General features: G+C 37.7%; 2 protein-coding genes across 6 annotated transcripts; both read right to left on the minus strand.

Annotated features, from left to right (window-relative positions):
- Positions 1 to 20,437: 20,437 nt before the first annotated feature.
- On the minus strand, positions 20,438 to 26,545 carry LOC105061324 (acyl-CoA-binding protein). The gene is made up of 4 exons (XM_010945332.4): positions 26,405 to 26,545; positions 23,833 to 23,950; positions 20,819 to 20,881; positions 20,438 to 20,712 (listed from the first exon to the last, which is right to left on the minus strand). Exons 1-4 carry the CDS (start codon positions 26,414 to 26,416, stop codon positions 20,633 to 20,635), a joined length of 273 nt encoding a protein of 90 aa, XP_010943634.1. The 5' UTR covers positions 26,417 to 26,545; the 3' UTR covers positions 20,438 to 20,632.
- A 12,505-nt stretch (positions 26,546 to 39,050) lies between these two features.
- Positions 39,051 to 43,199, minus strand: LOC105061323 (large ribosomal subunit protein eL13z-like). Of its 5 annotated transcripts, none has more exons than XM_073246946.1 (5): positions 43,074 to 43,199; positions 41,718 to 41,836; positions 41,423 to 41,556; positions 39,592 to 39,750; positions 39,051 to 39,502 (listed from the first exon to the last, which is right to left on the minus strand). In XM_073246946.1, exons 3-5 carry the CDS (start codon positions 41,465 to 41,467, stop codon positions 39,281 to 39,283), a joined length of 426 nt encoding a protein of 141 aa, XP_073103047.1. In that variant the 5' UTR covers positions 41,468 to 41,556; positions 41,718 to 41,836; positions 43,074 to 43,199; the 3' UTR covers positions 39,051 to 39,280. The 5 variants fall into 5 exon arrangements, with proteins under 5 accessions (XP_073103047.1, XP_073103049.1, XP_073103050.1 ...); XM_073246948.1 differs by having other exon boundaries at positions 43,078 to 43,167; XM_073246949.1 differs by having other exon boundaries at positions 43,008 to 43,134.
- Positions 43,200 to 72,089: the final 28,890 nt, after the last annotated feature.

Consider the following 72,089-nt stretch of genomic DNA (forward strand, 5'->3'; position numbering starts at 1 on the left):
AATTTGAATCCAATTCAAATCTAATTTAAAATTTTATCAAATCTAATTCAATTAGATTTTGAATCCAAGTTCTATTTAGATTATAAAACCCAATTAGTCTCAAATTAAGTCAAGCTTAATTAAGTTAAATCTGATTTAAATTAATGAACACTTGATCCTTGATTCAATTCGAATCTAATTTAAAATTCTGTTAAACCTAATTTAATTAGGCTTTTAATTCAAATCCTACTTGAAATATTAAAACTCAATTAGCCTCAAATTAAGTCAAGCCTAATTAAATTAAATCTAATTTAAATCAATTAGAATTTGATCCATTAATTAATTAAGTCTAAAAATTTAATAAAATTCAATAATGATTTTTAACCACCCAAAAAACAATCAAGGAGGAAAAAATTTTAATATTAAAATTTAATATTAAAATAAATTTAATAGTATTAGAGATGGTATTAATGGTGGAATAATATGTTGTCATTAATAATTTTGAAAAAAATATTATTTTAAAAGTTTTGAAAAAAGTTTAATATTAAAATTTAATATTTAAAAAAAAATTAATAGTATTAGCGATGGTGGATGGGTATTAGCGACGGAAAATGCTGTTGCTAATACCCTGGCATGCAGAATGGGGGGTATTACTGACCGTATTATCGATGCCCACCTTTGTCGTCGGTAATAGTCCAGCTAAACCACACCCCCAGCCCATCGGAGGAAAAAAAAATTTTATACTTGTTTTCCTCCTTCCCGTGAATCTCCTCTCGTTTTCCTCCTTCCTAACTTTTCTCCACCTCGTAGGCGCCTTCTCCTAATCGACGGTGGCCCCCTTCCTCGATGCATCCTTTTTGGCATTCCACGCTCCCTATGCATCCTCCTTCCCAACGTCCCGACCCCACCAATGCCTCCTACGTCGTGGCCCCAAGCCCGCCACCTTGGTCCTACCTCGCCTGCAGTCACCTCAACCCTACCAGTGCCTCCTATGCTGCGGCCTTGAGCTAGCCGCCCTGACCTCATCTCACCCATCGATGCCTCCTATGCTACGGCCTAGAGCCCACCACCCCAATCTTGCCTCACCCATAGCCGCCCTGACTCCATCGGTGCCTCCTACACTGTAGCCCCGAGCTAGTTGCCTGACCTCGCCTCGCCTGTGGCAGCCCCAACCTCATTGATCAGACCCTGTGGCCCCTGCCCATCGGCTTCCTCGTGGCCCCATCCCCGTCGGCCTGACCGTGCGGCCCTTGTTCTGCCGCCCCGACCCCACGACCCTTGCCTCACAGCCCCGTCCCTGTGCCAGCGTGCCTACTATTATGAGTATTAACGACAGCATTAGTGATGGCTAGTGTTGTCTCATAGTTAAAGGTGCAGAAGAACTTGCAATGCCTTATTTTCCAATGGCTATATTCTTATGGTTGCCTTCTTATTTTTTCTGATGGTGATCCAAACTAAATGGATATTGAAGGGATTGGCATTTTTTTCTTCTTCCCATATGATGTCTTAAAGCTTATAGGTGCCGATGGATTTTGGTTGCTATATTCTTATTGCTCTCTTCTTATTTTTTCTGATGATGATCCAAACTAAATGAATATTGAAGGGACTGTACTCTTTTTCTTCTATCCATATATGTCTTAAAACTGATGGGTGCCAATGGATTTTACTTGCTATATTCTTATGGTTGCCTTCATATTTTTCTTACTAATGATTCAAACTTAATTAATGGATATTGAAGGGAATGGCTCCACAGATTGCTACGGACTCTTTTTCTTGTTCCCATATGATATCTAAAACTTGATGGGTGCCGATGGATTTTGCTTGCTATATTCTTATGGTTGTCTTCTTATTTTTCTTGATGACGATTCAAACTTAATTAATGATTATTGAAGGGAATGGCTCCACAGATTGCTATGGGTTCTTCTTCTTGTTCCCATATGATGTCTAAAATTTGATGGGTGCTGATGGATTTTACTTGCTATATTTTTATGGTTGCCTTCTTATTTTCTCTGATGATGATTCTAACTTAATTAATGGATATTGAAGGAAATGGCTCTATAGATTGCTATGGGCTTTTTTCTTGTTCCCATATGATGTCTAAAACCTGATAGGTGCCAATAGATTTTGCTTGCTATATTCTTATGGTTGCCTTCTTATTTTTTCTGATGATGATTCAAACTTAATTAATAGATATTGAAGGGAATGACTCTACAGATTGCTATAGACTTTTTTTTTTGTTTCCATATAATGTCTAAAATCTGATGGGTGCCGATGGATTTTGCTTATCATTTTTGAGGACAACAGAAGATTTTATGCAATGAGAACTGATCTTTTCTTCTGTATGTTCAGAGTCCTACATCTTTTTTTCTCCTTTTGAGAGGTCATTAGCCTTGGAGCAGCAACTTACTAGTACACTATGGACTGGAATTTGCCTTCCCTTAAACACCACCCATAAATAGTAATTTCTTTGGAATCCTACAAGTCTAGAAAGTCATGGACTGAGGCTCCACTTGTCTAAATATCTATTTATTTTTACTAGATCAACTTGATGCCTCTAGTAACATTATCTTTGATCTTCGACAGATGACGCACCATAGCAGACCTATCCCTAGACCCGCCCATCGATGTCAATCCTTCATCAGAGAGATTGGATGTTATGTAAGATTGTTAGTTAGTATTTACAATGTATCAGTAGAAAAATGATTCTCATCCAGCAATATATGATAATGTGTTAGTCTGTATGGCTACAAAGATAGAAGTCAAACTCTGTAAGATGATAAATACTTATGACAAGTTGCCTTTCATCAAAAAAGAACTACTTCTTGCAGAAACTAGGATGCTCGAAAGGGAATTGGAATCATACATCATCAAGATCTGGGCAAAAGTATCCTATTGATGCAGTCAGGCATCTTTTTTTCGATTTATGTTTCAAACTAATATTGCTTTTTTTTTTAGTCACAAATTATGCACGTTACTTTTATGAACGTGGTACAAAATTAAGGTATCATGATATACAGTTAAATAAATATGATGCATAGTTATTTTATTCTGATACATAGTTAATACAATATGATGCATAGTTATTTTTATTTTTAGAGATTATAGATCATGTCTTTCCAAAGTGGAGCCATCACAGTTGAGGAGGGAGCTCTGGAAGAGAGAGCTCTCATGCAGCCAGTTCATATGGTTCTACAGTATACATGCCATGTGGTAAACTCTAATATTTTAGTTATTCTTTTTTATGTTATTTTATCTTTTATTATCTAATATAATATTTTTTTATGATGTCTTGATACTCTCAGGTTCAGACGATAGGGGATCACCAGTGACCCCACAGTCACATGTAGCAGTGACCAACTCTCAAACATAAAGGCATGGTAGAGGACTCGCCTAGCTCACGATACCTTCAACTCGGTCGGAGGATAGAGAGCTCATCCATATTCAGAGCCATTCGTAAGTATTATACCTTTACTGAATATGTTTAAAATTTAGTCATTATAGAGTCGAACATTTATTGTTCAAAATCAATTTTGCAGCATATTTAAAGAGAGCTTCATGCCTCATGCGGTTACTAGGATCATCCGATGATTGGTGCCGTGGCTGATGGATACGTTCTCCAGTTAGCCATCGGGGGCGCGTGATGCAGTTTGAGAGATGTTCTGAATAAGTCAAAGGTGTTTAATTTAATAATTCGTAATAGGTTTATATTCTATTTATTAATACATGTTTGCTTCTACTTGCAGGACTACTATCAATTCTTATCTCCTCAGGATGAGGAGGCTGGCCATCCGATCTTTGAGTAAGTGGCCATACGTAGATTTTGAGATGGATTACATAGCCTACGACAGTCTGCCATCAAGCATTCCAGTTCTTAGTCGCCTTTAGACTGGAAGTCCTACAAGGATCACTGGATGCGGGTGGACATATGGAAGGCCCTTTACGATCAATAGAGCAGCGAGGAGTATGTCGATAGAGGGCAGAGGGTCCGATAGAATCAGATTGCCCAGTAGGATTCGATCAAGCACATGGACGGCTCCATCGGCACATATATTGTGATCGACAGACTGATAAAAAATCTATATCAAAATTTTTCACTAAAACTATAAAAACTTTTATATGCATGTTTTAATTAATTTAATTTTATTATTTACTTATTATAGATATGACAACTGGATCATCCACCAAACCAGCTACAGTTGTGGCAGGCTACACACCAATCTAAAGAGGACTGGTGACTATTTAGATTCTACATCACGACAGATCGCGATAAGAACTTTAAACTTTATTTACTAATTAAGTTGTTACAGAATCTGATTTTTATATTAGAACTAATGTATTTCTGAACTGTACAGGTACGTTATATAGTGTACGTTGCTGAGAGGTACGATGATGATCCATTTTCTCAGCTCCCTCTTGACCTTGAGGGATCGCTCAACATCACCGAGGGGGTGAGTAGGAGTCGGATCATAAGATTCGGCCACAACTTCGACTTTCTATAGGTTCGATACCCTTTGACATCCTCACGGGCCTCGACGTTCCAGAACTGGAGTGATGCGCACATGGAGGAGGTCGTGCAATGGTTTCTAAGCTAGCGATCTGTGATACGATCGTGGAGCTTCTCAGGGATCCATAGCTGCACAATCGATTGGACTTGTCATCCCAGCCATCATATCAGATAATTATATTACTGATTCTTTTTATTTGTTTTAAATTTTCATATTTAAAAACTTCATATATTTAGGTATGAGTTTAGAAAAAGGATCTAGGGGCTAAAAATTCAATCTAACTATACAATCGATGGATTGAGGGTGTTTATAGTTCTGTATCATCGAATGAAATGTGTAGAAATAATCTATTCAAGAATCTGAGGAGTATATCAAAAAATACACCTCCGTATCGAAAGATACGCCTTTGTATCGAAACTTACTAATATTATTTTATTTTTTTCGTTATAGGATACTGGGATATCTGACTCTCATCCATCAGTTGCTGAAGAGGAGTAGGAGGAGGAGGAGGAGGAGGCGGATGATGATGAAGATCGGATCCAATTTTTTTTGATATATTATATTTTTTTTGATACTGCTTATAAAAAATATAATATAATTTATATTTTTAATATAATATAATTAGTTTTTAATTTATGATTGTTATATTATTTTTGGATTTTAATTATAACAGGTCTTAGAAATCCTAATTCAATGTGATTAACTAAAATAGATTTTTAAAAATATTATTATTAATTTTTAAAAAAAATAAAATTAATTATTAGCGACGGTATTAGAGATGAATATTACTGTCGCTAATATTTATTAGCGATGGCATTAGCGATGATAATACCGTTGATAATATTTTTTTTAAAAAAAATTATTTAATTTAAAAATTAAAAAAATTAGAGACGGTATTAGCGAAGGTATGTTGGTCGCTAATAATTATTAAAGATGGCATTAGCCACACAAAATGCCATCGCTAATATTTTTTTAAAAAAAAATTATAAATTTAATTTATAAATTAAAAAATAAGTAGTGATGGAATTTTTTTATCGTTAATAGCTTTATTAGCATTGGTTAGGATTTCCATCGCTAATAAGGATATTTAACGATGAGATTTTTTTGGATTGACTGTTACGACGGAATAAGCGATGGTGAGGTTATTAATGACGGTAAGTGGACTATTAGCGATGGTAACTAGTCATTGTTAATAATTTAGATTCTTATAGTGGTATAGAGAACCATCTAATGGATATCTTCGTCAAAGGATAAGCAGTCGAGTAATTTCAAAATTTGCACAATAGGCTTGAAAGTATTAGCATAGGGTTCATACTGATGAGTTAGAAGTCATTATCAACTTTAATACTTAGTGGTATTTTTGTTTTTATATGCTAGTCTAAGTTAGCTTAAGATGAGCCTTCGCCTCAATAAATCCAAGCCTAGTCAAGTAGAATCTTATTTTGTTTTGCGGTGAGATTTTGTCTTTTAGTCAGAATAATAAAAGGAGAGAGAGGTGTGTGACATAAGGTGCCTTTAGGCATAGCATAAGAAAGGAAGAGAAAGAGACACAGTTCCACTTATTTGTGAGAGTGCTGTGCTTTGATCTCAGCTTACAATTCTTTTTAATATTTTTCTCCTCTCTCCTATTTTTTTTTTTTCTAGCTAGCATCTCTTTTCTATTATCTATTTTTTCTTGATGTTTAGCCTAGATTCTGGCTAGCACGGTCTATCTACCCGAGGTCGCGTGCCATTTTATACTTTCTTCCATCAAATTGGTGGTCTAATTTTTCTCTTCAAGTCACACTTTCCTTGGGCCCCTGAGACTAATCTATCACTTTTCCTTGCTTCTTGATCTACAAAATTCCTCGAAAGTTACACTGTTTCTCTCCCTTTGATCCAAATGTTTTGATGTCCTAGTTGCAACATCTTCCAACATGTCAAATACTTTAGTTTTACTATGGATGCTTCCTCCTCAATATCTGTATACACTCTTAGATCTCCCTCGGTTCCTCCTCGTAATTCACCTATATGTCCTCAACATACTAAGTGAGTTGAGTCGTATTCAATGGTTCTTTTGTCATAGGCCGTTCAAGGAGATTGTAAACTCTATTGGCATCTCTATCTCTTTGGCATAAAAAAAATATTAAAAAATATATTTCGAGATTCGGTCTATATTGAACCCACAACGAGGTCCGTGACAAAAAATGGAGTCCAACGAGTCCAAGATCACCTCAAACAGAGTTCGGATGGTCGAGATACGTCCGATTAAAATTGATACGAAACTCGGAGCGACTGTAGCGTGGCCGCTCGCGGCAGTGCGTAGCCCAGGTGTGGCAGTGCGCTGCAGCGCACGGCCCGGGTGCGCAGAGCCCGGCCCAATGCACGAAGCATGCAGCCCAGGCCCGGGTGCACGCACGCGAGTGCGGCCCAGGCCTAGGCGTGCGAGCGCGGGTGCAGCCCAGGCCCACACGCATGCGCGAGCATGGGTTCAGCCCGTGTATCTCGATCCATGATGGACTGAGCGGTCCATGGCCGAGCACATAGACCGCAAGGCCGCTTCCCAGGCATTTCTCGCAGTCCACCGTGGATCGGATGTCATTTCTAGATTGATTCTCACGATCTATGGGCTATCTCGTAAATCGAATCACGATCCAACAGCCCGAGGTGCTGCCGGTTGTGATCTAAGGGTCCAGGGAGGTCTTGGGGGTGCTGCGAGACTATGTTTCCTAGCTTATCATGGTTTTAAGCCTTTAAAAGGCTCTGATCCATGAACAAAACGGGGTTGAGGTGGTGGCACAGTTTCACCAGCTGCGAAAAACCCAGAACCCAGTGAGAGAGCAAACGCAGTGCTGAGAGGAGCAGGAGCAGGGCTCTTGGATAGTGGATACGGTCGCTTCAGGAGTTCAGGGAGATCTTCCTAGAGAGAGAGCTTTTGTGAAGGAGAACTTTCTGTGATGGAGAGATTGGGTGTACGAGGATTGAGGGTGTGATTTTCTCTTATAATTTTTCTTCTTTTTTCTCATAATGAAGTTTGCATGCCTCGTAGAGGTGAGCCCTTTTTTGGCTAATCCACGTATTTGATTGTTTCTATTTTATTTCTTCTTTCTTCCTACTGCAACGTGCAGTATCGAAAAGGTCCTGGGAGGTGGTGTCCTGGCCAGACATCCACCTACAAGTGGTATCAGAGCGAGGCTATATAAGGACGTAAATTACAGTGGTGGTGAGCAAGACTGAAGATGGAGAAGACAAGATCAATCAAAATAGAGATCAACAAGTTTGATGAAATGAGCAATTTCTTCTTGTGGTAGGCAAGGGTGAAGGACGTGCTCATCCAGCAAGGGTTGATCGATGCTCTCTTGTGTGAGGAGAAGCCGACCATCATAGAGGTGCAGGATTGGAGACGGCTACAGATGCAGGCGGTGATACCATCCGCATGCATCTAGCGGATGAGGTGGTAATCCATGTGCTTGGTGAGACTCCCCAATGGTGCTGTGGTCGAAGCTCGAGGAGTTGTACATGGCGAAATCTCATCAATACTCTTTTTCTCTAGAGGCAGTTCTACCAGTTGCGGATGACTGAGGGACAGCGTGTAGGAGCATCTCAGCCACTTCCAAAAGATCCTCACCGACCTTCTCAATCTTGATGAGAAAGTTGAGGAGAAGATCAGAATGCTGGTCTTGCTAGCATCGCTCTCTCCTTCGTATGAGTCCTCGATGACTGCTCTTCAGTAGGAAAGAGTACCATCAAGATGGATGAGGTCACCGTAGTGATTCTCCAAAACAAGATTCTCAGGAGGAAAAATCCAGCTTCGAGCTCAGATAGCGGCAGCTTAGCTTTGGTGATTTTTGGAGGAGCAGGAGGCGGTAAACGGAGCGATAGAAGATCGCGATGAGGGCGGTCCAAGTCCAGAATGAGGGACTTGAGCAAGACCAGGTGTTACTGGTGTGATGAGTTGGGACATCTAGCCAGAGATTGCTCTTAACTCAGAGATCGGATGAGGGCTACTACAATGATGGCCAGTAGCGATTCAGAGGGAGATGTCCTGGAGATATCTGACGAGATATCTACTTCTTTTCAGCAGTGAATTTTAGATTCTGCATGTACCTATCATGTATATTGTAGAGAAGAGTAGTTCGACTCCCTAGAGAACAGTGATGGCACTGTTTATCTATCAGATGGATCAAGCTGTGCGATCAGAGGTATCGGGATGGACAGTTGGAAGACACATGATGGTATAGTGAGAAGATTGAGGGAGGTCCGATACATATCTGATTTCAGACGGAATCTTATCTTACTGAGCAGATTGAATTTGAAAGGCTACAGGATGGTAGCTGGTGGAGAAATCCTGAAGGTGCTGCGTGGTGATAGAATTATTCTGGAGGAGAAAAGAAGATGAGAGGACATTACTACCTGACAGGGATTCCAATGCGAGATGGAGCTTTAGGAGCCAGGAGGAGCCTAGAGCAAGGTGGAGCTCCAGGTGGAGGTGGATCGGGCATGAGATGTGAGACTCGGGAGGATGAAAGGTGATATCGTAAGGTGAGATTCCTATTACCGCAGGATGACACCTTGAGCAGACCTTAGGTTAGGAGGAGCACAGCATACGACGGAGATGGGATCGAGCGACCTGGCTCGACTCCCATGTTTGCCTATCCATGATCAGCAAGCGATTGCCCCAGGACATGGGAGTGAGGAGATCCAAAAGCTCTCAAAAATAGGTGGAGACCAAATATCGAGTCGAGATAGAGATTGTTAAGAAATATACCTCGAGATTCGATCCATATTAAGCACACAGCAAGATCTGCGATGAAAAATAGAGTCCAATGAGTCTAAGATCACCTCAAACGAAGTCTGGATGGTCAAGATACGTTCGATTGAGTTGGCACAAAACTCGAAGTGTCAGAGGACCGATGGCGGGCCAACGGAGCGGTGGTGGCATGGTCGCATGTGGCAGTGAGCAGCCTAGGTGCGGCAGTGCGCAAAGCCCAACCCAATGCGAGAGCGTGCAGCCCAGGCCCGGGCGTACGTGCGCGGGCGCAGCCCAAGCCCACACGCACGCGCGAGCATGTGTTCAGTCTGTATATGCCGATCTATGGTGGATCGGGCGGTCCATGGCTGAGCGCATGGACCGCAAGGGCATTTTCCAGGCATTTCTCATGATCCACCATAGACCAGATGTCGTTTCTGGATCGATTCTCACGGTCTACAGGCTATCTCGTGGATCGGATTGCGATCCGACAGCCTGGGGAGCTGCCGGTCGTGATCCAAGGGTCCAGGGAGGTCTTTGGGGTGCTGTGGGATTATGTTTCCTAGCTTGTCATGGTTTTAAGCCTTTAAAAGGCTCTAATCCGTGAACAGAATGGGATTGAGGTGGTGGCGCAGTTTCATCAGCTGCGAAAAATGCAAAACCCAGCGAGAGAGCAGACGCGGTGCTGAGAGGAGCAGGAGCAGGGCTTCTGGACAGCGAATAGCAGTCGCTTCAGGAGTTCAGGGGGGTCTTCCTAGAGAGAGAGCTTTTATGAGGGAGAACTTCCTGTGAGGGAGAGATTGGGTGTACGAGGGTTGAGAGTGTGATCTCCTCTTGTAATTTTTCTTCTCTTTTCTCATAGTGAAGTTTACATGCCCCATAGAGGCGAACTTTTTTTTGGCTGATCGACGTATTTAATTATTTCTGTTTTATTTCTTCTTTTTTCCTACTGCAACGCGCGGTATCGAAAAAGTCCGGAAGGTAGTGTCCTGGCCAAACATCCATCAATAAAAAGTGCCTCCTCTCATGGCTTGCAACTATTGGAGAGGATAAGGTTCTCATCAATAATTGAGAGCAAAAGAAGTAGGGGTAAAAATGGGGCAGTTGGAGGCAAAAAAGGGCTTGAGATTGGTGAGAGAACTGTTGGGGCACCAAAGAGCATGTGAGGTCAAAGCCCCTATGCCTAATGTCAAGGTAGAAACTTAGGTGGTGAGTTATCATAAAAGAAAAAAAATCAGATTGTGGAGTCATCATCACTATTAGCAAAACATCTCATCTTGATTTTTTTAAATTGTTTCGAAAAAAACATGGAGATAAGTAGTTAACTTCTAATAAATATATTTTTGTCGATTATATTTAGTGATATTATCATAAAATTTGAAACTTAATATAATAAGATAGATTCTCAATGACATATTGTTTGCATCAGTGCACCATAGAGACTATATAATACTCAATTGCCACCATTAGAAGATGGATGACCATCATACAACACTCTAAGATGTGCGGCTATTATGCAGCACTCCGCAGTGCAAACAATGCATCATAGAGGATCCTAGGTGTGAAAACTCATGTGGGCATATATATAGTCCCATATTAACTATATATTATGAAGATTTTGAGTATTTATTTTTGACTAAAAAATTTAAATAATATTTTTTTAATTAATTTTTTTAGATAAGATCTTGGATTGTTACAAATGTTATTGAAGCAGATTCAGCCTAAGACCTATATGGATAGGAAAATATCATGGTGTTTGTGATTGAATTTGAATGAATTTAAACACTTAACTGGACAAGGATACCAAAGTTTAAATTGGAGGGTTATATGAGGATCTATGTGGCATATGTATATTAGTCTCATATTGGTTATATATTGGATAGACCTTGAGTATTTATATTGGATCAAGAAATTCAAAGATTCAATGTAATCTGGTTATCTAGTCTATTAATGGTGTCATATTTTTCGCTGCCTTTTGAGTTTCTCTCCATTTTTTTTTGGAAGGATTCAAAAATTTTTGATCTTTAAAGCTTTTGCTTTGTGGGAAACTTGTGTCCCTTCTATCATCTCTGAGCTAGCATTAGACTCTTAATTAAATAGAGTTTCCTTCTGCCTAAAGCCTTTGGACATAAAGAGGTGGAAGCTCCAGTCCATTGTCGCCGCTTGGGAGAGAGAGTGGGTAATTTGTTCAAATGAGCATCCTAGAGAGAACGGACACAGGCGCAGGATCGTGCAGGAGCTGGTTAACCAAATCTAAGATCCTACTTTTATTTTTTTGCCTCATTTAGATTTGAGCTTTGATTTTCTCAAATGGTTCTCAATCACCAAATTCTCTTTATGCCTCAACTCCATTGATCCACCAGGATTGTTGTGAGTCTCCCAAACTTCTCCACAGAAGAGAAGTCAGGTCTCTGGCTAACACAAACAGAGACACACCCAACCTTATATTGTTTTTAACCTATTTTTTCTCAATTTTCCTAGGCAAACTAAATGTTTTCCTATGCAAGTTCTCGATGTCTTGCCAGCATACCACTACGATGGGTGCAGATTGGGTTCATTAGATCTTATAGGAAAGTTGGACCGAAAGCCTGTTCTTGTGGGGTGACTACAACTTCTCTAAGAACAATGTCCAACACAACTCAGATCTCATATAGTTTTCTTCTTTTTGTTGTTATGCAGTGAAGCTAGAACACATTCCATCTCATGGGCTAAAGGCAAATCTAATCAATTCCAATCAACATCTGATTTCTGGTACTTCAAGTTATACACCATAAAATATAAATTTATTATAGCATTTATAATAAGTATTGTTAATAAAAAAATACTTATTGAAAGATAGTAGTATTTTTATCAAAATAAAGTAAAAAAAAAATTTAGCGGTATGTAATAAGAAATGCCACAAATAATTTGTCATCAAAAATCATTTTTGTTGTACTGTATGGATGCTTACTCCTTAATATCTATATACACTCTTAGATCCCCTTGGTTCCTCCTCATAATTCACCTCTATTTCCTCAACAAACTAAGTGAATTGAGTTGTCTTCAATAGTTCTTTTGTCGTAGACCCATCGAGGAGATTGTAAACTCTATTGGCCTCTCTATCTCTTTGGTGTAAGAAAGTGCCTCCTCTCATGGCTTGCAACTATTGGAGAGGAGAAGGTTCTCATTGATAATTGAGAGCAAGCGAAGCAGGGGCAAGAATGGGGCAGTTGGAGGGAGAAAAGGCTTAAGATTGGTGAGAGAACTATTGGGGCATCAAAGAGCATGTGAGATCAATGCCCCTAGGCCTGACCTCAAGGCAAAAACTTAGGTGGTGAGTTATCATCAAAAAAAAAAAAAAAAATTGTGGAGTCATCATCATCTTGATTTTTATTAAATTATTTCAATAAAAACATAGAGTTGAGTAGTTAACTTCTAATGAATATATTTTTGCCAATTATATTTAGCAATATTGTCATAAAATTTGGTATTTGATATAATGAGATAGATCCTTTTTGGCATACTGTTTCACACTAGCATATCATAGACTACTATACAGTACTCAATAGCTACCATCAGGAGATGGATGGCCATCATATAACCTCTAAGATGTACAGCCACCATGCATCACTCTATAATACAAACAGTGCATCGTAGAGGATCCTAGGTGTGAAGACTCGTGTGGGCATATATTTATCCCACATCGGCTATATATTATGAAGATTTGAGTACTTATACTCGATCAAGGAATCAAAATAATATCTTTCGGCTAGTTTTTTTTTGATAAGATCTTGAGTTCTTACAGATGGTATCAAAGTGGATTCAACCTATGAGGACAAGGAAATATCATGATGTTTGTGATTAGATTTGAATAAATTTGATCACTTAACTAGGCAAAGATATCAAAGCTTAAATTTGGGGGGATTGGGGATATATGAGGACTTGTGCGGGGATATATTTAGTCCCATGTTGATTGTATATTGGATAGATCTTGAGCATTTATATTAGACCAAGAAATTCAAAGATTCAATGTAATCTGGTTATCTAGTCCATTAGTGGTGTCATATTTTTCGCTGCCTTTTGAGTGTCTCTCCATTTTTTTTTTGGAAGGATTCAAAAATTTTTAATCTTTGAAGCCTTTGCTTTGTGGGAAACTTGTATCCCTTCTATCATCTCTGAGCTAGTATTAGACTCTTAATTAAATAGAGTTTCCTTCTATCTAAAGCCTCTAGACATAAAGAGGTGGAAGCTCCAGTCTATTGTGGCCGCTCGGGAGAGAGAGAGCGGGAAATTTGTTAGAATGAGCATCCTAGAGAGGCCGGGCATGGGCGCAAGATCGTGCAAGAGCTATAGTTAACCAAATCTAAGATCCTACTTTTATTTTTTTGCCCCATTCAGATTTGAGCTTTGATTTTCTCAATGGCTCTCAATCACAAACTTCTCTTTATGTCTTAACTCCATTAATCCATTGGTTGCCAGTCTCCCAAACTTCTCCACAAAAGAGAAGTCAGGTCTTCAGCTAAGACAAACAGAGGCACACCCAACCTTATATTATTTTTAACCTATTTTTTTTTTTCAATTTTCCTAGGCAAACCACATATTTTTTTATGCAAGTTCTCGACGTCTCGCCAGCATACTAGTATGATGGGTGCAGATTGGGTTCATTAGATCTTGCAAGGAAGTTGCACCAGATGCCTGGGGTGACTACAACTCCTCTAGGATCCCACATTGTTATGCGGTGAAGCTAGAACACGTTGCATTTCATTGGCTAAAGGTCTAAATCTCATCAATTTTGATCACGAACGCCTTTGATCTTCACACAATCAGTCTCAAATGGGCTCATGTGGCAGTATTTCATAGTTCACATAAATCATGGTTGTGTCCACTCTGATGTTATTTATAACAATCCAGGATTTTACTAGCTGGAATAATATCATTCGAATTAACTATGGATCCTTATATACTCATCCAGTTCTAAGTTACGATGTCCTCGCCAAGTTAAGAATCGAAATTAAATCAATGCCTGAATATGTTTATTAACTATACTTTGAAAGAAAATATTCTCTCTTCCCAGCCGACTAAACCCGAAAAGCTAGGGACAAGTACCGTACACAAGCAGCTTCTTTGCTGATGAACTTTGGCCTGCAGACAAATTGGGATTTACATAAACTGCCACACAAGCCACGCCAGATTCTATGTATTTTGTAGTAAGCAGGTAGTTAGACTTCCGATGATGATTTCCATTTAAATGGATGGAGACTTGGTGAACTAATTTCTCAAAAAGACTTGGTGAACTGGTCGAAGGTGAAAGGACAACAGTGGATTTGCCTGGATGGAACTGTGGTTTTCCGACGTCCATGACCACATGTGGGATCCTTGGGGCCTCCTTGTACGTATCTACTTTGTGGCTTTAGCATGGTGGAAGGGCCGGTTTTTCTATGTATTAGCCTTCCAGTGGCTATATGACCATATGTACGTCTCCAATTATACTACAATGGAATTTTTACCCCCAACCAAAAAAAAAAAAAAAACTTTTTGGGCCCATGCTTTAAAGGGTAAAAAAAAAAAAACTGATACGAGAATCTGCATTTTCTGAATAATTATTTTTTAAAAAATATTTAGATAAAAAAATAATTTATTTATGTTCTTTTATGTATTGAAAAATAGCTCCATAATCTATTACCTATCTTCTTTTACATTACTACTTTTCTGAATAAGTTGCTAAGATCTATCTATATTTTTCATAATATTCTTTATTATATAAATATAATAAAAAATAATATAAATTATTATAATAATATAATATATTTTAAGATAAATTATGTTCGTGGTTCCTGAACTAAGTCAGACTTTCTTAAGTGGTCCCTAAACTTCAAAATCCTAAACTTTAGTCCCCAACTATCTGAACTGATTTAATGTTGCCCTCAGGTACGATTTCGATGGTTTTATCTCATTGAAAGTCTGATTTAGCAAAAAACGATGCATACGTGGACAACCTTCCTGCTGGTACTAATGTGGGTTTAAATCCTTTTAAAAAAAGATGTTGACATGGCCAGAATCCCTAATGTTCTCTTCTCCTTCAATCTGTAACTGTGTTCTTCCCCATTTCGAACTGGAGGGATGATTTTTGCAGTGGTCTCTAGGCTATTTCTTCCCCAATCTTCAACATTCATTTGTTCACCCATAGGGCATTTCTTCATTTCCCCATCTTTTTCAGCTTATTTCTTTCCCACCGAAGTCAGGTATGCATTTTAGGTTCATGCGGATCTTTGTTCCGTGTATATGTTGTTTTTGGAATCCTATTTCTCTCATTTCTACCTAATATCTTATGAAATAAATGGTCTTCCAACTATAATCTCTATGGATAGAAGTTCAACAGTTGGACCTACTGACTCCCACTGATCAAGGACTTCAAATAATGAAGGAGAAAGATTTTGCTTTTATGGGCAGCAGGCTCAAATAAGGACCTCATATACAAAAATAAACCCAGATCAAAGGTTCTTTGATTGCCTATGATTTGGGGTATGAGTTATCTTTTGCCTTAATCCCACTTGATATTTTTTCTTATTTTTGACTTTCATAAGTATTTTGTACAGGGGAGGTATTCATTTTGTGACTACTTTGAATGGTATGATGATGAAATCTGTCCCTATGAAAAGGTGGTCATCAATCAACTTAAGGAGAAAATGGATGAGATGGGGGACCAAGTGGGACGCTTCCGTGCCAAAGAGAGGATGCATTGGAGAATGCTTTTGTTCACTTGGTTCGTTCTTGACATGTTGATGGCCAAGAATCAGCAATAGAACCTTGGAATGCATTAATTTGAAATGTATTTTGAGAATTCAATGTGGATAATATGGGAGGTTCGTGGCTGTTTAATGGGATGTTTGTAATGAACTCATCCATAATTTCAAATGAAATATTTTTGTGCTCCTCAATTGTCGGTTTTATACTAAAATATGCTACAAACTAGTAACTGGAATGAACTTGAGGAAGTATCCAAAAATATAACTAGATGAAATGTCATTGCAGTAATATTGAGGATCAAATAAAAATTTTGCAGAAAGTTCATTGACTTGTGAGATATACACTGCACGAGCTACTCTTTTGAGTTTCAATAATAATTCAAAAAAAATGGAATGATGTTGTGGAAGTAACCAAAAATCGGACGTTATAGAATATATCATTGCAGTGACATTGAGAACCAAATAAAAACAAGTCAGAAATTTCATGGACTAATAAGATATATACTGCATAAGCTTTTTTTTTGAATTTCAACAGTAATTTATCAAAATCTAAACTGTATAGGAACATAAAGGCTGACAGCCACCTAATATGAAATATTTAAAATAATTATTATTGATAATAGTGCAAGACCACTTTCATTGTATAATATCATTTGATCATCTTTATCCTGACTCTGACTCTTGACTCTGTAATACATCAAATAGAATGGGACCATCATTTATACCTTTTAAAAATAAGTACAGAAATAAAGTGACAAAACCAACATTGTTTACTTCCAAAAATCGAGATGCCTATGACTTACAGTCTTAAGCAATACTACTTACAGCATATTGAAATACTTATTTAGCAGATGAATTAGGTCCAACACTTCTACTACCAGCAGATGTATCCCTTGCAGTCCTCCCAGATAGTCGAAATGTAGCAGATGATCCAGCCCTAGTTTCAGCCTATTAGCTCTAGGTTTGGCCTCTTCAGCCATAGGTTCAGCCTCTGTAGCCCTAGATTCAAACTCTTCAATCCTAAGTTGTACCTCCTTATCATCACTCCCCAAGTAATCATGGTCATATAGGTCATCCAAATTAATGCTTCATCACTCTCACTTTCACTTTATTCAGCCCCAACTTCCTCACTCCTTCAGCCCTAACATCCTCACTTCCTTCTCCAATAGGTTCTCCATATAAATGAATGGGCACATATTTTAAATTGAGCAATAGCTCAGCAACTGAATAAGGCTGTAGCTGCTCCTACTACACTGGCTTTGGCATAGCTTCCTGCTGAGCACTCACAACTTCATCTCTATGTTCCATATAAATATGTATCATGCCATCTAGAGGAATGTCTGAAACCATGTCTAAAACATCTTGATCACCAAAAAAAAACTTCAATCCATTATTTAAATTTTTTTCTGACTTGACATAGTAAAATTGAGAAAAATTAGAAACTTCAATATCCATCAACATGCTCTCCATCTCCGGAACAGAGAATATATTATGATTCATATTGTCAAAAATTAAAATTTGACCTCCAACATATCTTACATAGATCTGAACATGAATTTTTCATCATGATGAATTATTATAGAAAATATGTCGGAAGCCATATCCACTGATACTCTGAGGATAAAATTTTATATTCTTTGAAGACTAGTGATCATTTAGAAAAAGAATATATATTGTGAGGACTATGGAGAAGTATGTTAAAGGAAACCATATAATAATGCATCTTAACAAAAGCATAATAGTGAGCAATCTACTATCTAACAATGCATACATGCATACAAAAGGACTAACTGTTGAACTTAAAAAAATAAATAACTTATTGATTGATTTTCGAAGCATGTGGACCATTTAAAATGTTGACAAATACTTTGAGGACTATACATATACCATGTGTATTTTAACAAAGAACTAGGTTCAATTGGCAAATAGAGCATGAAGAATGAGGACTATTTAAAACATCAACATATGTGCTAAGGATCACAGACAAACTCTATGATTATAGCACCAAACATCTTCACTTCAGTCTAAAAACAAAGTATGCAGAGTATAACTTCAATTGTTAAATAGAGCACTGCACAAACTGATGAATCCCTCCCAAACCCATCTCAACAACTGCCACAGGCTACAAGGGGAAGCATGCATACCCTAGTTGGTGATGATGCATACCCCTCTATGGACTCCTTTTATCCCAAACCCTTGATTTCATAATGGCAAGCAAAAAACAACAAAATTTCCAAACTTGTATACCCTAATTCATATACATTGCATACATGCAGATTATAAAACCGACATTATAAATGTAGGAAGAATACCTCAATTCAATAGAAAAGAAAGACGCAAAGAAATGCCGACTGACGATCACTACGAAAGAGGAAGGACGAAATCCCAATGAACACTGCAGAAGAAGACCGACTTGCCCCTCTAGTGCCTCTGTAAAGAAATTCCGACTGAAAATCGATCCTCTTGTTTGAATTGGAGATGAAGAAGGGGGGGTCTGATTAGAGAAGAAGAGACGTCTTCTGAATTAGGGCATAGGCGGGGAAAAACAGCATAAAACATCCGTTCGGATGGTTTAAACTATCTAATCATCCATTTTGGCTAGGTCAGCATTTTTTTTTTAAAGGATGTAAATTCACATCAACACCGGTAGGGAAAGATTGTCTACGTGTGCACCATTTTTTGTCAGATCAGACTTTCGATGAGACAAAACCGTTAGAATCGTATCTGAAAGTAACATTAAACCTATTCAGATAGTTGGAGGGCTAAAGTTTAGGATTTTAAAGTTTAGAAACCACTTAAGAAAATCCGACTTAGTTTCGAAACCTCGAACATAATTTATCTTATATTTTATTACAACATATTATATTAAAATAATATAGTATGATATAATAATAATAATGATTAAATATATTATATCAAATATAATATATTATTTTACTGATATATTATATTATATTATAATAATAATACATCATTATATGATAACTATATTATATTATATTATATTATATCATATTATATAATGTATCATATAATATACAATAATATATAATAATATATAGTTTAATATAAATAATAGATTATATTATATTATTATATACTATATTATGAATAGAATAATATAATATAATTATTATAGTGTTAGGAGTACTTTAGGAATAGAATAAAAAAAAATTTTTTTTAGATGATGGAAAATTAATTTATCCACCTTTTAGATGGGTAAGACAGCCCCCTCTCTCACCCCCCCCCCCCCCCCCCCCATATGGGTTAAATGTTATTTATAGAAAAATAACTTATCCGAGAAGTACAAGGATATGGATTAGTTGGTTTAGAAAAGTTAACCAGCTTTCACGTGATATTTACCTACCAAAGAGTGGGCCTTTCGTAGGATGTGTGCAAGCCGTAGTTCCGTGGAGCTATAATTTCAACAATGGATCATCATGTCATCCGTGTTATGCTTCATCTGGAGATGTACATATGTGCAAATTCATGTTTGACAACAGAACATTCACAATGAAGAATACGTAATGTCATTCTTTTTAATTTGTACATAGAAAACTGCTGGTTTTCTCCTTGCTTTCAGCAAGTTGACGAAGGGCCTAGTTGTCAATATACACTTCCAAATGGTAGTCCCTATTTTATTGTTAAAGTCCAATTTTAGGTCAGGATTCAAGAAATTGTCTAGTACAAGCTAAGGTTGAACCGCTAAAGAGAGCCACAAAATCAAGGTAACATACCCTACCATCCGAAATAAACATGGCCATCCGAAATAAACTTTATGACGAATTTGTGCAGGTCGGCTGGCTCTTTGGGACGTATCGGCTGGCTCCTTGGTATGTATCGGCTGGCTCCTTTGTTTGATCTTTGTGCAGGTAACATTGGGGCTCCTTTGTGCAGGTAACATTGGGGCACCACACAGATTTAAGCGCACGAATTTAAGCTATCAAGAAGTGAAATCCGTGACAAAGTGAACCCTCACAGTATGCTCGTTTTGCGAGTTCCATTGGAAATATCCTTCAATTCACAACCCCAAACTCATTAATCCAACACAAAATTTTTCCACTTCAAAATCAAATCTTATGTTTTCATAGAAAACACCGTGCTCCGAAATTAGAAGACAAAGCTGAGCTGCTACTCAGAAACAGTCAGACCGACCGAGATGCCATCCCACAACAATCATTCTCTTGTTTCTCCAAATGTGAACCTAATACCCTCCAAGCTATCAAAACCCTTCTCATCAACCAATATCTCATAAGCTAGTACTTCACAATCTTCAATCTTTTGTGTTATGACCCAAAAATTAAACGTGCCTGATAACAATGGGGCAAGATCGAAAATACAGAAAATGTGGCAAGATAAACCATATTTGTGTCTTATTTCAGCTTCCCTCGGAGGAAGTGTACCAACATGCTAAACCCAAGCAGAACCAGTGAGCTCTGCTGATATTTCAATTTCTGAAACTAAGTGGAAGAAATTTTTCACTAAGCTCACAAAAAAGCTGAGTGCTAATGGAGAACATAGATAGCAATATTAGGAAGCATCATTCATGGTTGGTGATAGAAAATGCATTCACATACGCTAATACATATGATCCATTGCATGATTCAAACTTCTAGCTAGATACCACTAGTCTAGCTGATACCACTGAGGAGAGCAGGTAGAGGCCACCTCCTCAAGCAGCATCAGAAACCTGTTCAGGAAGCAGCAGCAGCCTCTTCCTGCAATTGCTTCACCTTGGTGATGTAGTCACTCATGGCATCCTCCTTCGACTTCCCTGTAGATGTCATTGACGCCAATAAGCAATTGCGTATGTCAAGATGTGCCAAAACTTAGATACAAAGATACAAAGACTAGCACGTCCTTAAGGTGGATATTGGAACCTTCAACAGCCTTCCAAGCATCCCACTTGGCTCTATCCTTCCAATTAAACATGCCAGGCCGGCCTGCAAAAAGAACAAGAAAAGATTCAGGTAACAGGAGAAGAACAAGAGAAGATTTGGATAGCAAGAGAATAGCAAGAGGAGATTTGGTAAAAAAGAAAAGAGAAAATTCAGGTGAAATCTATCCAACTATACTAAACGGGAGTTCAGCTCCCCTTAGTGCGTGCCATGTATCCCCTCAACACCACTGGTTAGCAATGCGGGCTGGACTTGCTCCTCTCTCTCCTTGCATGCGCTCTCTCTCTCTCTCTCTCTCTTGCTCTTCCCCCTATGTTGGTTGCCGGCAGCCTCACTGGACTCCACCAAGGCATCGCCAACCCTCCCCTTGCCGGAATGGCAAGCTGCTAAACCCCTCTCTTATCTCGTTCTCTCCTTGGTCATCTTCCTTTGTGGCAGGTATCACCGCCACCCTCCGCTGCTTCGCCCACAAGCCCCTGCCTCCCTTCCTCTCTCTTCCTCTCCCCTTCTCCCTCTCACCTGGTCGCATGGTGGATGGCATAGCGCCGTCCCCTGTTTCACCGGCACCCACTGACCTCTTCCCTCTTCCTCTGCTGCATCTCCAGCCGCCCTTCCTCTCTCTTCCTCTCCCCTTCTCCCTCTCACTCGGTCGCATGGTGCCATTGGGCTGAAATGGATCTCTAGTTTAGGTCCGCATGGTGCAATCAAAGGCAGAAATTGATCTTCAGTTTCAGTTTGAGTCTACAAAACTGAGCACATCTTGGGGATATGTCAGTGCAATAATTTTATGCATTGCTACTTTTGGAACAAGAGCATTGATGAGCAGCTTCTTTCTTAAGCTCAATGCTACATTTGACGACCACATAGCTAATGTTCTCCCTTTTTTTGGCTGTTTCCTCTCCATCTTTGGCATATCTGAGGTGTATCCATATTTCTTCGATTTCTGCAAATCCATCAGGCGTCTTTTTTGGTGCTTAGTTGCTTCTCTAATGAATGTTTTGGATTATTCATTACTATTTTTCCTTTAATTTTGTTACAGTAGTCGTTTAGTCCCCGCTCTTTATTTTGGTTACATGTTGTTTGGGATTATTAGAATGCTTTGCTTCAGAGAATGGCATGAAGTAGAGATTCTGATGTTGCATTAGTTGTTATAATTGATTTCACATAACTGTCTAGGGTGATTTAGTGTGATTGATACCACATATTGCTGCAGATGGCTTTAGTATCTTGCAGATTCCAACAATGGGAATAGCAACTCGCTATAAAAGCCATCTGCAGATTCCAACAATGGGAATAGCAACTCGCTATGGCAATAAGCTTAGCCCTCCATTTCATATTCCATCAAATTGGACTGGAAGCCTACGGGAGATAAATAACCGAGTCATTGCTATAGCACAAAAAAGCTCTCTTTGACATCCCTGTTGCCTGCACAACCAGGGCATATCTAACATCATTAGCTCTTACACTCACTGCATTTGCGGCTGAAGGCAGTTAAATGGAGGACACAATGCCATATAAATCTTGCCTAACATAAAGAAAGTGTTGTTTGTGAAGCTTTTGTTTGATGACACTATTCTCCTAGGCTAGAAGTTGTTTCTTCTTTTGAAGACTCAAGGCCTTAGTTTTTCTACAACAACCTTCTTTCTTTCATTCAATTGGTCATTAGGCCTTATGCAGATAAATTAGGGAATGTATTACCTAATGCAATTGAAGGGGTTGGGGCGCCTGTTGATCCCTTGCTTTGGATGGATTTCAAGGTGCACTTATTATTCTATAAAAATACAACTGTAACTAAGGTTGACTGTGCAAGTACTAGGGCTTGAACCGGTTGGCTAGTGGCACGTATGGTGCACCCTCATGCCATTCTATGTTGGGCCTGAACCAACACCGCAGAGAGGGGATGGGAGAGGAAGAACGGGACAGGCAAAAAGAGAGAGCAAGAGAGAGGGGAGGGAGGGAGAGGTTCGCAAGGCTGCCAGAGGGCCTGTTGCCAATTTCATTAGGAATTGGCAAAAATAAAAAAGATGGGCCGTCACACCTATTTCAATTGGGACAAGGGTAGAGGCCCTCCTCTGGCATCCTCCGAAGGCTCCCATGGCCCTCCATCAGTCTCCGGTAGCCTTCATCAGATGCCGAAACCATCCCCTGATATGGTTCAGTATGCCTTGAACCAGGCAATTCAACATGGTTCCATATACCTATTGTTTATCTGTACCTCCTTGCTAATTTTTTTGTTATTCAATTTAATCCAGCCATGTAGCATGGCTTATTTTTGAGTATGAGCATGAAGACTCATTTCATGAAAGTGACAAAGTGTAACAGAGTGGCGGGTCATTATTTAAAGCAGAGGCGAAGAGCCAGAGGATATATAGTCAATCACCAAAAGTAAACCACAATAATAGAAATGAAATTTTAATGAGCATGCAAGTGGAACTGTGCTATCTTCCAAACTGATGCTAAAAGGTAATGCTAACCAGTTGTATCCATTATCTCAGATAAAAGACACCAAAGCAATGATTTGAAGAATAAGAACAGACACAATGCATGTAGGGAATGGACAACACACATAAGACCAAGTGTTATACAATCTTCACATGTTAGTGAAATTATTATTATGAAAATTGTAGTAAAGCTAAGCCCCTGACCAAAATAAAAACATGCGACAATGGAAAAATCTAGGAGAAGACATGATGGTTAAGGTTATGGGTGTCAGCGAAGCTGACATTACACAAATCAATTATTTATTTGGCTGGTTTTGACTCTATTGAAGGACTAGTTCATGGAGAAAGGATGGCTATTGGGTTCTATATTTGAGAGCCAAGAGGATGCTACTCGGTGCTATAACCGAGACACCAGAGCTACAAGAAATACCAGCCAGTGACTACGCTAAACAAGTCAAAAGCAATCAAATTATATGTCACAAGGGAGATAATCTCTAACTATATGCACACATATTTTTATATTTGTCAACCAATATAACAGAAACGAAGTCATACTGGTATTCACTGGTCCAACAGTTGCTTGCTTGTAAAGCCCATACAGGATTAATTTGTTCTCATTGGCAGTATTTTCAGGTAGAGTTTTAGCTTTCTCAGCATATTCTTCAAATTCTTCCTGCAATAAAAATTCAAAAGAAGATTCGTTATGGCATTCAATCAATTAATTGTTTGCACATACAGAAAGAAAGACTCTTGGTGTAAATAGAGGAGTCTGATTTGATGCACAACCAAAATCATGTAACATAGTTATATCATATCAGATATTATGCAAGGCACATTTCAACTAAGATATTGTATATCTTAAAATTCATGACCTGGGAAGAGGAACAAAGAAGCTCACGGCTTGGAAAGTATCAAGTATGTGCATAAAAGCAGTCTGTGCCGTAGGAGAAGAATCGTAGGACATATCAAGGCAGGTAGCACATAAAGTTCAAGAAAGGAAGAAAACTCATCTACAGCATTTTTCATATTTTAAGGGTTGATAATATCATAGGAAAATATATGTCATTCCGGCAAGGAGAGGAAAAACTGGAATTTGGGTTTGTGGAAGACGGACACTCATGTTGGATACATAAATTACCTATGTGGTTCAAAGTATGTGCAATTTAGAGAGAGAACTTGATAAATTGAGAGGGAGGAGGAGAGCCAGATAGAAAGAGGGAGAGAAGGATGGAGGAGAAAAGATACAAAATGAGAGTGCCAGAAATGATATAAATGGAAAGTTCGTGTTAAGACTCTTGATTATACATAGTTATAACCTATAGAACTCCTTGACAATCAAGAATTACTTGCATACATATAAATATATTGCCAATCACATGCACAATAAAGACGCACCACACCCAACCTAGTTAGTTGTCTAGGAACGGATTGAAGAATGCCTTGACACTACAAGCCAAGATTTAGGGACAACTAAAGACCTAAGGAATAAGCATGGAACTCTACCCGCGGTAAAGCTTCGAAACTTGGGATATATAGGAGTCTTATCTGATGCATAACCTAGAACATGAAGGATAAAATACATCTCCACTACCATATATTGGGTATATCAGATCCCATAATTTAGACAGAAACACTCCTGTAGCTAGGGGAGAAGTACCAAACGTAATCATAAAAGTGATATTTGGTGCATCACGAGAATTTTAGGACGTATCGAGGCAATTGACAAGCAGAAATCAAGAAAGAAGAATGTATATAACACATGTAGATATTATCAAAATAACATTTACTCCATGGAAATTATACGCTATCCCATCAAGGTCGGTCAGGCAATAGAGAATTCGTGGTTGGTAGAAATTGATGGCTCTTTTTGAAATCATATTGTTGAAATCGCCTATGTGGTTGGGAGAGACGTCTAGAGACATGAAGAAAGGGAGGAGAAAACAAGCTAGAGAGAGAGAAGGGGGGTAAGTTATGTGCATGCTTGTAAATATATTATCTACCTTCAAAAGATGCGTGTCACACCCTGTCTAGTTTGTTAGGAAGTGGTTAAAGAATAAATTCAGAAAATGTACCAAGATTTCATAAGAATTGAGGACCAAGACAACGAGCATGAAACATCGTCAACAAACATGCTTCATACATACCATTATCCTTCATGATTATAAATTCATAACTGAAGATCCATACTTCATGCACTTTGAGTTCTCCATGAATATTTTAAGAATATCATGCATTTCTTGTGCTTTCATTCTTAATGTTGCTTTACCCCCAAGCTTCCACATAAGCTTTACTTTACAAACCCAACCACGGCCAACTGGTAGCGATTACCCCTATACGGCCTCCGATTCTCGTGATTGAAGGAACTTCAGCAGGAATGATATTGGATGAACGGAAGATAATTTTTTTCACACTCAAGAGAGATTATTAGACATCAAGAGTACGGAGTACACACCCTTTAAGCAAAGATATCATAAGAACAGGTATACAACCTCCTTTTTCCTTTACTAATCTCCCCTGTTCAGCTTTCAGTTAGCCTGGTCTAAGTCCTCCCTTTCTATTTTTCTTTTTCTTTTTTTTTTAATTCACTTTTAAACGAAAAGAATACTGCAGATCGTAACAATAAAAAATCTGTAATGATCGACTTGGACGCATGCAGGTGTCTCATTTTTATCCATAATTAAACGAAAAACATGATGACTGATCCAGATCTAGAAAATAATGAACAAAGAAACAAAATAAATCAAAATAGATTCATAAGCTCTTGAGGCCATAAGACCAGAAAAAAGGAGTGCAATTCCACACAAAAACAGTCCAACATCTTCCACACACACACAAAAAAAAAAAAAGAAAAAAGAAAAAAGAGAGAGAGAGAGAAAAACACTAGTCCAACTCTCTTTCGATCTGTCCTAATATTTTCAAGAAAAATAACTCAAAATACTAAAACGAATCGTAGAAAAATCAAGAACGGAGAGGCGAAAACCAAACCAATCCATTATTCAAGAAGACCAACCAATCTCATATCCGAATCTCTCCATTAATATAATCTAATATAAACAATAAACGATAAAAAAAAGCTAAGAATTTTAAGAGAAAATAAAGGAACCGAATGGAGTCATTATTCGAATACCTTGAGACCCATTTCTCACCGTTTCCTTCTTTCTTTCTCTTCTCTGCTTGAGATCTTTTTGGGCGGCGGTAACGACATCGGCTTCGTTCATATAGACGAATCTGAATATAATGTACCTTGGAATTATCTCAAGTTACGAAAATGCCCCCGTCTTTTCCGCAACGGAAAGTTTTTTTTTTTTTTTTTTTTTTTGACTGGAAGCAACGGGAAGTATTTGACACTGATTTGAAGACGGAATCTTCGAACGAAATATGCTATTATATGCCTACGCGCACAGAAATTCCTATGCGAGAACTACGTCTTGCCGTTGGTGTTGCCCTGTCGGTCCATCCTGCCGTTTCATCTGTTGCACTCTAACGCATAGGATCGGAGACCGCATGGAAGTTCTGTAGATTTCTACTGAAGGAGGTAGCGCGGATGACGAAAACAACACCACCTTTATGGAGATCCGAACAGGAAACAGCGATTATGAGCGAATAAATGAGCGACGCGTGCCAAAATAATTGGAAAATGCGTCCATCCGCATGGTTAGCAGGGTGGTTAATCTGGGAACTGGAGGGCATTCGCTTGCAGGATGGAAGCTGAGAAGGAATTTTGTTACTAGGATTAGTTAAATCAGGGTTAGATGTGACAGAGGTTGACTTGATCCAAACTTTGGGTGGTGGCTGTTGAAAATTATGGAATGTTATGGTATTATCATAAACGTTCTTCCAAACTTCGATATTAAATGGATTATCGTTTGTAGTTGGCAGTCACTGTCTCACATTCTCACTGTTTCAAGGAATTGACATTGTTTTTACCCCCCATACTTGTCTTCATCTATTAAATGAAAAATACTGTCAGTTAAATTTATAAAGCATGCTATTGCAATGATGAGTCCTGAAGACTTTCATAGCACGGTACTAAGCTGTATGCTCTACCTTCGTTTGCTTGCGCGCACTATTATGTTTCTTGTTTCAAAACATGTTTCTTGTTTCAAAACTGCACTTCATTTGATTTTATCTTGAAATAGATTCTACTGGAGAAAAGAACCATGATTGATTATGTTAAACAAGTCCCATATATCAGAACCACGTAAGATAAGCAAAAGAAAAGGCACCACTTCTAGCCATGAAAGAGGTAGATGGGTAGCATTAATTATCATGCCAAAGTTTCAACTTGTTGAAAAACTTTTATAGAGACTATAGAGATTCATTTCTTCGTAAAAGCACACAGTGCAAACAAATAAGATATGCCACTGGTAGAACTATTTCCCTACATGACAATGGCTTAAAGCATATTCCATCTCCTGGCCCATCAATCTTTATCATCATTATTGCAGCCAACTTTCTATCGCCTATCTTCGGTGAAGAGCATCTGCAAGATAAAATCCTCACAGATCGAAATTGTGTCCGACGAAAATTCCCTAATGTTTAAGTCAGAAAAAGGGTTGATGAACAACTAATAAGAATATTGAGAGTGACAGAGTTTTGATCCGAATTATCTTACTCGTGCTGCTCATTTACCTTCCCTTTTATAAATGATTCTGATGTAAATATCGAGCACGTAGTCCCACTTTTTATAATGCTAACTTATCGGACCATAATCTTGGAGTTAGTGAGTTGTTTATTCCCATTAATGACCGTAACACGTGGTCGATAATCGTTCATAACGGTTAGGATATGTTGAGTAGATAGGCCGACTATATATCTGTGATACTGATAAGTCGGTAGAGATAAGTCGGTAGAAGATCCGAATGTGTATCGGCTGGTAACTTTGATATGCCAATGGTCTTCGGTCGGGAGTTAACCAAATTATTAGCTGATGGTTGATAGTAGTCGACATCGGTCGGTCAGTTGATTGTGAGTCGGCGTAATGTACTTATGCGGTTGATGTAGAGTCGAAGTCGGAGGTCGATTGACTTGTCCTAACAGTTGCCTTCCACTCTCAAGTCCAAAGTGATCCGACGTGTATATTATCACATGGTCTGTCATGTTGGACGAAAAGAGTTGTCATGTGTTGCCTTGAGCCTCGACTTAACTGCTAGTCAGGAATTCTCCACCTGTTTTATCATTTCGGTGGCTGCAAAATCATTATTGGGCTGTCATGTCGACAGAATAATTCGGTATCGGATGTTAATATCGGACGTCATTTCAGAAAGATAATTCGATGCCGGACGATACGATTCTGACTAGTAGATTTTGGCTACGTATCTGAATATCATTGGATCGGAGCTGTTCATGCGGATGACGGTGAGGTGGCACGATCAGGAGCAGATGTGTCGAACCGTCCGACCAATGGTCGGTCCGGATGTTGCCACGTGTTGTCATCTGATGAGACTTCGATTTGATTGCTTCCATCCTGACCGTTGATGGATCCTATATATATAGGATCACTTTTGGCCAAATTTTTACTTTGCATTTTATCTTCATCCTCTACTGCAGAAACTCTACCGGAAGGTCGCCCCAGTACTAGAGAACTCCAGGGTCCCTTCTTCACCTTCTTTTTTGATTTTCAGGTCAAGTGTTCTTGTCCTTCTTGGGTTCATCTCCTTTTTAGTTCTCTTTAGTTTTCCTTTTCCATGGTTAGGGCATCTTCTTCTCAAGATAGTCAGTCAGAGAATCCGACCAATGAATCTCCTTCGGATTCAGAAATGGAGGCTTCTTCACTATCTGAATCCAATGTTAAACAGCTCCAAGAGCAGTATTACATCCCAAAGCAGTATCAGCTTTTTGCACCTGGTGCCGATGGTCGGGTAAACTCTCCTCTTTCGGATCAGATTGCTTTCTATGTCGAAGACCTTCAGATTGATCTTCGATTCCCAATTTCAGAGTTTGTCCAAAATTTGCTTAACTATTATGGTCTTTGCCCCGCTCAGCTGGCACCAAACTCGGTTCAGCTAATAATTAGTTTTGCTTTATTGTGTCAGCTAATACCAATCGAGCCTCATTCTTCTCTTTTTCGTACCTTCTTTGTTCTTTGTATCCATCCAAAGGCCAAGGGTTGGTAGCTCTTCAACCCAAGAAAAGGCCTTTCCTTCATCACCGATCTTCTATCGTCCATCTATAGATAGATGAACCAATTTTTTTTTATTTCCTCTTCTCTTCCCTGAGGCTTTCCTTCATGCTGGGATGATCCAAGGATCGGCCCGAACGAGAACAATCGGGTGGAGATCGACGATCGGAAGGATTTCCACCGACTGAAAGATATGGTGGTCCCACCGTAGAGAGAACTGATGATCGAACAAACTCTCTACGATGCTAGCCTTAGTTCGGTCATCACTTTAGGTATAGCATAGTCGATCACTTTTATTTTTTCTTTGTTTGTTTCTAAATTGTACTGACTTCCTTGTTCGATTGTAGCTATACAGCCAAAGACACGAGTATCGACCATCGATATTCGTCAATATGCTGCCAAGAAGAGGACAGCATCCGAAGTCGGACCCTCCCGACCACCGAAGAAGGGTTGGACTCCTACTTCACCGGCAGGAGAATCTGACAAACCGTCGGCATCGGTTCTTGAGCCAATTTTGATACTATCGGCCCTGACAGTGCTCCCTGAAGTGCCGTCCGTTGAGGGTGGGGCGGTAGAAGAAGATGGAGTTATCGTAACACTATCGGCAGCTCCACCAACTGAGGTTCGGGCCAAGGCGAAAGTCACGATCGTGCTAGAATAATCAACGGCTATGCCAGTGGTTCCTCTAGTGGAACCCTCTCGGGCACAGTTGAGCTCTGATTTTCCCGCATTTTCAAGCACGAGGCTGCTGACAGAAGATCGAGGGAAGGCGTCGGCGACTTCAGCAGATGATGGATCATCGACAGGTTATACTGTTCATTTTGATATCAGAGTTTCTGAGGATGAGTCGGCCTTGGCCAATCCGGCATTGGCCAAGCGGCTCATCCAAGCTGCTCTTCTTCCGACTGATCGGGAGAACAGAAAGAACAGAACCATCGCTGAGATGTTTTCCTCTTTCTATCCGTTGATACTCAGGGTAAGTTTTTCTTTGCACTCCTTTTTTTTTATTTGATCTAACTTATCTTCTACTTGCAGTTGGCACAAGACATGTTCGACTTGGAGGTCGGCTACCGAAAAGTTGCTGACTTCTATCAGACATGGATGGACAAAGTGGCGGCCGCCAATGCTGAGAAGGTGGCTGCCCTTGAACAACTTCGGATGGCGATCAAGCGGGAGGCAAAATTTCAGGAGGAAATCTCCCGTCTGACCGTCGACCTTCAATCTTCTGGAGCCAAATTTGAGTCGGCTCGTCAAGACATCTTATCTTTTGAGTCGAAGATCAAGAGCAAGAAATATTCTATCCATCAACTTCGAAGGGAGAGGGACAGGTGCATCAATGAACTCGAAGCCGAATGTGGAAGACATCGGGCCACCCTGGAAAGATTGGCACTGGCCGATGATGAATCAGCTTCCGCAAGAGCTGACGCAGAGCTGGCGAGAGTGCAAGTAGAGTTAGCAAGGGAGGCTCTGAACCATGCCATCGAGAACTTCAAAAATTCAAAAGAATTCAAGGAAGAGATTCTCAAAGATGGGTTCACCTCTTACTGTGTCAGGTATGAAGATGATCGAAATACGATCGAAAAGTTATACCCAGATCTTGATTTGAGCAGCATCATCCCTCCCGTCTTGGAAGATAGAGCTACTGAAGAAGTCGTGCCGATCGAAAATGGAGCACCGACAGCATCAAAAATTATTCAAATCCCCGATGCTACATCAGAGCAAAGAGATGGAGATGGCAACTGATGATCGGTATAATTTTATTTTTGTACTTAAAAATTTTGTAATCAGACTTCGGTCCAATTTTGTAACTTTATTTTCAATGAATGAATAAAAAAATTTTCAAGTATAGACTCTCTTTTTTTTGTATATCTGCAATGTCATAGAATTATTTTTTAATTATCGAATATCAATCAACAAGTCAAACATCTGATAGAAATTATAGGATTCATTCGTTAATAAATCGAATAAGCGATAACAAACTGAATATCCTTCATCTGACCTTAGTCGGGTTTAGTATGTCAGGTTATTTGATAATCGATGGCAAGTCGATTATCTTTCGATCGATCATAGTCGAGTCGGTATAATTCTAATTCGATCTGGATCGTATTGGCATAGCATTTTGCTTAGTTAAGACTAAGTCAGCATAATAGTCATTCGACTAGGGTTGGCTTTTACAGTGGAAAGCTGAGATATGATCGGTATTGAGATATAGTCGATATTTTGGATTTTACAGTGAAAGCCAAAATATAGTCAATGCATCAATTTTTATATTGAAAAATCAAAATATAGTCGATAAAAATTGACCGTTCATCTGTCAGTCTATTACCACTTTGTAGTTTACTGAAACTTGTGATTCTGAAATTCAATGTTTCATTCTGAATAAAGTACACACAGACAACTTTATTGATAATAGATTTTTAAGTTGTCAGCATTCCATGTTCAGGGGATGGTTACTCCCTCTAGAGTTTCTAGTTGATATGCGCCTAATCTAAGTATTTCGGTTATCCTGTAAGGTCCTTCCCAGTTCGAAGATAACTTTTTATGATCAAGAAGTCTTGAGACTTCTGCTTTCCTTAGGACCAGATCTTCAGGATGGAAGACCTTCGATTTAATTTTTGCATTATAATATCGAGCTATCCTTTATCGATAGGCTACCATCCGAACTTGAGCTTGCTGTTGGATTTCTGAAAGTAGATCTAAATCGGCTCTCCGATATTCTGAGTTGCTCGGTTCACTGTATTACTCTATCCTTGCTGATGGTAGTCCGATCTCAAGTGGGATCATCACTTCTGTTCCATAAGCCAGATTAAATAGTGATTCTTTCATTGGTATGTGAGGAGTCGTTCGGTATGTCCATAAGATCGAATATAGTTCTTCCACCTAGAGGCCTTTAGCTTCATTCAGTCTGATTTTGAGTCCATGCAGAATCATTCAGTTGGTTGCCTTCACTTCTCCGTTGGATTGTGGATGACCGACTGATGTAAGTTTGTGCGTAATATGAAATTTTGCATAGAATTTTTTGAAATTTTGATTGTCGAATTATCGATCATTGTCAGTGATGATGGTGTGTGGTAAATCAAATCTGCATATAATTGATTTTTGAATGAAGTCATCCATCTTGCTTTCAGTGATTTGTGCCAAAGGTTCATCTTCCACCCACTTGATGAAATTATCGATAGTGACCACTATGAACTTTCTCTGACCAGATGTCAGAGGGAAAGGATCAAGTATGTCAATCCCCCATTATGTGAAGGGCTATGGTACAATAATTGATGTCAACTGACTTATCAATTGGTGTTGTATATTTGTATATCTCTGATATGGTTCACACCTTCGGACAAGTTCAGCTGCATCTTTCTTCATGGTAGGCCAATAATATCCTTGTCGTAGGATCTTGTAAGTTAGAGATTTACTCCCCAAATGATTTTCACAAATCTCTTCATGGACCTTCCTAAGTGCATAGTCGGCATCTGTTGGCCCCAAATACTTCAGTAAGGAAAGAGAAAATGACCTTTTGTATAGATGATCATTCATTAAAATATATTGAGAGGCCGTCTATCTGAGTCGTTTGGCTTCTGAGGGATCCATAGAGAGAGTTCCATCAGTCAAGTACTGGGCAATCAGATCCATCCAGCTTGGCTCATCAATGATTTGTAGCACTTCTTCGACTTTATCAATACTCGGCTGTTCCAGGCATTTGACGAATGTCTGATCTAGTGAGTTGAAAGAAGTGGTTGCGAGTCACGAAAGTACATCGGCTCGAATATTTTTTATCCTTAGAATGTGAAAGATTTTAAAATACTTTAATGTTGAAGTTAGATCTTTCACCTTCTAAAGATACTTCATCATAATAGGGTCTCGAGATTCAAACTCACCCTTAACCTGTCCAGCAATCAGTTGTGAGTCGATGAAAATCTTCAGACTGTCGATATCAAGCGCCTTAGCAATTTTTAAGCTGGCTAAGAGTACTTCATATTCGGCTTGATTATTTGAAGCTTTAAAATTGAACTGAAGGGTATATTCAGTTATAACCCCCTTAAAATTGGTGAGGATGAGACCAGCTTTGTGTGCATTAGATGCTCTATCAATATGTAGCACCCATGCCAACGTTAAGTTGGGTTTGAGAGTTGCGGCCTACTTTATTTTGTCATTAGCTTCATCCTCAGGTTTATTATCTGGTATTGTATATTCGACGATGAAGTTGACTAAAATTTGTGCCTTATTGATGGATGTGGGCGATATTGTATGTAAAATTCGTCGAGCTTTATTGTCTATTTTGTCATTCTATCCGACATATTAGGTCGATGTAAAATTATCTTCAACGACTGATCTGTCAAGATGACAATAGAGTGTGCTTGAAAGTATGGATGAAGTCACTGTGATGATATGATCAGAGCGTAGATCATCTTCTCCACTCGTGAATATCTCACTTCAGCATTGTGAAGCATCTTGCTAGTGTAATAGATTGATCGTTGAATTCGATTTTCATCCTCTTGGATAAGTACTGACTAACTACTTCCATCGATGTCGCTAAATAGAGATACAAAGTTTCTTCGACCTTTAGTTTTGTAAGCAGCAATGGAGATGTTAAATATCTTTTTAGGCCTTTGAAAGATTGTTGACACTCATCTGACGATATAAAGTCATTTGATTGTCTCAAAGTCTTGAAGAAAGACAAGCATCTTTCTGCCGACTCTGATATGAATGTGCTGAGTGTGGCAATCCTTCCATTGAGCTGCTGTATCTTTTTCTTGAAATTAGGATGCTTCATATTGATGATAGTCTTTATTTTCTCGAGATTGACCTCGATTTCTCATTGGGACACAAAAAATCTGAGAAACTTTTCAAAAGTTACTCCGAACACATACTTTATCTGGTTCAACTTTATCTGATGTCGTCGAAATGTGCTAAAGGCTTCTTCTAGATTTCGAACATAATCAGTAATTTGAGAATTTTTCATCAGCATGTCATCCACATACACTTCTATATTTCGTCCGATCTGTATCTTGAAGATTGTGTTGACTAACCATTGATATGTGGCTCTAGAATTTTTTAAACTGAAAGGTATTACTTTATAGCAGTAAATACCTTTGTCAGTTACAAAGGCTGTGTGCTCCTCATCTTCAGGTGCCATCTGAATTTGATGGTAGCCTGCAAAAGCATCCATGAAGCTTAAGAGTCGGTGCCTTGAAGTTGCATCAACTAGTTGATTAATCTTTAGTAAAGAAAAACTGTCTTTTGGACAAGCTTCATTTAGATTTGTATAGTCGATGCAAATTTTTTATTTTTTATTGGCCTTTCTCACCATCACTACATTGGCGAGCCAATCGGGATAGGTAGCTTCTCTGATGAAGCCAGCTGCGAGGAGCTTATCGACTTATTCGTTGATGACCTTCTGCCTTTCAGGAGCAAAAGGCCTTTTCTTTTGTCTCACCGACTTAATCTTGGAATCGATGTTTAGCCAACGAGTTATTACTTCCAGAGGAATGCCTGGCATATCAGTAGCCGACCAAGCAAAAATATTGACATTTGTCCTGAGTAGATTTATTAGTTGCTGCCGCTCCGGATCAGACAGCTGCGATCCAATTTGGACCATCTTCTCAGGATCTTCTTCTTTTAATGAGATGAAAATCAGTTGTTCAGCTGGTTCACCCCTCTGTTCATTTTCTCTTTGATCCAATTTATCGACGGATAAAGAGTCTTCAGATTGATTATTTTGTGTGAAAATTAGAAAGCAATGTCGGATAAGTTGTTGATCTCCATGCATCTCTCTGACTCCATTTCTTATTGAAAATCAGACTAGTAGATAATAAGTCGAGACTATTGCTCTCAGAGCATTCAATCCAGATCGTTCGAGTATAGCATTATAAGTTGAGAAAACTCAGACAATCGTGAATGTTATGAGAATAGTATTCTGTCGTGGTTCAGTTTCTGTAGTTAATGAGAGAGTGATTTCTCCCTCCATAGTGACTGCATCTCTTGTAAAACTGACCAATGACGTTGAAACTCTTCTAAGTCGATCAGTCGAAAGTCACATTCAAGAGAAAATCGAGTAAAATAATACATCCATCGAGCTTCTATTATCCACTAAAATTTTTTTTACATGATAATTAGCTATCGTTGCCGAGACAATGACAGCATCATCATGAGGAGTTTGAATTCTCCGAACATCTTCTTCTGAAAAAGTTATTACATTGTCGAGTCATCATTTCTTCGTCGATTCTTCTTCGGAAGTTGCCCCCCAGTTCTTTTATCGTCCGGAGATCATGTTGATTACTCTCACCGTTGGTCAATTGTTGAGTGTCTCCTCAGTTTGCAGCAGAGGTTGTTGGTCGGTGGGAGATTGAGTCGGGTGATCACGTCAGAATTTTTTGAGGTAGCCTCATCGAATCAGAGCCTCTATCTCGTCCCTAAGCTGGATGCATTATTTAATATCGTGACCATGATCACGATGAAACCGATAGTACTTCTTCCTGTCTCAGCTCCTCGATGGTGCTTTCATTGGTGGGGGGTCTTGTAAGTACTCCTCTCCTTCGATCTCCATCAAGATCTACGCACGGAGAGCAGAGAGAGGAGTGTAGGAGTCATACCTGCCATAGTTGTTCGGCTTCAGACTCCATCGTCGAGATGAAGCTTTTTTGTTGACAGTCGACCTATTTGATTCGGTCGGAGCTTCATTTTTCTTTTATTTCTTCTTCTGACCTTTTCCATCTGTTTGGCATCGGTCAGAAGCAGCTTCATCTGCGCGAATGTATTTATACGTGCACTCCAGAAGTTCAACATAGATCCAGGGGAGAGTTTTATCAAGAGAATATGAGAATCTGGATCCCCTCAGACCCCTTTTCATAGTTGATATAGTCATATTTTTATTGAGGTCCCTAACCTCAAGTGTGGCTGTATTGAAACGAGTCACAAAGTCTCTCAATATCTCTGTCTCACCTTACTTGATTAAGAAGAGACTGTCGGATATCCGTGATGGCCTTCGGCTTATGCTGAAGTGGGTAACAAAAGAATGCTCGAGCTACTCGAAAGAGTTAATGCTCCCCGACTGAAGCCCGAAATATCAGGCTCGAGCAGCCTTCCGAAGAGTTGCCGGAAAGCTAATGCATAATAATGCATCGGTTGTCTCTTGGATCATCATGAGAGTCTTATAGCTCTCAAGATGATCGATCGGGTTGGTGGAGCCATCGTACGACTCCATTTGCGGCATCTTGAATCGAGAAAGAAACAGTTCATCCGAGATGCACTGAGAGAGGCTGGACAGTGTGGAAGTCATAGTCATTAAAAGACTTCCGATCTTCCACTTGAAGTCGGACAAACTGATGATCAATTTTTTAAAACTTACGTTCATAGTCATCAAGCCGCCGTTGCTGGAAAACTCCAGGAGTGAAACCCTCTGAAAAGCTCGAAGAAGGAGAAGCAGAAGGCGTCCGTGGCCGTTTCCCCTTCTTGATACTATGTGCATGAGAAGGAGAGGGAGAACGCCGTGATTGGTGGATGGCACGGTGAGAGTGCCGAGAATGTGGTTGTCCGTCTCGATGGGAGTATCGAGACGGTCGCTCCGGAGATGAGGAGGGTGAGCGTCGTGGAGGATGGTGGCTGTGCCTAGATGGCACTGACTGAGCCACCGGTTGCTCCACTTGGCGCTGCTACTACTGTTGGATTTGCTGCTGTTGGAAGTTTTGAATCACCTCCATCAAAACTTTCATTTGCTGCATGAGTGTAGCAATCTGTGCGTCCGTGGTAACCACAAGATACGAGGAACTAGGCTCTACCATCGGAGATGGGGGAGGAACATCTTCTCGATGGGAAGATTGCTTCGCCGATCCAATCGAATGCTGAGCTCTAGTTCTCAGCATGATTGACTATAGTTTTCTCCCTATCTGGTGTGCCAATCTGTTGCGGCCAACTCTCTATCGTCTGTCGCCGATGAAGAGCACCTATAAGACAAAGTCCTCACAGATCGGAGTTGTGTCCGGTGGGGATCCTCCGATGCTTAAGTCAGAGAGGGGGTTGGTGAACAGCTAATAAGAATGTTGAGAGTGGCAGAGTTTTAGCTCCAAATTATCTTACCCGTGCTGCTCATTTATCTCCCTTTTTATAGATGAGTCTGATGTAACCATCGAGCACGTAGAGTTAGTGGGCCATAATCGGGCCATAATCGTGAAGTTAGTGGACTGTTTATTCTCATTAATGACCGTAATACGTAGTCGATAACCGTTCATAACGGTCAGGGTATGTTGAGCAGATAGATCGACTATATGTCGACGATACTGATAAATCGGTAGAGATAAGTCGGTAGAAGATCCGAATGTGCATCGGCTGGTAACTCTGATATGCCGATGGTCTTCGATCGGAAGTTAACCAAATTGTTAACTGATAGTTGATAGTAGTCGACTATCGATCGATCAGTCGATTGTGAGTCAGCGTAATTTGCTTATGCGACCGATGTAGAGTCGGAGTCGGAGATCGATTGACTTGTCCCAACAATCATAATCATAACTTATCACCAAAAAGAAGATTAGTGTTGAGCAGGGTTCTTACAGTAATACCAGACAACAAACTTTTATATATATATATATATATATATATATATATATATATATATATATATATATATATATAATCATGCTCTAAGTATCTGAGCCCTCAAAATCGTCGAACCATGAAGAGCGACGATTCATGGCAACCAACTTAAATGAATAACAAAAGGCATAAGTTTCAATCGAGTCTTATTCTAAAGCCACTGCAGCCTAGTCGATTATTATTTTGTTTTATCTATTCATTTATTGGCCAGAGGGAACCAAAATCCTCACCTATAGATTCAGAAAAGCACATCCACATACGGCAGGAGGGGGTCAATCTGGCAGAGAAGTAAGCCGACTAAGACCTGGATGCAGAAAGAAGCAAACATACACAAACAAAATTTTCCTTCATGAAAAGTGTTTGTTGCCTTCCTTCACATTGTTGTGCTTGAAGATATCGCTTCAAGAAATATGTGGAGAATATCCCCTCACAAAAATTGCGTTGCCTTTCACTTGTCCCACCAAACAAATCCTAAATATCAGGGAAGCATGCCACGAAACATATCCCAAATGTCATGGAGATTAGAGAGGGGAAGAGGAGGACCACCTACAGTATATCAAAAAGACGATCACCTGCTGCAACTACATTTCTACAATTAACAAGAACAAAATTGTCTTGTGATGTAACTCCCTGCATCAATGATAGCCCACTTTGACAGCATTTACACTTGTCTACTACGGTAATGAGAATTATCCAAGATGGAACACCTGCATCGAATTCCATCAACAGATTTCTTTCCACCTGCTACTCTCGTTGCCACCGTCCAATGCACATGCAACTGCTCTAGCTAAACGATAATCCCTCAAATCCAATTGGATTCAGACTTGCCTAATTCTTTTTCTCGGGGAAAGAAATCACGCATATCCATCTTACACAGTAACAAGTACTGGGAATGGGACTCATTAATCAAATCTGCTCTCTGATTAATACCACAACCACCCAGGTAGTTGGGTTGGTGAGATTTCAATTGCAAGATAAATGCAGAAATTAATGAAAACGGTAGAGGTTGCCAACCAAGATGATCTGAATATTGTAAGTCTAGAAACTTCAATTTTTGACGGAAGAGTCGCAAAAAAACAACCTTAGCTCTATTGCCAACTAGAAAACTTCAGCCATAACCAAACATAAGTCACAACATGAACAGACCAGAAGAGAGCCCGAGCAAATATGTCTAAATGCCTATGAGTTTCGCTGTTTTAGAATTAACGGGAAAAAATAGGCCAAAATATGATTCAAAACTAGCACTCCAAAATATTGAAATAAATGAGCTGAACACCAGCCAAGGAATGAATCCAATCACTTCTTCTCTTCTTTTTCTGCCTCCGCAGCTTTCTTCAAGCGGGCACCAACCTGGCGCTTGTTCATCCGCTCGACACGAAGCTTAGCATAGGCCCTGAATGATTTCATCTCGTCCGCGACCGTAACAAGCTCGACCGTGGGCTTCTCGCGGACAATGGGCATGTATGGGCCTTGGACCTGAGTGGCAGCTGCAAGTTCCTCCGGAGCAGAATCACCGGCCTGAGTAAAGACCAGCACATTAGAAAGCTTGCCTAGAAATCAACAGACTAACTTAGCTCATAAATAAGGAGGAGCTGGAGTCCACTAACCTTAAATTTGCGTGCACGTCTTGGGAAGATTACTAGCTTGGCTTTGTATGTCTTCAGCCTCTGGACATTAGCTCGGAGACCCTCAAGGGAACGGTTCTTCCTACGGTGATCCACGGCAATGCCAATAGTTGGAGCAAGCTTCTTTGGAATGCCTGCTGCCTGCAATACAGAGCACACAACCATTGGATAGAGTGAGCAAACTAGTACATTCATAATACTTCTGATCATCTGATGACAATATATCTTAAGGGAAAGCATAGAGACGTTTTCATAATGGTGCAAAAATGTTAGGAGTTGATGCCATCAGCAAGTCATAATGCACAATGGAAACCTGCCTCTTAATAGGCTTTCATCGAAAAGAAATTGACTGACCAATATAGCCAAATTAAAAGGAGGTAAATATATTGTTTAGAATAAAAAACAAGCATCCACAACTCCCATCCATGGTTATAAGTAACCGGCTATACAAAATATGTTATAGGCCATTTATATAGCAAATTCCACTTTAAGTCCACGCAATTGCCCTTTGTTCATGAATCTTCCAACATACCATATCAAACATTTCTATTTAATTTGATCAAAAGTCCAATCCAGCCTCCAAAAAATTCCCAAGTCATGCAGATCCTTATCCATTTCAACCAACCATTTTAGAAATCCTTCAATTCAATACCAAGACTTGCCAATTTAACATCAAGTTCTGCATCAGAAAGGAAATTCAAATTTTCCCTCATTTCCATACATTTCAGCTATTCATTTCTTTTATATGCATTTTCCTTAAACACTTGTGTGCATTTGTTACCTAATTTAGTGATGCATCAAAAAACTTGACAGATATTACAATTGATAAAGGATGGTAAACAATCCCATAACGAAATCCCTATGCTGATCAAGGTTCTCAACCCTCATTATCAACCTACCATACACCCTGTCCACAAAAGCATCATGGAAATCCTAGTCTTAAACCTCTCAAGTTTATTAAAAGTCACTGGAGAATATGTTAATTTGATATAGGGCAAGAAACAGCAGTAATGCATGAATTGGTATAGTCATACTGCTGGAACTACATTGATGTCCAGTAGACAAGTTAGGTAGAATGTTGTACCCTACCATACTCAGTTTCCATGTTGATCTTGCAAAAGATGCAGCTCACTTTTCCACGTATCTGCCGTACTGATTGCATAATAGCTATATCATCATATATCACCTGCTCAAATTATCTCTATAACAGTCTTGCATATATGGATTTTGCTTTACATGCACCACATGCCTCCAAACAACTCAAACGGCTTCATCTTGCAACTCTTGTCGCCTTTACTAAGTCCCGATATGCTTGATATTATAAAAAAAAAAGTAATAATAAAGTCCTAATACACTCTCAACCTAACTGAAAAACCACCTTCAAAATATTTTAGCATACCTGCTTCATAAGTACCTTTGAGGATTACAACATGAAAAACATGTAAACAATTAGATAGCATATAAAAATTATCGTAGAAGGGTACGACTACACCAATTCATTCCATTTTCTATTTATTAAATATTTTGTTTCTTTTTTTCCTTCTCTCCCGCATTGGTTGGAAATTTTGGCTTACTTATGAATGATACCTTCATGACAAAGAAATTCTTTGCTATCATACCTTAGTCCATTTCCATGGCAAGCACATATATTTTATTGGACATGTGCATATTGTAAAAAAGGTGTGATAATTGTAGCCCAAGGTGTAGCTCATAATCAAGCAACAGAAGTTTTGCAAGTTGGAATCACACTATGTTTAGCAATAAGAATATCCAAGTATGTCGTAGATTAATTAACAAAAAATCAAAGTGTCACCTTGAGTTCCTCAAGGGTAAAACCCCTGCCTGCTCTAGATTTCATATTGTATTTGAGTGTTTGGCATTGAACGATAGGTCGGAGGGGTCCAGCAGTTGGGCGTGGGAAAATTTTCACAGCCTTCTTCTGTCGAGCTGTGAAAAACATGATAGAATAGACTGATAAGTCAAGAGAGAAATGACTTTAAAGGACAATTCCAACTTACTAAGAACAGTGAATGGATATAACTTTTTCTTCCTAAAAAAGGTGCAATTTATGGGATCAAGTCAATAATGAGAGAAAGAGATCTGCCTACCTATGCGTCATCTGGTTTTACGAGCTGGTTGGTTAAACCAAGTCTTGACATAATTCTGCCAGTGCTTCTTGAAGTGCCCGTTTGGCACAACATTGTTATGCTTAACCATGGCTCAACAACTATACAGTCAAGGGAGAAAACAAAATACGTCAATCCACAGAGCATGTTTATCACAACTATGTTCCACTCAAATACAACAAATATGACAAGCATATCTCAAATATTCTGAAGAAACAAGCGAAACATACATATGCATGTAAAATAGACAAATCAAACAGGAGAAATTTTCAATTGGATTGTGCGGAGAAAAAGCATGGTAGAAGCCTTTTGTTTAAGTTGAATACATTATTGAGTTGAGTGTGACTACAAAAGTTACATGAAACTAACACAGGTAATTATGCTAATGAAAACAATTAGAGAGCCTGCCTTGAAATATATTTGCACCATAAAATATCATGCCTAAACACATCAAACCAAGAACTCAACAATGTTTTGCCAATATGCCTACCGAGATTGATCCCAAAGTAAATGACCTTCCACAATTTAATAAGCTTCTAGAAATGGTGTCGCATGTATATCATATACCAGACTAGCTCACTCTACACTACATCTCAATGTTGACAACAAAGTATGGTGTTTAGGATGACAAGATCCGACCATATTAAAGTTGTATCAACTCGATCTTCCCTAGACATCTTTCTCCAACAAGCAATAACACATTGCTCAGAACAATAAATATTTCTTGCCATTTAAGTAGCACAAATCTTAATCACTCTGCATACTCGGCTAAAAATCAACCCAACCGTGCATGACAAAAAAAATGCACTGCCAAAACTGCAAAACTACTAAAAGTACAGCAAAAGAAATGGTCAGTTCCATTCTTTTGCCTGATACTATAGAAAGGTTGAGAAACATTCACCATTCGGGTAACTGAAATCTAGCAAATTAAAAGGCTGATTAGTTTTATAAAATCCTTAATAACATGCATTCTCATTCTCTATCTTTCTATCTGCGTTTTTTGGCTGCTCTGATGCTGCTAAAACATTTAAAAACTAGGAGGAAAACAAGACAAAACATTCACCACGACAACCCTTCATCAACTGGAAGCAGAAAAAACCTAATGGTTTCGAAGCAATACCATTACCAACACAAGTAATTCCATGAATAGTCCAAGGCTAACGCATCGCATGGCCTTATTGGGACCTAAAAACGTCCGATCTTTTACCGATTCGGAAAGGACAATTTGATCAAGATTCGGACTAACAAAACAACAGCATCCTGAAGAGAGACCTATAGAGCGGAAGCCCTGGAGATCGGAAGAAGAGAGAGAGAGGGGGGGGGGGGGGGGGATCTTGCCCACTGGAATCCGCCAGGAGCTCCGCCGCGATGGGTGGCAGGAATGGATACGCGCCCTCCGGCCTGTAAGAAACCTTGGGAGGGAACGGGAGATAAAAAAGGAGGCGGGGCAAAACCCTACTTTTGTAGTCCTGGTTCCGCCGTGCGGAGTTCCCGGGTGCACGTGAGACACACGTGCAGTAATGGGTTTCTAGATGGCCACCTGATCCGTGGTTCTTATTTTTAGCCCACTGGGCCTATATGTTGATAAGCTGCCAGGACGGAAGTGGGTTCGGATCGGCCCGGTACAGATTTTGGATTTGGCCCAAAATTATTCAGATCAGACTCGGGCCTAAAAAATAAATCTGTTTTACTTTTAGGTTGGGCTCGAGTAAACTTTTGGCCCGACCCGAGCCCGAGCTTGAAACTCGGCTCAAAGTTTGGCTCGGGCCCCCACACTATCTTGTTGCCAAGAGTTCCCACAGTTGGAGCGACCAATACCACGAAAACCACGTGCCTCGATGCATGACCTCGCTTTTTCCCCCGTTAGACGCTTATCATGATCTGGCACAGGGACCACCGGATTTGAGAGTTGATTTACCGCGTGATGCTACCTTTTGGATTAGATTTGACTGGAGTTGCGCCTGAGTTCTAGCAACTGGAGTCATGCCTGAGTTCGATAGCAGCGGCGGGGGGGAGGGGATGATGCAAGGGGGGCGATGAGGCGGCCACGGCCAAAGGAGAAGGAAAGAATGAAGCTTAGGGAGCGGCATCGGTGGGTGATCACTGTGAGGATCCTATCTGGGCTCCGATGGCATGGGAACTACAACCTTCGGGCACGGACGGACATCAATGAGGTTATCGCCGCTCTCGTGAGGGAGGCGGGTTGGATGGTGCTCCTCGACGGCACCACCTTCCCCTCCTGCTCCTCCGCCTCCTCTTCTCCCCAGGTTTCCATCTCTCTTTCTCTTCTTTAGTCTATCCATCTCATCTCCCTCACCTCTACTACCTACGGCTCCCTCAAAACCCTAGACGACCCCAATCCCCAGCTCACCGCTACCTCTGCCTCACCCACCACCGTCATTAATGCCTGGGACCTCATGGATGACCTCGACAATCTTCCCTCCCCTACCTTCGCCTCCAAGAAGCCCTACCTCCTCCCCCGATCCCTCATGCACCACCATCACCACCACCATTTCCTGATCAAGGCCAAGGATGAGCATCTCGCCATTAAACCCCTCTGGAAGCACCGCGCCGATGAGCCTAAGCACCCCAAGGTCATCTTGTTCTCGACGTCCCTCCACGGCACCATTCATGCCATCCTCCATGGCTTTCACATCGTCGTCGACGAGTGGGACATGTCCATGGAGTCGAGGTAGGGTGGTCGGGGGAGGGGGACCGAGATGGAGAAGCCACAGGTGGAGGAGCTGCAGACGGGTGGAGGAGATGAGGCTAAAGCGCGATTGGATGTGGGCCAGCCCGATTGGGCTCGGGCCATTCTCGGGCTTGAGTCTGTATTTTTTCAAAAAAATCGGACCTAAGTCTGACCCAAAGCCCAGTTCTGAGGTCTAGCCTGGCCCAGTTCCAGTCCTAGAGGCTGCACTCTAGCTAGTGGTTGAAATCAATGATCGGGACATTTCAGATTTTTTTTTGATACAAGGACATTTCGATTTCAAAGATCTTTTTTCTTTTTGTTATGAGACCACCCTCTTATAGATAGGATATTGTAAACCATTTTCAGATCTTTATTTTATTTTATTTTATTTATTGGATCTTATAATAATAATAATCATTTCAACGAGCGAACCTGTACCTCTACTATACTATAGGGGTGTTTGCTTCGCAACTGGAATCAGAATAGGAATGAGAATCAGAATGGCTTGGAATCAGAATCGAAATGGCCAAATCCTTCGAAGCATTTGGTTCGTGACCGAAATCGAAATCGAAATAAGAATTGGAATGAAAATTTGAATCCATAGAGGAGAGTAGAGATTGAGTTCTATATAGATTGAGCCATTCACATTCTACTCCATAATCAGAATCGGAATGGGACTCCTCCCAACTAAACAGTTGAAATGGGAGTCACCCATTCCAATTCCGATTCTGATTCTGATTTCAGACCTCCACTCCCTCTAACCAAACACCCCCTATGTGTAGATGATATTATAGCATATAAAAATGATCAAATTAAAAAAAAAAACTTAAAATGATTTGATTGACTTGCCTTTTTTAAAAAAAAGGATCGAACGTTAAATACAATATCTCTTACAAGTCATGAGCTACCAAACTTCTAACACCTTAAATTTGGATCGAAAAGATCCTATCTTGAGAGCCAACCAGCAACGAATTAGCCTTCCTATATTAACATTGATGACAACAACAAGTGAAGAAAGCTAGTCTTGATGATTGTACCTTCTATTCTCTAATCAAAAGTTGTTCGAATTTTCAATGGTGAATCCTCAAAACTTTTGGTGAGAGTAGCTATTTTAGAAATGAGTCTCCCTTTCTTTCTCTAGAAAAATATCAAAGTGAGTAGATCGTATGGTGAGGGCATGTCCTCTTGAAGCACGCAACCTTTCATTTTGTTGGATTTGTAGGCTTTAAGCTACTCCATTAGAATCTTTGAGACTTCAAACTTTTCAATGATTGTTTGAATCTTTAAGCATGCCATGTAGAGTAGGGGCAGCAATCGAATCGGGTCAGTCATAAATAGTAGGGTTAGATTTGGAGCAGGTCAAAGAAGTCCAAATCTGTATCCAACCCATTTATTAAACAGGTCAAATATTAAAAATTGAATCTTGACTTATTTATTAAACAACCTAGCCTAATCCAATCCATTTAATCTGTTTAATAAATAGATTAAATGGTTTACCCAATCCAACATCTAACTTTTTTAACCTAATCTATAACCAAAACTTAAATCCAAAACATAAAGACAAATAGGGAGAGATGGGGGAAAGAAATGTATGTTAGGGCTTTGGAAATCCAGGCGAAGTGGTTAGCTTGTTGTGTTGGAGCTACGGTGGTGGTGGAGTTATGGTGGTGAAAGTTTCGAAACAAAGAATCAGGCTTGTTGGGTCGATGCTCTCCTCCTTATGGATCTTTTCCATGCCTTTATAGAAGGTAAAATAGGGGATCTTGTCGACGCCTTCCCATCAATAGAGATTGTAGATCTCGTTGGATTTGTCACCCATCATGAGGATAAAGTTGATATCGTTGCACATGCGGTAGAGCTCCACAATGCATGGGTGGATGCGGTGGCATACATGACAACAATCAGTTTATTTTTGATCGACTAAAGGGCATCATTAAACTCATCGATGGTGTGAACTCACCAGACTTGCTCGTGGCTCTCGATAGAGGATTTTTAGGTGCTGCTTGTTGCGATGGTGGCATGAGGAAAAGGTAGGAGGGGACAGTCGAAGGGATGGTGGAAGTCTTTTTTTGATGGAGAGGAATATGAAAGTGGAGAAAAAGATTTTTTTCTGTTTTGGTCATAAGAGGAACTCTCTTTATTCAAAGAAATGATAGGCTATCAGCCTTTTTTTTTTTGAAAGAAAAATAGTTTGTCAGCTATTTTTTTGTTGAAAGTAATAGGTATGACTCACGAGCATTATTTTTTTTTTAAATGAAAAACTCATGAGTGGGCAATAGGCCGGCATTTTTTTTGGATAATAGGCTATTAGCTACTCAAAAGAGAAAAGATAGCCTCAGGCCGCGAGTCCACATGGGTGGCATGACAAGCGTCCTTTTGTAGCGCACGGCATGCTTAATTTTTTTTTGAAAGAATGCTCCACTTAGATTGAATCGCTTGGTTTTAAAGTCTAAATGGATTTCAGAAGAAGAACTGTAAAAGGCATTAATGCAAATTTTATTTAAAACTAAATAGATGCCAAATAGATATCTGACCCAACCCGATCTGTATAATAAACAGGTTAAACAAGTTAATAAATTAGAATCCAAATCCAACCTAAATAACAGATAGGTTAAACAACTCGATATGTTTACAACATGAACCCATTTAATCCCAATTCAAACCTGTTTATGGTAAGTTGAATATGGATCGAATTGATGAGTTGGATCGTATTTGGCCACCCCTAATGTAGAGTTTACTTGTATAGCCAAAACATCTAAAACATGGCCCCTTGGAAATCTTTAATATTGAACAAAACTCAACTCATTACTAGCCATCAGTTTCATCCAACTTAATTGAAATATAGGTCTTAAAGGCAATAACCAAATTGAATAATAGGGTGGAGAAAGATTTAGATGACAGGTATATAATGCCTTAGTGATAAAGGCATATGATGCCTTGGTGAGCCAAACTACAAAAAATTATTGAAATTGATAGAGATCACATGCTTGATGGTGGACAAATACTTTAAAGCCAAGTTAACATAGCACTGAGAGAACATAATAGTGTTCCACTCACACCAATTGCTGGATTGAGCATTCTTTATTTTAATATTATTATTATTATTACTATTATTATATATACTGAGTATAAAATTATTTTTTTGAACAAAATCTATATAATGAAAAGAAATTATAGTTGTCATATACTAAATCAACAAACAGAGCTACTTTTGAATTGAAGTTGAATCGAGACCTTCTACCCATCTCCATCTCTCTGTCTCTCTTCATGCACCTTACATGCACACCTCTCTCTCATGCTCATGTCTTCATCTATTTATTGAGATTGATCTAACTTAATCTAACTTAATTCTTACCCTCAGACTTATGACTGCCTCTCTTCTTATGCTCGTGCCTCCTCACTCTCGCAATCTTACTCTCCCATCTCTCTCCATTGCTAACCTACTAATGCCCCGCTTTGCTCTCTTTACTCTCTCTCATTGCACTCTATTCTTTACTCACATTGTATCTTGAATAAGCCCTTTCTTATTACTATCTATCATCTACTTTTTGCTTTCTTGTGCTCTCTTTATTATCTCTTTCTATCTCTCTCTTCCTCTCATGTCTCCTTTTTTTCTCTCTTTCTTTAATTTGTATATTGTTTAGCCTTCACCTTTCTTTTTCTCTTTCAAATAGAGGAACTAGGGTTTCTTCTCTCAAAGGCAAAGGATAGAGGGTTTAAATCATCTAGAAATCAAGCCTAAGATATAAATCAAATCCTATCCCATTAAGTTGCTTATATATGCATATTGGGGTAGTATGCGTGCATGTTAGGAGTAGGGTTTTCTCAAAAAGCTAGATTTTTTGGATTCCCTCCTTTGTAAGGGTTTCAAAGAGACAATTTCATGCAATTCATTATATGTTTAGGAAGTTCTAGTAAACTTTTAATTTCAGCCCTAGGCCTTAATGCTATTGAGTTGTTTTTCTTTTAATAATATAAACAGGTAGAAATGAGTCATAAAAATGATACAATAAAAAAGATGTAACTTATAAAAATTGAGACTAGGCCTACATACACACAATCTCAAGTCTATAACTAACAATAGATGAGCTAAGTCTGGATGAACTTAGTCTATATGGGAGATGATAAAATCATACAAACAAGCTTGAGTTGCCGACCAATCTATTTGGTGATTTCTTTCTCTATATGTATAAGAAACTCTAATTGCCCAAATAGAAAATAGCCAATGTCAAATATCTTGTAAGAAGGGAAGAGTAACACACTTAGTAGAAGAATGCTTAATTACCCAATTGATTACTTTAAGAGAATCTCCATCAATACATAATTATTGAAACATATAGAGTGAAATATATAGAATGGCATGCTACCTTGAGTAGATCGACCATGCTAGTCTAAGATCCAAAATAAATATCAAATAAAAAAATATTTATAGAGAATCGTGAGAAAAAAATGATTGTGAAAGAAAAAATTGAGAGAAAAAAATAAATTTATTTAAAAGAGCATAAAGACTAGAACCGCATTAAGATACCTTGTGAAATAGTCTCCATACACAAATAATTTCTCCTCTCTCTTTCTTCCTATACTTTTCAACACATACTTTTTTCACCATCTTCCACATCCTAAAGAAGATGCCAACAGTCTCTTTAAATAGAGACAACATGGGTGCAAGTTTGACCTGGAGGATTTTTTCATGAAAATCATGTATGAGACTAGAATACAAAATCAATAAAAAAATCAAAGATGAAATCAAGACATACCTCAAAAACTTTGATCAACCATTGATGATTATTGTACTAGAGTCCTATAGAAGAAGAATACATAATAATAGGATAGATCTTCTTCTCCGTCTCTATCTTTATGTCTGTCTTCTCAATAGGATAGGTGCTCCATAGGAACATAGAAATTCTTGATGCCTTAGAATTTTCACAAATAGATATATATAGGAGTGGAGTAGAGATCTAACCCAGTTAGCAATACTAATAGATCAACCCATTATAGAGCTCATTAATCAAATCAGGTCTACATCAATATCTACTATATCACATGACTAAGATAGTAGGACCAAAAATAGCAATATGAACATAAATAATTATGGGCTCTTTAACCATTCATTTAGATGACAACTTAGTCCATATTTCGTAATAAATCAAAGTAAAAAATTAGTCTATAATCAATAGAACCCCATCTCTTATAAGAAATTTCAGCATTCTCCCACTTGGATAACATTGATTAAGATCTTCTTTTTTATTCAAAAAAATATATTTATTATATATAGTTTAAAAATAACTTCTGGACTAAGTGCAACTCATATGGTTTCAATCAGTAGCTTCCTAAAGTAATAAATCTTCTATAAGAGTTGTCTCCAAGATCTATTCTTTTTGTTATAAAACTTGAACCACCATCTTAATAGTAACAATTGATTGGCCACAGTGAGGTTTACAGTGCCAAGTCCTTCAAAATGTATTTGACATAAGATGATCCACCTAAGATCAAAGATGATGTGGATGGAGGTAATCAGATCATCATTTTTGGTTACACTATGATAATCCTACGTAGTAGTGAACTTAAATTATCTCTACTCCTCAAATCATCATTCAATTTAGTGATGTGATACCCATTCTTAAGGTTGAAAATTCAAGATCATCCCTTCGAAGTGATCTTGGGCTGAAATTTAAGAATATTTTATCCCTTAGTCTAATAAAAAATTGATAATGTTAATATATTATATCAATATTATACACCTAATATTATATTATATTATATTATATTGATATTATATATTATATTTATGATATATATTATATTATAATATATTATTTCTCACACTATTGTCATATTATGATTCAATGATAATTTTAAATTAGAGTAAAAATATCTTATGATACTTTATATTTATATAATAAAAGTATTTAATATATTACTTCTATTCACCTTATTTTTTTAATCAAAATAAATATTCATATTAATAAATAACATATTATAAGTATAAATAAAAATATTATTCTATAATAATAATTAATGTATTTTATAGGATTAATAATTTATAGGATTGATAAATATATTTTTATTAGAATATATTAATTTTTAATATATTAATAAATATATTTAATATTTTATTATAATATATTTTATATGATTAGTAGATATATTTTTATGAAATATATCATGGATATATTTGGTATTATATGGTCAATGATCTTGAATTCTCATAGAATAGTAAATAGATTATTCATAGATGCCTAAGGATCTTTAACTGGATCATGACCTATCAAATACAATGATCTTATATCACTAGAGATCAAATCACTATAGGATTTGGATCATTAGTGATTCTAGATCACCACAATGATCCCATCGGGGTCACCAAATGCTACCTTATGATGGCAGATTAGTTTTTATTTAACTAAAGATTTGACCTTAGAACCTATGTCTTGGTAACCTCAAAGGAATGATCTACATAATTTGACAATCTTTTGAGTCACCATGGATGGAATTTGGTATATTGACATCCAGTATAAGGGGATGGCTCTTAGCATTGACTGAATCAATACTAAGCATCCAGCAAGTGGAAGGATTTTTCTCTTCTATCCTAAGAGTCGCTTCTCCACTTTTTCAATAAGAAAATTCTAGTTTGATGATCTGAGATTGGAGCGATGCAAAGGAATTTCAAGATAATGAATTAGAAATTTACCTATTTGGTATGTAAGAAGTGAGGAAAGACTCTTTGTCTCAATGAAGTTAACTATAGTCTGACAACCCTCGTCTTGTTTATGTTGATCTTGAGGCCGATCACCAACTCGAAGACATAAAAGAATGAACTTAAGATTTTGGATATGGGTCTTAACATGATTACATACTATATTATCATATCATCAGTGAACTGAAGTGACCTTATTCCCCTATGATCTCTACACCAGCAAAGAGAGATTTATGCACAGCTTAACGAAGAATTTGGTCTATGGTATCAACCACTAGATTAAAGAGTAGAGGCGAGATAGGATTTCCTTATTTAACTCCACTTTTATTCACAAACTATCTTCTGACTTGACCATTAATAAGAATGGCATTTTTGGAGTTTAAGAGAATGGTTGAACATAGGATATCCATCATAGACCAAATCCACATTTCTAAAGTAGGTCAAAGGGAAACTTCCAGGAGATGGAATTGAATCCTTTTTTGAAATCCACTTTACTTAATATGCCTTTAGAATTCATTCATTTGCAGTATAAGATAATTTTATGTGCTGAGAGGAAGCTTTCAAATTAATATAAGCTATCTTTGACAAACACAGCTTGAGCTGGTGATATCAGGAGATGGGTGATCTTACTCAAATGAATTGAGAGAATTTTTGAGAATAGTGTGACATTGCGTGTTCAGGATTGATCAGCTTGAAGTCTTTAATAGTTGGTTGAACACTAGATTATGGTATTAGAGTGATGAATGTGAAGTTGAGGTGTGCTATGTCGGTAGTTTAGTTTTTCATAGCTTGTATCACCTTAACAATGTTAGTTTTAACCATCTCCCAATACTTCTAGTAGAATGAGATAGGGAAGTCATTGAAGCCAAGTGCCTTACTCTTGGCCATGCTGGACGATGTTATCCTTACTTCTTCTTTAGATATATATGACTCCAAATATTAAAGATGAAAGAAGGTACCCTACAAGCCAATCGTATGAGTGATGCGATAAAATTTTTCTTTGTAAACTTCCAACTCATGTAATGATGTTATTCATTTATTAATGGAATGAGGCACTGATTCATCATTATAGTTTCATCTTATTATGTTTAAGATTATGATGAACCCCATAGATTAGGATAATGATTTTAGAGCTATGAAGAATTTATGCCTGTGAAATCTAAAATTTCAAGATCTTAATCTTAAACATTCTTGATCGTAGGAATATTGAGTCGAAGATCGATATTTTAGATAGATTGACACATCCTATGTATGCTCGATAGAGAGGGTGGCTGATTTCATAAGTCACTTGTGTGAGACACTAATAAAAAGATGTGGATGCTCATTAGAAAATGAGTTTACTAAATTGACTACCGACAAAGAACATCTTATGGAGCCTTACTTGTTTGTCAAAAGATGGTTCTTTAAGTGAGAGTTATACAAGTGATCCTTAGATCTGAGATCACTATAAAATCTTATGCACATGAATCTATATTTTGATTCATACCGAAGCATGGTATTAAGATATATACAGGATATTCTGGATATGGTAGAGTATGTATGGAGGTTATAAGTTAGTCAATAAGAAATTGATCACTTCTAGTAAGAGGAGATATCATCGTATGCATTCTCATCTTTAGATAACTCAAAAAATCCTTGGTCAAAGCAGAATGAGGATTAGAAAGAATTTTTAATGCTTTATTAGAGTCATCATTGATTAATGGAGAATCAATGAGAATATGTATTTGAGTTTGACATTATTTCATAGTTATGAACATATTCAGGATGCGAGATGATCGCAAGATTGAATTGTATAGTAACTTGCCACTGAAGGATATATTTGATATTTTTATTAAATTTTATATCTTTTGAATAGTCATGATATATGCTAGACATCAATCTTGACTTGTAAGTTTGATCAAATTAAAGAATTTAATTCGATCGTCAATTAGAAAGAGTTCTAATTGCTGAACTTGGATTAGCACGATTTGGACCTTAATTGATTAGAAGGAGTCTAATCAAATTAGGTCAACAGCATCTAGACCTACTACTGACTAGATGTAGAATCTAATGAGTCACACATATAAGAGAATTGATCAAGGATCCATTTGATATGGTTGATTAAAATTTTAGATCTAATTGGATAGTCGGTAAGCATGCTAGCATGTGTAGCTAACCCTAGCTCCTTGGGAGATCAAATTTGATCTCAAACCTTGCTATTTAGCTAACCTAATTTCGTGAATACTTAGATTAGGTCAAGCCATCTGGAGACAGCCTAAAGTGGGGTGACTCAAGCCTCATCCACGCCAAAGGCAAGAGTTCCAATTGGATTGGAACTCTTGGTGCAGATTTTAGAGGGGGCACATGCCCACTCTAATTTTGGCATACAGAAGGACCAGAGTCCTTCTGCTTTGGGTTTCAGACCCATATGGCTGAAGATCAGCCTCTTATCCTCTTTAGCACCAATTTTAAAGGGTGAATAAGCCTTCTGGATGGGTGTGAGAAGCCTTGGTCCTTGGCATGCACATGGGTGATAAGAACTTCATGTGAAGAGTCACATGAAGTGTCCTTCTACTTTAAGTAGAAGGGGGTGGCACTTATTAGATGATCTAGTTATCTAAAACCAGATTTGAATGCCCTTGCTACATGGCAAATTTAGGGCTTATTCGATTTGAGAAGGGACACCAGAAACATCCTTTTTTGAGGCATGCATGTGAGAGAGTGTGAAACGCCGTATCATGTGTCTGACGAGTCCTGCTGCTTGAAGGAATTTTAGTTATCTGATATGGTGTTTCAGATGGGGTGTGGCTTCTCATTTGGTGCTCCCTTTAGTTCTATAAATAGAGGGTAGCAGATGGATTGAATCATTCAATTCTTACAACCCTTATCCGCTCCCTCCCTTACAACCCTAGGTCTTAGGACAAGATTTGATCTTTTAAGACAAGCCTATTTCTAATAGAATAAAGGGTTTAAGAGGTCCTAAAGAAGAAGATCAAGATCAAAAAGAGATTTTGAGAGGTTCAGGCTTAGGTCTGAAGAAGAGTCTGATCAATTGGAGGCTGGTCGAGTTCTAGGAGCTAAAACTCTTGAAGCAAGGTCAAAGAAGGGGTGCTATTTTTGGATCGATTTATGTGTGGATCACCATTAGAGGATAGATACTTATGTGCCTTATGAAAGTAATTCTTCAGCAAATCAAAATTCAAAAAGATATGCTTCCTAATACTTCTTGTAGATCTATACTTTGATAGGTATTATCAAGGATTTCTGGGTATTAGGGTTTTGATGTATTGAGGTGTTTTGAATAAAAATTTTTAAACACCAATTCTTCCACTGTGCCATCAAAATCTAACAGTGGTATTAGAACCTGTCTTGATGAATACAATCAAAGATTAACATGTAGTGTTGACTGTGATCAGTTAGATTTTCGATTTGATTCAAATCGGGCCAAGAGTTGAGTCCGATTGAATATCCAAATCCTAATCTATCTTAAAGATATATTTAGATGCATTACTTTAAATTATATTATCATGATTTAAGTATGTTTATGCATCATTGTGAATGATTAAATATAGGATGTGCATGAGACCATAAAGCCCTTCTTAAAAAATTATATTAAGTCATAGTGGTGGAAACTAAAAGTGAATCGAATTCAGAGTTGATTGATCAATTGGTGTCTAGGCAAGTATTCAAGAGTAATGGTTACTTAATTAGGATCGTTGTGAAAGCATGGAGAGCCTCCCACCAATCTTATACTTGATCAATTGGGTTAATTCAGTCTAAATCTAGGATGCTTAGTGTTAAGATCATGCTAAGTCAATTTCTTACCATGAACTGTAGTAAGTTTGTTATGCTATCTACAAGACTTACTATAGAGATTGATGTGAGATTGTCTTGGTGGATATTAGATGCTTATGGTATATTTTGGATATGTTGCTCTGTTATGCTATCCATAAGGGTAGCATTTTTTAGATATAACTATATAGAAATGAAGGATCTGATTTAACTAAAATATTATAGCTTGTTGTACTATCTACAAGACTATAAATATTTTAGAGACAAAAATTTTGTTGAGAGTTGCATGAGATGTAATTAAAAAAAAAATTTTATCTTTGAACTCATTGAGATTTGTTGTGCTATCCATAAGACTTCTTTGAGAAATTAGGATCTTAACCCTACTAAGAGACCAGATTAAGATTTCTCACTCACCATAAGTGAGGGCTATGGTATCCAATAAAATAGTAGGAGACATAATTAGACAGAAGACTTCATCTAGTTATGCATGTCATCATGAGTAGTCTACTTATACTATTGTTCTTAATTCATGTAGATTAATTCTATATTATGACAACTTCACTCTCATTGCATGGCATCATTGATGCAAATATATTGATTAGTTTGAACTATATGAACTGATTGAAAAAATTACGAATTAGATTCACATAGGAGAAGGTCTCCTATGTTCTGGATATTTCTGACCTTAGTCTGATCAGTGAAGATGTTTCTGAAGAGAATCAGGGTATATATAAGATGTGGCAGTCTGACAGCATAGCTGTCAAGAGTATCATGTTGGCTTCGATGAGGAAAGAGTTGCAGAGGCAATTTAATAATATAGATCCTAACTTCATAATCCTTAATCTTAAAGAATTATATGGAGAACAGAGCCAGAAAGACAGCATCTTCAAAAAAAAGAAGGAAAATAATGTTTTTATAAACATTACATGTTATTATTATGGCAAGATAGGATATTAGAAGAAAAATTGTAAGAATTATCTTACAAATTTGAAGCAGATGCAAGTATTATATCGAAAGGTGTGTATATAATACAGATCTATTTTTTATTAAGTATCTCAAATTTTGATATTTGAATATTGGATACCACCTGTGGTTCGCACATTTGCAATTCATTGCAGTGACTACAAAATATTAGAGGATTGAAAAGAGGTGATCTCGAGCTTTTCGACGCAAGTGGAGAGTCTATTAGCGCAGAAACTGTGAAAACTTGTATGCTCAAGTTGCCTTTGGATAAAACTTTGAAATTAGAAGAATGTTATTATATACCTAAAGTCATTAAAAATATTATTTCTGTACTTTTGTTACTAAAATAAAATTATGAAATAAAATTAATGGGCAATGGTTGCTTCATTTTTCTTTCTCATGAATTCTATGATAGTGGTTATATTGATAACAATCTTTTAATTCTTGCACTCAATGAAAATATCTTTCATATTGATAAAAATATAAAAAGAAAAAAAGAAGATGTGAATATCACATATATCTGGTATTGCTGTCTTGATCATATTAGTAAGCCAAAGATAAATAAGTTGTACATAGAAGAGTTCTTTGACCCCTATGAGTATGAATCATTAGGAACTTATGAATTTTATCTTATGGGTAAGATGATTAAGACTTCATTTTTTGAACATGAAGAGAGGGCAAGAGAGCTATTAGCCCTAGTACATTCAGATGTTGTGGGTCAATGACAACTCATGCTAGAGGAGGATACTTCTACTTCATCACCTTTACGGATGATCTACCAAGATTTGGATATGTGTTCTTGATGAAACATAAATCTGAAGCTTTTGATAAGTTCAAGGAGTATCAAAGTATGATCGAAAAATAAATTTAAAAAAATATCAAGATTTTTTGATTTGATTGAGGAGAAGAATACTTATCCAATAAATTTTTTGATCATCTTAAGGATAAAGGTATTCTCTTTGAATGGACTCCTCCTTATACACCACAGCTAAATGGTATAGTAAAAAAAAGGAATCACACTTTGATGGATATGGTACGGTCCATGATGTGCTTCACCAATCTTTTAATATCATTTTGGAGATATGCTCTAGAAATTGTCGCATATATATTGAACAGGATGCCTTCGAAGTCTGTTGCTAGTACTCTATATGAGATATAAAAAAAAAAGAAGTCAAATTTTAAACAACTTAAGAACTGGGGTTGTCTTGGTTATGTCAGAAATATTTTTGGATATAAACTAAGTGCTAGATCAGATAAGTGCAGATTTGTAGGATATTCTATGAAAACTAAAGGATACTACTTTTACCATCATACTGAACACAAGGTGTTTGTTAGTAGGTATGCTACTTTCTTGAAAAAAAAATTCATCCAAGAAAGAGGAAGTGAGAGGAATGTTGAACTTAAGGAAGTTCAGGACCTATAAACTATTCCAGATATACCAATGAATGATCCATAGAATGATCCTTAACCAGAAGTACCCAAGGATAAGATACATCCATAATACACACTTCCTCTCCAAAGGTCAGATAAAATACGATGGATATCTCTAAGATATGATTTTATCATTAAAAATGATAATGAGATCAATATTACTGAGGATGATGATCCACTGATCTATTCGAAAGCTATCATGAGTAGAGACTCAAACAGATGGCTAGATGCTATAAAATCCAAAATAGACTTAACGTATACACCAATTAAGTGTGGACTTTGGTTAATGCGCCTGAGGGTGTGATCCCAATAGGATGTAGGTGAGTCTTCAAGAAGAAGATTGGAGCAGATGGTCAAGTCGAAACCTACAAGGCTAGGTTGGTGGTGAAGAATTTCAAGCAAAGATAAGGAATTGACGATGATGAAACTTTCTCATCAGTGGCTATGCTTAAGTCCATTCAAATTCTACTTGTTATAGCTGCATCCTATGACTATAAGATTTAGCAGATGGATGTCAAGATCACTTTCTCAACAGTAATCTTGAGGAAGAGGTCTATATGACTCAGTCAGAGGGATTTATCTTAAGTGGGAGGACAAATCAAGAATGCAAGCTAAAGAAATCAATTTATAGATTGAAGCAAGCTTCAAGGAGTTGAAACATCCATTTTGATATGATAGTCAAAGAGTTTGGTTTTATCAAAAATAAGGATGAACCATGTGTGCATAAGAAAATAAATGAAAGTGCTATTATCTTCTTGGTTCTGTATGTTGATTGTTAGATGTATGCCATCGAAGCCAAGTAGGCTGACACTTGCAAACATTCTAAAAATATTATTTTATAATTATACTTTTGAAATTAATAAAATTGAATTATTTTTTCATTCATGTTGTGTATAAGTATCCATGAATCATCCAAAGAATTAATAAGATGATGACACATATTCTTAAGAGTTGAGAATTTGAGGTATATGTCATTAACAATTAATTTTTAAATACTCCCGATCAATGGATAATAATGGGGATGATGATTGATCCGATCGATGTATAAGTTACTTTTCTCTAGGGTAGATGAGCCTCGAGTCTATAGTATAGGAACATTGGAGTGAGAGTACAGATGTTTATTGGAGAACAAAGATATCGAGCGAGATGATTACAAAAAGTCACTTGGATGGCTATCCACTCGTCAGTTACTTACTCAATGCTATAGTAGTATGATTAGTCCTTAGACTTGAGGTACCTCGACTGTTTATAATGAGGCTGCTATAGTTTAACTGCATATAAACTCGATCCCTATCCATATCGGTCTTTGCTCAATGTAGGAATAGGTGTGCACCAAGATGAAATCTATCATTCTTAATAGACAAAGAAGATAGTCCAATATAGTTTATGAGACTAAGTTTAGAAGATTTTGATCAGAATAGAGTGAATAGTGGAAAAGAATTTCCATATACTTCACATTAGGAACTCAAGACAAGTAAATTTTACATATAACAGAATTATGGTTTGATGAGTTATCCATAACCTCCATCTAGTCAGAACTCTGATAGGATTGTATCACATGATAACTATATCTAGAGATTCTTCCTATTCCATTCTGTTAGCTTGCCACCATATGCTGTTAGATGTCAACTGATAGATTATGGGACCCACACAAAATCAAATAGATCGAATAATTCTTAATTGGAAAGAATTGAAAGTGTTCCAATCTATTGAAAGGAGTTTCAATGATGTTGTGATAAAGATCATAACATGACTCATTACTAGACAGAATAAAATCTATAGAGTTACACACATAAGGAGTTTGGGATTGATCAGATGGTTGAAATCTAAATTATCAATGTGACTAATGATTGGACTAACTTATAACTGTTACAAGAAGCAAGAACTTAATTGCTAAATATTAGCAAAAAGATTTGAGAAAGACCAATGTGCAAATATTGTATACCTTAATTTGATGGATCTAATTAATTATGGTTGAATTCAAATTGAATTAATTAGAGGTTTGGGTTCAATGAATTTGGGTCAAGATCATATGTAACTAAAAGAGTTTGGGTGCATTGGATAACCTATTTGACTTGTTCTTGGATCAATCAACTGGACCCATTCTCTAAGGTTCCTAAGGCACCATAACAAGGAGCAAAAGAGGCAAATATGGGGTGCCAATATCTAGGGTTTGTGAAACCCTAGCCGCCCAAGCCCTATATGGAAGGTTGTTTGCTCATTAGATGGGGCAACACACTTGAGATTCTCTTTCTAAGAGTCCCAGCCGTCAAGGGCTTTTGAAGGGAGAAAATTTTTCTGGTTTGCTAGGAAGAAAATTTTCCTTATTTGCTTGGGGTGCCACTTAGGGTTTTGAAGTGGCCATAGCATCAAGGGAGAAATAGAGTTCTTACGCCCAAGATTTATCTCTTTTAGCCCCTAGGTTGCCGCCCAAGCCTCTTCCTCCTCTCTTCTCCACACCCCAACCTTTCTCTCTCCTCTCTTGAAGAAGAAAGCTGTGATTATGCTTTAATCTCAAAGGGTTGAGATACTTCTCCATCAAGCAAGGGTTTTGCAAGGGAGCTAGCACCCCAAAGAATCACTTGATTACTGATCAGTCCTTTACTCCATGTAGATATATGTAGAAGCTGGACACTCGTATGGCTATAAGAAAAAAATCTTTCTACGATCATCAATTGTGGAGATCTTTTACCCATGCAAAGGTATAAAAGAAAATTATTTTCTTTTTATTCTATTTCTTTTCTCATCTGTACATAGAGATCATGATATTAGATTTTCTTTTCACATGAAAGATTAGGTAGATTATTTTATTCTGCTGTGCTTCCATGATTAGATTGAATCTATTCGTCTCTACCTTTCCTGTTAATATGATTAATTAGATCATGTGAAATAAATTTTAATTAATGAGATTAATTAAAATATATGGGAGGAACCTAAATTTTTTCATTGATGACATACTACTCATTGAGAATGATGTCACAATATTACAATCGATCAAGACTTGGCTAAGTTTTCTATGAAAGATTTGGGTGAAGCATCCTATATATAGAGATAAATCTAAGAGGATGCTAAGCTTGTCCCAGTCTCAGTACATAGATCTTGTGTTGAAAAGGTTCAATATGGAGGTAAGTAAAAGAGGTTACCTACTTGTAAGACATGGCATATGTCTTTTCAAGAAAATATGTTCTAAGACACCTAAGGAAAGAAAGAGAATGAGTGAAATCTCTTATGCTTCAGCTATGGGATCGATCATGTATGCCATACTATATACTAGGCCTGATGTAACTTATGCTTTGGACGTAGCTAGTAGATTTTAGGTTGATCCAGGAGAAAATTATTGAAAAGCAGTAAAAAATATTTTCAAATATCTGAGAAGGACTAAAGATATTTTTCTAATTTATGAAAGATTAGAGTTAAAACTAGAAGGATATACAGACTCTAATTTTTAATCTGATTCGGAAGATAACAAGTCAATATTAGGATATGTGTTTATCTTGAATAGAGAAGCAGTGAGTTAGAAGAGTTTCAAGTAGCAGATTGTAGCTGTCTTAACCATAGAGGTAGAATATATTACTGTTAGTGAAGTCGCCAAAGAAGTTATCTGGATGAAGAAATTCATCACAGAATTGGATGTGATTTCTCAAATAGAATGGCCAGTGCAGTTTATTATAATAACACTGGAGCTGTTGCTCAAGTCAAGGAAATTAAGTCTCATCAAAGATCCAAATACATCCTCAGACGCTTCCATCTCGTTTGAAAAATTGTTAAGAGACAAGATATTATCGTAGAATGAGTTGATACTAAGAATAATATAATAGATCCATTCACTAAGGCTATACCATAGTAGCTATTTAATTGCCATCTCGATTGTATGGGATTGAGATACAAAGGCGATTATCTTTAGTACAAGTTAGAGATTGAAAAAAGAGTATCCTACAAGCCAATTGCATGAGTGATGCGATGGAACTTTTGGATTCATCATTATAGCTGCATCTTATTATGTTTAAGATTATGATGAATCTCATGGGTTAAGATAATGGTTTTAGGGCTATAAAGAGTTTATGTCTGTGAAATCTAAAATTTTAAAATTCTAATCTTAAATATTTCTGATCATAAAAATATCGAGTCAGGGATCAATATTTCGGATAGACTGGCATATCCTATATATGCTCGATGGAGAGGGTGGCTAATTTTATAAGTCACTTATGTGAGATACTAATATAAAGATGTGGATGCTCATTAAGAAATGAGTTCACTAAATTGACTCACTGATAGAAAATATTTTATGGAGCCTTATTTATCAAAAGATGGTTCTCTAAGTGGGAGTTGTGCAAGTGATCCTTAAACTTGAGATCATCATGGAATCTTATACACATGAATCTATATTTTGGTTCATATCCAGATATGACATTAGGATATGTACGGAATATTCTGGATATGGTGGAGTGTGTATGGAGGTTATAAGTCAGTCAACAAAGAATTGATCACTCCTAGTAAGAGGAGATGTCATCTTATACATTTTCATCTATCGATGACTTGGAAAGTCTTTAGCCAAAGCAGAATGAAGATTAAAAAAAAGTTTTAATACTTCATTAGAGTTATCATTGATTGATGGAGAATCAATTAGAATATGTATTTGAGTTTTACATGATTCCATACTCATGAATATATTCAGGATGCGGGATGATCGAATGATTGAATTGAACGGTAACTTACCACTGAAGAGTATATTTGATATTTCTACCAAATTGCACATCTTCTGGACAGTCATGACATATTGCTAGACGTCAATCTTGACTTGTAGGTTTGATCGAATTAAAGAGTTCAATTCGATCATCAATTAGAAAGAGTTCTAATTGTTGAACTTGGGTTAGCACAGTTTGGACCTTAATCGATTAAAATAAGTCTAATCAAATTAGATCAACTTACATCCAAATCTACTACTGGCTAAATGTCGATCCTAATGGATCATACACATAAAAAAATTGGTCAAAAACTCATTCAATATGGTTGATTAAAATTTTGGATCCAATTGGATAGTCAGTAAGTATGCTAGTACGTGTGGCTAACCCTAGTTCCTTGAGAGATCATATTTGATCTCAAACCTTGCTATTTTGCTAACCTAATTAGGTGAGCACTTGGGTTAGGTTGAGCCATCTAGAGGCAGTCCAGAATAGGGTGCCTCAAGCCTCATCCACGCCAAAAGCAAGAGTTCCAATTGGATTGGAACTCTTGGTGTAGATTTTAGAGGGGCACACATTCACTCTAGTTTTGGCATGTAGAACAACCAGAATCCTTCTGCTTTGGGTTTCAGACCTATGTGGCTGAAGGTCAGCCTCTTATGCTCTTAAGCACCAATTTTAAAGGGTGAATAAGCCTTTTAGATGGGCGTGAGAAGCCTTGGACCTTGGTGCGCACGTGGGTGATAAGAACTTCATGCGAAGAGTCGCATGAAGTGTCCTTCTGCTTTAAACAGAAGGAGGTGGTGCTTATCAGATGTCTAGTTATGTAAAATCAGATTTGAATGCCCTTGCCACATGATAAATTCAAGGCTTATCTGATTTGAGAAGGGATGCCAGAAGCATCCTTTTTTGAGGTGCGCTTGTGAGAGAGGGTGAAATGCTATATCATGTATCCGACGAGTCCTTCTACTTGAAGGCACTCTGATTATCTAATATGGTGTTTTAGATAGAGTGTGGCTTCTCATTTGGTGCCTCCTCTGATTCTATAAATAGGGGGTGGCAGACAGATTGAATCATTCAACTCTTACAACCCCTTCCACTCCCTCTCTCTCCCTCTTACAACCCCAGGTCTTAGGATATGGTTTGGTTTTGTAAAACAAGCCTATTGTAAATAGCACAAAGGGTTTAAGAGGTCCTAAAGAAAGAGGTCAAGGTCAGAAGAAGGTTCTGAGAGGTTTGACTTAGGTCTGAAAGAGGGTCTGATCAGTTGGAGGCTGGTCGAGTTCTAAGAGCTAGAACTCTTGAAGCAAAGTTAAGGAAGGGGCGTTATCCTTGGATCGGTTCCTGTGTGGATTACCATTAGAGGATAGACATATGTATCTTGTGAAAGTAATTCTTCACTAAATCAGAATTCAAAAAGGTATGCTTTCTAATACTTCTTATAGATCTATACTTTGATTGATATTATCAAAGATTTCTCGGCATTAAGGTTTCGGTGCATTAAGGTGTTTTGAATGAAAATTTTTAAACATCAATTCTTCTGCTGCACCATCAGAACCTAACAAAAGATTTGGGTTGGCTTCTGAATATAGACTATTCCAATTAGCAAGAATGTTGGTAGCTCTGGTAGTCCCCATTAAAGAGATATAGAAGTTTCGAAATGACTGATGAATGTCTTTTAAGTTGGAAATTGGCTTGCCACTACAAAGATTTCAGAGACATGGTTCTTATGGTTTCTATTACTGGCAGCAATGTGGAAGAACTCTGTGTTATGATCCTCATCTTATACCCATCATTTTCGAGAGTGTCAGTACCAATATTGTTCCTCTTGGTGAAGGCTGTTTCGAGTTATGATTTGATGAGTGAGTGCTCTTCTTTCTCCATTGCAGACAAGCATCTCTCTTCTTTGATAGCATCCAAGGCCTCGACTTGGACAAGGATCTTTTTTTCTCTTCAGATGTAGACTTCCAAATTGGCATTTGCTCTATTGCTTAAGTTTGGATCTCATAAAGCGCAACTTCAGATTCAGGTTTTCAGCTGCATCTACTGCAAACGGAGTAAAACTCCACTAAGTCCTGATTAGGTCATCAAACGCAGGATGAAGATTCCACATGTTTTTGAAGCAAAAGATCCTTAGTTGTCCTATCAGATTGACTACTTGTGAGCTCAATAAAAGCATCAATAGGGTATGATCTGAAGTAGGATGTGGGAGGATTGAAAGGCCTAGCATTGGGTCAGAACTGTGTCAAGCCACAGAAGCGAAGCACCTATCTAATTTTGCTAGACTAGGATTGTCCCTATGTCTCTGAAGTTAGACCATGTAAACCTCTAATTAGAAGTACTAATTTCCAACAGCTTGAGCATGTTGAGGATCCTATTAATCTTTTGGGCCTTAGAACGACTGCTTAGAACACTTAATCGATTAGTGGCAAAATGGGTGATGTTAAAGTCTCCCATGATAAGCCATGGCCCCAAGATGAACATTTTAATAGCTCTGCATTCTTCGTAAAAGGCTAAGCTGTCCATGTGATCATTTAAGCCATAAACACTAGTTAGAGTCCACTTTAAGCCATTGCTCTGTTGACGAATTGAGTGTTTATGGAATAGATACCAATTTGAAGAGGGTTGCTTTGCACAAAAGCACTATTCTAGACTGTAAGAATATCCTTGAGGAGCCATTAACATTTCACAAATACCGCTGATCAAAGGAGAGGCCACAGGTCCACCGGCTGCTGCCTACTTGAGTTGCAGAAGTTGCCTGATCCTCCAATTGCAAAAGTGCATGGAAAAATGCTGTTGATTTGTTTAATGACTTTGAATAATTATTGTATTATATTGTTTAGGGTTGTGGTAGAGTGAGCACCTTGTATCATTTCGGAGGAAATTGTTTAGTGGCTCTTTTGACTAGGTTAGTACTTGTACCACTTTAACATTTTGTAAATTATCTATATATTTATAATTGATTGTTGGAAGGAAATGATATCACAAATTCTATATGAATACTCTTTCTGGAGCCATAGCTTATATGCTTGGTTCCTGAAAATATCATATTATAAATCAAGATGATTATATTTTCTTTAAAGTTAGCTTTATATAGTTATTGTTGGGTTTCGATAGGTGTCATGCATGCAAAATTTTTAAAAATTATTTTGAACATGTAGGGAAAGTTAGATTAAAACTATTTTTAATCTACGGATGTATAGATCTAATCTTATACCTGCAGATCTAGTTCATATGAGGAAAAATAAAAAGAAACACGCATCTAATTTCATAAATAAAATTTAATTTGGTGATTGAATCACCTACCTATAGCGCTGGTTTTCTTCTTCAGATCTGAATCTGAGGATGTTTGCAGATTTTATTGAAAGCCGCATATGTGTTCGGCCTCTATGGATATCCATATGAGGCTGAAGCAGATCGAAAGTGCCAAAAATTATCGAAGTGCTAGCTCTCTTTCAGATCTCCACTTTGCTAATTTGGATCTGATCTTCTTCTTCGACCGTTGTAGAAGATGATCTGAGGATTTAAGTGCAGAATATCGTCATGCAGCATTGGAGGAACACAGAGAGGTAATGGAGAACTTCTTCTCCTTCACTTTTTTCTCTCATTTTTTTGATCTCTCCCTCTTTATTTTCTCTCTCTATGTGACCGACTAGAAGAGAGGGGGGGCTTTGGGCATGTGGATCTGGGTGGAAACAAGAGAAAGGGGGCGGCAGCACTCAGATGGATTTTTTTAGCATTCAATCACCATGTCTAAGAGCCCTTTCCTTTTATAGATGGTGGCTGAGGGAGATAGGATATAGTTTATTTAAGTTTGAACTCTTATCTGATAAGAATTCAGATTTAAATCAAACCAATCCAATCCCAAAAGATAAGAAGAAAGAGAAGCCCAAGGAAGAGGATTGGCGCCCTTTCTCTCATTTTGCGCATGCCCCTCCTTTCTACCATGAGAGAGGAGAGAGAGTACTAGTAAATTTGAAACTCTTGCATTATCCAATTAGGCTTAACTAGGCTCAATTTGAATCCGATTCGAATTTGATTCGAGCCCGATTCGTTCTAGACTCAGTCCTAATCCAATTAGGACTCAAATCTAAAATTCAGATGTCCAATTAGACTCGTATAAGTCAAGTTCAAATAAATTAAATCTAATTTAATTATTTAGGACTTGATCTCCAACTTGATCTCATCAAATTAGATTACAATAATTGCCATTAGGTCCTCTTTGCTCACTGTTAACTAATCCTTTGTTTGTAATTTTTACAAATTGATCCAAATTATCAATTATATTGATAATTTGATCATGATCCAATTATTTGATCTGATCAAATATCTTTTATGTATGATCCCATAGGTTTTATTCTATCTGATAGTAAGACACACCATGATCTCCATCATAGTATCATCAAAACACCATTTGATGGGTTAGAATATTTTTAACTCTCACCCATCAAGGATCATCGATCCATAATGATCCTAGTGAGCTCTCATAATCTACTAGTGACGTCTAACAGTATGTGGTGATAATTCAATAGAATAAAATAATTAGAACCCTTAGGTGTAGTTACCATGTGATTCAATTCTTCTATCGTGAGTCCCGACAAGATGGAGGTTATGAAAACTCGTCAAATCCTAATATCCATCATATAAAAGATTCGATTAGCTCATCCAAATCGTAATACTGATGAAAGCTCTTTTCCATCAATCACCTTGCTATGATCATAGACTTAAAGACTTGGCTTCTCAAACTCCATAGGTTTCTTCCTTATCTACTATGGTTGATAGATCCCATCTAAGTACGCACTCTACTCCTACAATGAATCTACTGTAGTCAACATACACTACAAGGATCCAAATGGCTAGGAGGTCATATTTATGTGCAGTCAAACTATAAAAGTTTCACTATGAACAATTGAGGCACCACAGGTCAAAGAACCACTCACACCACTACCGCATCGAGAAGATCACCTATGAGTGAGTAGACATCCACGTGATCTCTCATTTGGTCACACTCAGTATCGATATTTTCTAACAACCATCTGCACTCTCGCTCAGTGTCTGTACATTGTAGACTAAAGACTCGTCTATCCTGAAAGAATCAATCTATGTATTGATCTAACCCAATCAGTCACCATCTCCATGATGATCCATCAATCGAGAGTAATTTAAGAATTAATCATACATATCTCTAAGTCTTAACACTTGAGAATATGCATCTTTAATTTTATAATTCTTAGGATGATTTTTGGACACATTAAACAAGAATGGATAAAAAAATACTCATTTTATTGATAAATCAATACTTTAAGTATAAATATATATCTTAAAATTATTACAATGTATCTGCCATATTGACTTTTAGGACATATATCTAACAATCTCCCACTTGACCTAAAATCAATTAGCCACTAACCTAAGTCCCATCTTCTCAAGGTGGGCTTCATTCTTCTGCTGGCTTAATTACTTTGTCAATGGATCCGTCACATTATCTGCAGAGTTTACTCTTCGCACCTCAACGTACTTCTTCTCGAGGTAGTCACATATGATATGAAATCGCTACTCGATGTGCTTGGACTTTTAATGAGATCTAGGCTTTTTAGTAAGTGCTATGGTATTGTTGTTGTTACAGTATGAAGCGATGGCATCCGATGTCATTACATCAAGTTCTACGATGAATTTTGTGTATCAAAAGGCTTCCTTTGTAGCATTTGAGATAGCGACATATTCAGCTTTCATCATTGAATCTGTAATGATGGGCTGCTTGAAACTCTTCCAGCTAGTAGCACCACCATTGCATATAAATTCATACCCTGATGTAGATCTTCTATTATCAGGATCAGACATAAAGTCTAAATCAGTGTATTTTTTGATCTGTAACTTCGATCCTCCCCAAAAAATTAAGAACAAATCTTTAGTTCTTCTCAAGTACTTAAAGATGTTCTTCACAGCTATCTAGTGCTTTTCACTTGGATTTGACTGCTACCTGCTTGTGATGTTTACAGCAAAGATAATTCAGATCGAGTATATAATATGATGTACATGAGGCTCCTTATAGCTGAAACATAGGAGATCCTGCTCATACATTCAATCTCCTCAGATGTGCTGGGACACATCTTCTTAGGGAGAGTGATACCATATCTAAGGGGTAGTAGTCTCCTTTTAGAGTTCTCCATACTAAACCTCTTCAGCATTTTTTCTATGTACATTTTCTGTGACCGGCTAAGCATTCTTTTAGATCTATCTCTATAGATCTTTATTCCTAAAATGTAGGATGCTTCCCCTAGTTCTTTTATGGAGAATTCTTTCGATAACCATCTTTTGATCGAGATCAACATAAGAATGTTATTCCCGATAAGGAGGATGTCATCCATATACAGTACGAAGAATGTCACAGCGCTCCCTCTGACCTTTTTGTAAACACAAAGCTCTTCCTCATTCTTGATGAAATCAAATATTTTGATCACATCATTGAAACGAGTATTTCAACTCTGAGAAACTTGCTTTAATCCATATATGGATCTTTGCAGCTTATAAACTTTATGATCTCCATCACTGAATGTGAAAACCTTAGGCTACTCCATATAGATATCTTCTTCAAGATATCTATTCAGAATGTTATTCTCACATTCATTTGTCAGATTTTGTAATCATAAAAAGCTGTAGTGGCAAGCAGCGTGCGGATGGATTTAAGCATAGCCACATACAAAAAGGTATCATGATAGTCAACACCTTCGCACTGACTATAACCTTTCGTCATGAGTCTAACTTTATAGGTCTCTACCTTACCATCTGCATCTATTTTTTTTTTGTAGATTCATTTACACCCAATGGATACTATATCCTCTAGTGGATCAATTAAGGTTCATACTTGGTTCAAATGTATTGAGTCAATTTCTGACTATATAGCATTCAACCATTTCTCAGAGTCGATGTCAGACATCGTCTCGTCATAGATTTTAAGATCATTTTCATGACCCTTATCTTCTACGAGGAATATTTTGTTTATATTCTTTGTAAGCATACTCAAGTATCTTTCAAGAGGATGGAAGATCCTACTTGATCTACGAAGTGGAGGAGGAACAACTACTACTGGCTCAGTGTTAATGGGTTCTTTAGGTTCTACAGCTCGTTGCAGAGACTTTCTCTTCGAGCTCAATCAACCTCTCATTGCCACCATCTTGAATAAACTATTTTTCAAAGAACATGACGTGTCGACTCACAATCATATTGTGATTGTCTGAAAAGTAAAAGTAGTATCCTATTGATTTCTTAGAATACTCTATGAAACGAGCTTTCATAGACCTAGTCTCTAACTTGTCAGCCATTTATCTCTTGACATAGGCTGGATATCTCTAAATCCCGAGATGATCAAGATTCAGTTTTTTACCATACCATATCTCATACGTTGTGGTAGGAATGGATTTAGAGAAAATCTTATTTAATAAGTATACAGTGGTTAGTAAGGTATGACCCTAAAGATACAAGGGTAAGTCAGTAAAACTCATCATAGACCGGATCATATCTAATAGGCTCCTATTCTTTCTTTTGGATATCCCATTGAGTTGAGGTATACCAGGAGGAGTCCATTGTGAGTAAGGCTGCAAATGAGTTGGATTGACCAATGACCCGACCCAGCCCGATTCGCTTAGATCCGATTTGACCCATTTTAAAGGACCAATGAGGCGAGTCAAATTCTAAAATTGGATCCATTCAATATTTCGGATCAGATCTGGGTTTACTGAATTAGGACTCGATTTGATCCAACCCGATCTAAATTTAGTATGGAATTCAATATGTAAGCTATAGAGCAAATAGAGTGGGATTAAAATTTTAAATGCTATTATAGTATTATTATTTTTTATACAGTTTTACTCAATTTAACCATGAGATTTGTTGGAATTTAAAATTTGGAGCATGCATGTGTATTTCAAAATTTTATTTTTTAAACACCGTAGTGGAATATAAGATTAAAATATTTTTAATCTGAATCATGTATATATAAAAATATAAAACCACAAGGATCTAATTCATATGCTGAAATTGACATATGCTGAAATTCAAATTGTGATCAAATCGTATATCTATTTCGTAATATCTTTTTTCAAATCTAGATCTGAAAGAGAAGAGATTTTTTTTAGCGACACAAGTGTTCGGCCTCTATGGGTATTTACTCAGGATCAGCCTGAAACACTCTTCTTCAAGTTGAATTTTTTTCTCTAAAAAAATTCAGCCTACTGAATCTGAACGAAGCCTGAATCACGATCAACACTTGATCTCTTTCTTTGATCTTCTTCTTCTCTTTCCTTTCTCCTTTGCTTTGTACTGCTACCAAACACTAAGAACTAGCAAGGAGAGACGCCCAACCAGCCTTGGCATGGAAGGGAAGGGAGGATGCCCAAGATGTGGGGGCGTGTAGGATGCCAAGGGAAAAGAGAGGGAAAGAGGAAAAGAGGGCATGGGCACTTCCTATGGGGTGTGTGGGTTGCTGGTTGGATGCTCTAGGGATCTTAGAGGAGATCTCTTTAAATAGGCATGAATTCTATTCAATCTCATAGTATAAATCCTACTTACATTGAGTTTTCTAATAACTTAAGTTATTTAACTTACATTAGGAATCCTATTAGGTGCCAACTCTTGGAGCCCTTGCATCCAATTAAACACACCCTCTTTTGCACCCAAGGGACACCCCATATGAAATCAAAAGGCCCTCTAATCATAAGACACATCCAACTTGATCCAATTAAGATGGCACCCCATAATAACTATCAAAAAAATTAATAAGGGACTTGCACCCTTAATTCAATTGATCCAAAATCTTAGACACCCAACAATTGGAGTCCAATGAATCTAATTCATTTAGATTTTTAGTAGATAATTAAGTTTAAATCATCTTATCAAATAAGAATTTCAAACGAAAAGAAGAATTGGGTCCAACCATGTGTTAACAAGATTATCTTGAACCCAATCAGATTTCTCTAAATTCAATTGATATTTCATAAGTTTAATTACTAATTCCAGGCCTAATCTTTTTATTGTGCAACCTCATAGGTTCAATTCTATCTGGTAGTAAGATATGCAATAATCTCTATTAAAGTATCATTGAAACTCTTTTCAATGAATCAAAATAATTTTAGTTTAACTCATCAAAGATTGTTGATCCAGAACAACCCTAGTGAGCTCTCACAATCTACCAGTGACACCTAACAGTATGTTATGATAATCCAGTAGAACTACAATGAATCTCTAAGTATAGTTAATGTGTGATTCAGTCTCTCTATCATGAGTTTCGATTAGATGGCAGATTATGGATAAATCGTCAAAACTCAACATCAGTTATATGATAGATTCGATTAGCTCAAGTCTAGTTGTGACTTCTATGAAAACTCTTTTCCATCAATCACACTATTGTGGCCACATATTCTCGAACTTAGCCTCTCAAATCTCATAGGACTACTCCTTTCTATCAAGGTTGATAGATCCCATCTTGATGAAGGAACCAGATCTAGAATTTCAGGGTTAGATCTTAAATTTTTTTCAAGATCAGATAGCGGAAGACTAAAATAAATCAAAATTTATCTTGTAAAATTAGAGAATCCCTAGATCTAAGATCCTATTATATGATTATTACATGGCATTAAATCAGAAATTAAAATATAAAGAGCAAAACCTACATGTTGATCATATCAACATGTTTCTATACTACATCTAATGTATGTAAAATATAATAGATCAAATCTATTACTTTGCAAGTTAGACATTCTAATTTTACTGATCCAGGCTTGAGGATGATGTTGTGAGCCGCACATATGTCTGATCTCTAGGAGTCATCCACACGAGCTCACGAATCACGATCAGAAGTCCTGATCTAGGAAATCAGCACAGTATGCTAGTACTGCGCTGATCCTTCTTCGATGGTCGATCAGATGCCTCCTTCTTCTTGATTTAGACTGCTCCAAAGATGAAAAGTAGAAGAAGGAGTTTTAGATGAGACACTCTCAGAAAACTTACAGATGGAGGAAGGGAAGAGATGAACCCAGCAACTCTAGAAGAAGACCCTCTTCTTCTTCTCTTTACTCTAACCTAGACACCTAGTTTTGTTTTTATTAGATCTCCATGCCCTA

This window comes from Elaeis guineensis, chromosome 12, assembly GCF_000442705.2.
Source record: "Elaeis guineensis isolate ETL-2024a chromosome 12, EG11, whole genome shotgun sequence".
Taxonomy (NCBI): domain Eukaryota; kingdom Viridiplantae; phylum Streptophyta; class Magnoliopsida; order Arecales; family Arecaceae; genus Elaeis; species Elaeis guineensis.

Excerpts from the sequence above, each read along its gene's own strand:
- LOC105061324 (XM_010945332.4), bottom strand. Across the intron at positions 20,882-23,832 it reads TGTTGGACCAGTGAATACCA|GCCGGCCTGGCATGTTTAAT; the intron begins GTATGACTTCGT and ends TTCTTTTTGCAG. Across the intron at positions 20,713-20,818 it reads TGCTTGGAAGGCTGTTGAAG|GGAAGTCGAAGGAGGATGCC; the intron begins GTTCCAATATCC and ends TGACATCTACAG.
- LOC105061323 (XM_073246946.1), bottom strand. The coding sequence starts at position 41,467 with ATGAAATCTAGAGCAGGCAGGGGTTTTACCCTTGAGGAACTCAAG. Across the intron at positions 39,751-41,422 it reads TTACCCTTGAGGAACTCAAG|GCAGCAGGCATTCCAAAGAA; the intron begins GTGACACTTTGA and ends TCTGTATTGCAG. Across the intron at positions 39,503-39,591 it reads GACGTGCACGCAAATTTAAG|GCCGGTGATTCTGCTCCGGA; the intron begins GTTAGTGGACTC and ends GTCTTTACTCAG.